Source organism: the organism of the source record quoted next, unplaced genomic scaffold, assembly GCF_019419815.1.
Source record: "Pyrus x bretschneideri cultivar Hongxiangsu unplaced genomic scaffold, Pyrus_bretschneideri_v1 Contig15, whole genome shotgun sequence".
Taxonomy (NCBI): Eukaryota; Viridiplantae; Streptophyta; class Magnoliopsida; order Rosales; family Rosaceae; genus Pyrus; species Pyrus x bretschneideri.
Window position 1 is genome coordinate 2,935,756 of NW_025999446.1, and position 71,731 is coordinate 3,007,486.

Here is a 71,731-nt window from a genome sequence, read left to right on the forward strand (position 1 = left end):
TATTAGAAGCTAGAACAACATCAGTAGACAATTTATACAGCAAAAAGAAAAGATCATGAGTATTCATGTCATAGAAAAACACTGCAAGGCCCAGTTACAATCTTTTCCAACGTGCATAACTACTCAGAGTGAGCTAGACAGGGGGCAGGTGGTGCAGAAGAAAGATAACCAAAAATATCCTCTTTATCTTCACAAAAAAAAAAAAAAAATTCATCTTTATCGACTACTCTGAGTCTGTTAAGCAAACTCAATGTAGTTGTATCAAACTCCGTAATGCGGTTTTCGTGAAGATTAAGAAATTTAAATTATACGAAAGCTTTAGTTACTTGAGTTCCTATATGGAAGAAAGAAAAAAACTAATAAAAAATAAAACTTTACATAATTCAGCATAAACAGCTATATATAATGCTTCACCCTTACGAAAATTTTAACAAAGTTTCTGAGCACTCAGTCTAGCTAATTTAAGATTTTGATAACAAAATATATCAATTGGTTATAACATGCCTTTCCCTTGTGAATTGGGGTGGTTCTCCAGCTCTACCTCAGCCAAAACTGTTAGGTGCAAAAGCATCTGAGCTGCTAAGAGGAGAGTGAAACCCTTTAGAGGCTGCCCTAGTTGCGAATTTGGCACAAGTAGGCACCGCTATTGCCAAGGAAATGCATTGGAGTGGGTAAAAAATAACTTAAGAAGAAAGCTTCATGTTGTATATCGTGTTGGGTACTTGGACAAGACTGTAAAGTACGTGTCTATTTAGTAAAAGAAATATTGCTTCCATAATGCGTGGTTTGCAGAGGTAGCTAGGTATTCTTTCGGTATGTAGATTCTGTTGAATATATGTCAACAATCTGTGTATGCCAATAAATAATAAATGCAAATAGAAAATTAACAGAGTATGAACAATGAAATAATATTGAACATAAATATTGAAGATCGAGGCTTGCGTACCGCAATGTCCTTGAAACAAAAATTTCGTCCCTACTCAGTACTTGTAGTTCTACAGACGTCTGCTTCACCAGGATTCAACGATCAAGTCAAAATTCCAGCACCAGAAAAATTGACTTCTGGCGAATTTGTATGTGGTTCTCTCAATAAGGATGTTTTGGATTATAGAAGAATAATTGTTTTTGTTGTATTCTCAATGCCGTGCAAATGGATGTATATATAATATGATTATACCTGTTCGCAATAGGTATGAGGAAGGGATGCATCTGTTGGGAGACATCTTCTCAGATGGGTGTTTTCTTTCTATGTTTTTTCACACTTCAGAATGATGAGTCTGTTGGTAAAAAAATAATTAATGAATAAATTCGAAATTAATTAAAAATAATTACTTAAATCCGAAAATAATTAATTAATTTAATTATTAGGAGGCCCATCTTTTGATAATTAATTATCAATTAATTAGTACACCCCAAAGCCCAACTCAAAGGATGAGCCCAATTTTGGTCTCCAAGACCTATCACTCCAATCATTTTCTATAAGGGACAAAACCTTATAAAGTGATGAAACCTTTTAGGAATGGCCAATGTGGGACAAAGAAATTTCTACTCAAAATTTCCAACAAATTCTAAATGAATGTTTGGGGATGAAGCTGTTAAGAAAACGTGACACGCCTGAGAAGCGATTTTTAAATGCTTTTCTAGGATATGGGCCAGAAGAATCCTTCTTTGTGGTTGAACTTACTGTAGACATCGAAATTTCAGTGAAATAAATGTTAACCAAGGTATTAAAATTACAACATTTATTTATTTCACCAACCTCACACACTTACTTCACCCTACCAACTCCATTTACTTCACCTACAACATCCACTCACTTCACCAAAAAAATGGATGGTGGTGATTCACTCTCAAAGCCTATAAATAGGCTTCTCCATCAAGAGGAAAAGAGACCAATTCACAAAGAGACCAATTCACAAATACATTTCTCTACTCCCAAAATGGAAGAGAATAGTCCCCACACATCCAAAATCCTTGAAGCTTTGAAACTTTAAAGCTCTCAAGCATCCAACCCCCAAATTCCCAAGAATCCCGAAGAATGGAGAAAGCAATCTTCGTTCTTCGTCAAATCCTCCTTCAAGATCAAGCCCCGACGGCCCTTGAAGAAAGTGTTCATCGTTCATCCTAAGATCAAGCCCCAACGGCCCTTTGGATCAACAGCACAAACAAATCCACACATCTATTCTTCAAGATCAAGCCCACAAAAGCCCTTGAAGATCCTTGAAGATCCATTCATCAACTGTTCATCCTTAGATCAAGCCTCGACGGCCCTTTGGATCAACAACTCATCCACACACACCAAAACCTTGAAGCCTTAAAGCTCTAAAGCTCTCAAGAAAATCCCGAATGATCAAGAAAGCAATTTTCGTTCTTCGTCAAATCCTCCTTCAAGATCAAGCCCCAACGGCCCTTGAAGAACTTCCACCAACTCAAGATCAAGCCTCGACGGCCCTTGAAGAAAGTGTTCATCATTCATCATCCGTTCATCCTAAGATCAAGCCCCAACGGCCCTTTGGATCAACAACCTCAACAAACCCATACACCCATTCTTCAAGATCAAGCCCAACGCCCCTTGAAGATCCATTCATCAACTGTTCATCCTTAGATCAAGCCCCGACGGCCCTTTGGATCAACAACTCATCCACAAACCTACACCCTACGAAGATAGAATAAGAGGACCAAATTTGAGAGAGATCGTAACCCCAAAATCATTAAACACAAAATATTATTTTGTACACATATTCTTGTTTCTTGTTTCAGGAATTTTTCGTGTTTACACTTACATACTGTAAGTCTTTTATAAGTATTTCTTATGATTTCAGTGTTGTATTTTGATGCTTAAGAGAAGGTTTTGTTACATACCGTACATTTGATTTCATTCGAGTGCGAACCTGGCAGATTACGTACATTTGATCTCGTGTCAAAATACGCTTATTTGTGCTTGTTTTCTAGGTTGAAATTTTGAATTCATTAACCACTGCTGGGAGACCGCCACGGCTGACAGACTCCACGATCTGGCCAGAAACTCCATCGACTGCGTCGGGGTTTCGCCGGCGCGGCAGATCTCGATGGCCCCCCTGTCCCGCTCACTATACCGCCATTTTCGCTTATGTTGTCCAGCCCGCCATACAGTAGTCCGTTTATCGAGCATTTCAAACCGCAAGAGCTCACTAACATCATAACACACAAAGAGTTGGCTTACACCAGTCATTATTTGTCACATCCCAGCCCGGGACGGATCACTTCTCGGACCCGCTCCACCACCGTAGCAGGATATTGTACACTTTGGGCTTACCATTTTCTCGCGGTTTTGTTTTTGGGAACTCACGAGCAACTTCTCAGTACTTCCCGGGCCCGCTCCACCACCGTAGCACGATATTGTACGCTTTGGGCTTACCATTCCCTCACGGTTTTATTTTTGGGAACTCACAAACAACTTTCCAGTGGGTCACCCATCATGGGATTGCTCTAGCCCCCTTCTCGCTTAACTTCGGAGTTCCAATGGAACCCGAAACCAGTGAGCTCCCAAAATGCCTCGTGCTAGGTAGGGATGAAAATATACATATAAGGATCACTCCCCCGGGCGATGTGAGATGTCACAATCCACCCCCCTTAGGGGCCCGACGTCCTCGTCGGCACACACGCGACCAGGGTTAGGCTCTGATACCAAATTGTCACATCCCGGCCCTGGGCGGATCACTTCCTGTGCCCGCTCCACCACCGTAACACGATATTGTACGCTTTGGGCTTACCATTCCCTCACGGCTTTGTTTTTGGGAACTCACGAGCAACTTCCCAGTGGGTCACCCATCATGAGATTGCTCTAGCCCCCTTTTCGCTTAACTTTGGAGTTCCAATGGAACCCGAAGCCAGTGAGCTCCCAAAATGCCTCATGCTAGGTAGGGATGACCCTAACTATCAATATTTTTTTTACTGAAACCATATTGGTTTTTAATTTTTTTATTGAAATCTCTGAAATTAATGTGATATGTATTGCTATGTAGGTTACTATATTTTAAAATTAAAAATTGAAATTTATAGTTGTTTGTATTAATGAGATTTTAAATATAAAAAAGCCCATAAATTGTGGATTAAAATTATTAAAATATAAATTATACTCTCCAATATATTTTGTGTGTGTGTGTGTGTGTCTATATATATTTATATAAACATGACTACATTCATCAAAATTAACAAAAAATTTATTGTACCAAAGTATGGGTACATTCTTCAAAATCAACAAAAATAATAGATATTAGGCTTAATAACATTAGTAAATTTCTTTGATTAAACTTGGCATGGAAACATTCTCAAATCAAGAAAAAGAATGTACCCATATAAGTTTAAAAATGGATTAGAAAAAAATTGAATAGATTTTATATAAAAAAAAAAAAAGGGTACATTTTACATAGAACAAATTGGTATAGTTAAGAATTGGTACATTTTAAAATTAAAAAATTGCAAAATTACATGAATGGGTACGTATAAAAATTAAGGGATACAAACTTATTCTAATTTTTTTTTTTTTTTTTTTGGAAAGGCTTTTTAGCCAAAATAATCTCTGAGATATGCATAACTCCTCATTTTGGTCCCTGAGATTGTCTACCATCAATTATTTTGGTCATTCGGTGAAAAATTTTGTTAAATAAGGATCAACATGACAAAATTACCCTCAATTTAATAAACAAAAGTCCAAAATGTTTTGACAAAAAATAAGGGTATTTTTGTCATTTTATCCTTATTTTATGGAGATTTTCCACGTAATGATCAAAGTGATTGATTATGGAACCAACTCTATCGATTTCAAATCTCAGTGACCAAAGTGAGTAGTTATGCAAATCTCATGGACCATTTTGGCTAAAAAGTCTTTTGGAAATGTTTTGAAATAAAGGTGTGCGATTAAAATCCTAAATCAATTATTAATTTTTTATTTTAAAAATTATGTAACTAACATGTAAATTTATTATTGCATTAATCTTAAGGACTTTGATCAAAATCTGAAAATTAATAATTTTTCAGTTAATAAACATTAATAACTAGAGACCAGATATTAATTTTTCCTAAAATTAATAATAAATAAATAAAAATTGTTTTCTTACTTTTGAAGCCAAATACTTTCATTCATGGAGGCTCATTGGCAAAGCTCTGGCATTGAGAGCATCTCGGTTGACCTAAGAAAGCAAGAGTGACTAAATGAGATGATGAGGAGGGTGTACTATGCAGTACCTATTTAACATGGGTTACAAAAGTAAGTTGCAAGAGTGACTGAATGAGATGATGAGGAAGAATATTATTGTTTTCTTACTCCTCACGTATAAGGAAGAAGCATTTCTTTTGTACGAACAGACAAATTACACTTTGATAGGTATATAAAATTTTCTTTCTCTGTTAGTGAGTGACTTCAATATACTAGTGAGTGACTTCAATATACTAGTGAATGATTTCAATATACGTATCAGTTTCTGCTTTGCAGTTACGGTAAATGACTTCTTACATGTAAAGGGAATAGACATTTATTCTTTACAGACAAATAATAGTTTGACACTTTTTTCCTTTTGTGTTACTGAAATGCTTTAGTAAGTGGATGATTCTTCATTTGAAAGAAGACAAACAATGTTCTTATTTGTTACGAAAAATGTTACTAATTTAGCAGCAGTTCTAACATTCTCAAGCACTCCTAATGACACTCGTAACAGGAGGGACGAAAATAAATAATAGTGTAGAATCGTTACCCTACAAATTCAATGTACAAAGCGAAGGGACACAAATAAAGTTGAACGATATTCATCTTTTGTCTCCATTTTGATTGTTCCTTTTCCTTTTTCCTCACTCAGTGCTTTATTATGCATAAATATGTAAAGATCCATATTTTCATCGGCCTTGTTCATGATTGCTAGGGCTCCTTTTGTCACCTAAGTCAATCGAGTTCCCTAGTTTTATTAAGCATGAAATCAATGGAATATTTGACCAAAATTATATAAAGCATGAAATCTAACAATTGCTAATTAACTAAAATGTGTTTTACTGTGCTACTAGAAATTCTTCGGTAATTCTACAATTTACTCATGTTATAATGTATTCTATCTACTAATTTGATACTTCAAAACACAAACATGTTTACCCGCATCATAAGGCATGAATTAATAACGTCACAATGTTACAATCACACCGTGTTTTCTTTTTCTCCCACTCCAACAACACTATAACTTCAGCATGGTAGTAGTGGTGGTAAAACTTAATAGTATCAAGACCCACGCACCAAGAGGAATGGTATCAGCAGTTTGCGGAGATTTTTCAATGTATCCGAACTATGGTGGTGCACAACGTGTCTCTATATAAGTAGTGAGATTCTTGTGTTAAAAATTTAATAAATTAAAAAATAAAATTTCCCACAACTTATATAATAACATGTGATGTACTACTTGTGTTACGGGCACAAGGAAAAATTTCTCCAATTTATGATACAACTTTCAGAGTTGCTTGGAGCCTAATCATATCTTAAAATTCATGATTAATTATCATAATCCAAAAATCTTAAAAGCATCTCCAAGACTCGATAGGAGATGTCAAAATTCTAGGTGGCATGCCACTGTGCATATTTAACATCAAAACTTTCTTCAACCGAAGTGTTATTTGCTAACTGGATTTGAGGCTGTGTTTTGAAGTCAATTTTATTTTTAATTCATTTTGATGGTTGATCCCTTATTCCATTAACATTTCAACCAATAAAAATTTTGTTTTAACATTTTTTTAATAATTACAACTATTTAAGGCTCTATTTAAATAATAAAATAATATTTGACAATTCGATTAAAGAAGTACAAAATTTAAGGCTCTTGTAATTTGACATTTTCTTTGGAGACCCCAAAAGAAAACAGATTTTTCAATGTGACCAGCACACAAAGTGATACATTACGTGTCACTATATAAATGGTAGAATATGTGTGTTAAAATGTTAACGACTTAAAAAATAAAATTTCTCACCACTTACATAAAAACACATGGTATACCACTCATGTTCCCGTCACATTAAAAAATTTCTCCAAAAAAAAACCCTTTCAGCTTTCCAACCTCCAAAGATACCAAAGGAGCTCAAAATCACAAGTTTTATACTACAAGAACTCAAGACGCCGAAAGGAGTATTCTACAATGGCTGGAAAAATAAATCCTTCAATAACATAGAAACAAAAACAAATCATTGATCAAGTCCAGCCTGCTTCAATTATGCACTGCTTAAAGCTTCTACATATAAAGCTCGAAGAATTTAACGAGCGATAGAAAGAGGGATCTCTAATACCCTCTTCAATTGAGATCAAGACGCCCAATGAAGTTCTCCCATTCAAGATCTGAAGCAAAGAAAAATATCATTAATGAGCATTTTATGTAGCAAATGAAACATAGCAACTCAAAAGGGACATTTCCGTTGAGAAAAGGTCAGTGTAGTCGATACCTGAACTACTAGTGTACTCTTTTTCCAGATTCTGAAGGACCTGGTGAACATATCCAGGGCTTTGATCCGAAAAAGACTAAGAACAGAAAGCAACTCAATCCTGAATCGAATGAAATACATAGTCAAAACAACCTTATAATGCCGGAAAGGATTGTATGATCTATCATCTATTATCAGAATAATGGAAAATACACTTTACACATATCCACACAACACGATATGGGCTTAGTCATTTTTTCCACCTATAAACGCGGAAACTCCAAGCTTCAGAGGTCAGAAGTCCAAGCACATCCTGTGTGTCCAGATTTTGCCAGGCGAAGTTTTCACATGTGTAATGAAATTTGACATGGGAGAAAACAAGCAACCCAAACTTCCCGGCATTTGCTACATAAAGATGCAAGCTCTGGGCAATCTCATTCAGGTCTGTAGCTGAAGAAAGAAAACAAGGGTGAAGAGCTTGAATACTATTTATGCAGTTTTGGAGCGATACACTGAATAAATGCAAATCAAACAAAAGATAATCTTGCACGATGAAAACTCCATACCTATTACTTTGCTGAAGAAATTTGGTTTACTGACGGCATCCAACTGCTTGAAGCACCATTTTGATTCCCAACTCTACGGCCTAAGTCTGCATTTTCAGCTGGCCCCTCTGGTTTTTGAAAATGTCTTCTGAGAGTAAATGCAGTAGGTGGCGTAGGTGCATTACTCACATTCTGCAACAATTACAACCCAGTACAGCATAAAATGAAATACATGAGAACATCTTCCATGCAAACAGGAATAGATATGTGATATGACTGAAGGAGCAGAGCAGAAACATGCAAAAACAAACATTAATGGTTTAATTACAAGTTACATACGTGTTTCTCAACAGGATTATTAGCACCCGAATTCTGGGTTGTTGAGGATCTATATTGCATATGAACATCTGGATGCACATGATTGCTTGGCCGCTCGCGTTCTGTGAGCTCAGCTGATCTAGAAACATCGCCTGAAACCCATAAATAAAACCTTAGACATGAGAAATACTTGATAAACCAACATTTTGTGTATAAACAGACTCCTCGAGTAATGTAAGTAACAAGGCTCTAGTATACCCAAAGCTTTCCCTCAAGTGAAAACTGGGGTATTGGACTTTTACCTTTAAGCCTCATTGGTACTGCTTGACCACTAGGAACTTCTCGACCGTGGACTACTACAGGTGGCTGCGGTTTCTGAGATGAATTTAGAAGAAACAAGGTTAAACACGTAAGAATGAATACATCAATACTAGAAGGAAAATTAGATACACACGGAACAGAACATGGTCCTGTGCATACAATTCTAGCAGCAGTTAATAGAAGAAAGTTATAAATAAATAAATAAATAAATAAAATAAAAAATAAAAAAAGTGTCATGAAAATACTAACAGATGATTGACCCTGAGTCCTTGTCTGCTGTGCCTGCTGATATTTTAGAATTGTCCAGTCAAATATATAGTCAAACTCGTATCCTGTGAGATATGGGAACAATTTATAAACATCAATAAACAAAGACCACCAGTTCAAAAATAAACCTAGAGCAACACATTTAATAATGCTAAACAGGGAGGAACCGAAAAATCAGTTTTCCATGAAGCAAAAGCTCATCTGTACAAAGCATCGGCATTCCATATAATGCAGGCTGCATTTTTTACAACTATTTATATGTTGTAGGATAAAGAATATGGCGTAATATCATACCTTCACGGCTAAACAAGTCGCGAAACAAGCGCTTCAAGAATGCATAATCCGGGCGTTGATCAAATGTTAAAGAGTGGCAATAATGGAAGTACGACGCAAACTCCACAGGATGTGACTTACATAGGGCCTGGAAAACAAATGTGACATCAGTTCATTTTTACACAGAGAACAGAAATTTCAAGAGAGACAAAAAAAGGATGGATCATAAATTCTTGCTCAATTGTAATGGATCTCTGAAAAGGTTTCAAAAGAAATTAGGAAACCCACCTCCCAAAAGAAAACAAAATAAAAATTGCAAGCTGTTTTTATAATTGCATACTTCTAGATGAGAATTCTTAAAACCTGAACTCATTTAGATATATGGGGCAATTTCAGTAAACTCTACATGTAACAAAAAATGGGAAGAACAAATACAAATGCCTGATACAAAATTTTAGGAGACGTGATCTAACAGAAACAGCATCAACAAGTCAGCCATGTTGGATTGAGTTTTAAGTATGATCCTCCTATTCACAAGATGCAAAAGTATCATCTAATGGACAGTGGCACATACCTCAATGGGAGTTGATAACTTCTTCTCACAAATCTTATCATATTTTTGCTTCTTTGTTGCAGCTTTTAGACCCTGCCAAGGAAGGCTAAATGCAGAAATCAATTAGTCTGCCAGGCCAAAAAACTAGTTGAGTACCCAGTTAACTGGTCAAAACATTGTGCAAAGAGTGCTTGTCATCAAAGTGACAGTTGCGATGTGTTTCACCAATGAAAGTAAATCAGCATAAGAATCCTAACTGGAGTGGTAAATAATTCAAGATATAAAATTCTCATTTAGAAAAGTGGTTCAACTTTATGGCGCACCTTCCTCTTAAGAAGTACAGAAGAACATATCCAAGTGACTCCAAATCATCCCGGCGACTCTGATCTAGAACAATGTACCCAACAAATGAGGAAAAAGATAGCCAAAGCATTTAGAAAATAATTAAATAAACAGTAACTGTCCTTACCTATTCCCAAATGGGTATTGCAACTAGCATAGCGTGCAGTTCCTGTTAAGCTTCTGTTCTCTCTGTATGAGTTTGACAATGAAAAGATAATCACACACTGAAATGCGAAAATACTGTTGAACAGGAAGAGCTCATTCAAGACACAAATATCCTACTAGATTTAAGCATGGACAAAATTATGCAACTTTACCTGTACGGAATATGCCGGTGTGTAATTTGGTCCCGAAATCTTTTTGCAAGTCCAAAATCAATAACATAAACCTAATTCATGTGTATTTAACAATGGTTAATAATTGATAAACAACTTCTTCTCAAAATAATTGATAAACAACACAGAGATCATAAAGGCTTTATTGTTCCTGCAACTTAGTTGTTGAAGAGGAATGCATTAACATTACTTGATTTGCTTTCCTGCCAAGACCCATGAGGAAGTTGTCTGGTTTGATGTCTCTATGAAGAAACCCTTTAGAATGTACATATTCTATTCTGGTAATCTGCAATTGAATGAACAAAGGAATCATATTTACCACTACGCAAACAATTTAGCACTTAGTAATCTGATAATCCAGTAAAAAACCATAAAGTAAGTGTGGTCTTAAAAAGTGAGTCCCTTTTGATTGCAACTGACCAAATAATATGACAAGAATTTCTGTAAGCGATCCATAAGACAAAAACAAAATCCCTTAATAGCAATAACTAACTATAAGCTTAACAAATTACAAGCAATCAAAGAAAATATTCAAGATTACCATCTGATCTGCCAACATTAAGACCGTCTTCAGTGAAAACCTCCTCCCACAGTACACAAAGAGGTCTTCAAGACTCGGTCCCAGCAAGTCGATGACGAGAACATTATCGTCCTTATCAAATCCCGCCCATCTTATGCTTGCAATACCACCTGAAGGTTCATAAACTCAAGTCATTATATATAGTGAAAAAAAAAGATTCAAGGTGATAGTTTTTGAGAACACGTTGTTCAAGAGCAACACTATTATTGAATCCTTACTTCCTCCCTGCAGAATTTTATAAAGCTTTGCCTCGTACAAAAGTTGTGGATGTTTTGTCTTGTTATTTTCCTGCCACAAAAATTACAACCGATTACTCGAACATCATACTATTCGTCTACCTGAAATGAGAACAGGGAATACCAGAACAATATGGTTCCCCAGTTGAAACCCACATCCATTCTAATCCCAATGTTCATCGCCACAATAGAACTTCTGACTCGAAATGCACTCAAACCAGAAAATGAAATTCTTCAAACTTTCAAGATCTATAACACACATCCTAAACACACAGAACCTAATTCTGACGCAAGATTCCACTTTCAATCCAAAGAACCATAACTTGATCAGCTCAAACGCAGGATATTAATTCACAAAAAATGCAGGCTCAATTTTTTTCCCGGAAAGTATTCCCCCCGAAACAAACACTCAAACCATTCGATCAAATTACAAAAATGAAAAGGATCGAATCGAAACTTACAATCTTGGCCGCCAAATTCTCGCCAGTCACTATATGCGTTGCTGACAAACCAAAAAACAAATAAAAAAATTACAATAATTAATCAGGACTATTGAAAATAATCAAAATTAAAGAGAAAAGGGGGGTAAAGATCGCTAAATGAATGATTCACAAACCAAGATACAATTCGCCAAACGAGCCGCTCCCAATTTTGCGACCTAATTTGTATTTCTCTGCCACAACCCTCTCCATAAAAAGCCCTAATCTCTCTGGACCCGATTGACCTAATCTCTCTGGACCCGATTGACTTCGTCGATGAAGAGAGAGAAAGCTAAGGTTTTTAGGGCGAGGTTCAGATCGAATAGCAGAGACGACGATCCGGTCGAATGCAATTTGAGGATTTTTATGGAGAGAGGTCGAAGGAAGAAACGAGCAGGTCTCGGATGGCGGCCACAGGTCAGGGAGACGGGGATCTAAAAGGTAAAAGTGAAAAAGAGCTGGGCGAATAAGGAATTATGGACTCTTAAAATGAGGGGTGGAATTTGGAATTTATGGAGTTTGAGGTGGTTATTGAATTCCAGAAAGTATTTGGGAAGCTTTCGCCGGCCCGAACAACTGTGTGCATTTATAAAAATGCGCAGGCTACGATGGCGGTAAAATCATTTTAAAAGTCTTGAAAATTAAAAGCCGATACGGAGATTAAATCCTAATAAAAAAATAATAATGTTAGAAAAATTATATTTGTAGACAAAATTAAAAAAATTTAAAGAACATAAATTAATGATTGGTTTATTATTATTATTTTTTTTTTCTGAAAAAGTACGATATTTATTACAAAACAGAGATCACATACATAATAAAGATAGTGTGCATTAAAAGGTCTCGACAAAAACTTTGCCGAAGTTTTTAACTCGGTCTAAGGAAAAGAACGTCCCGTACGACAAGAAAGTTATCCTCATATGCCAATACTGAAAAACCAGTCCAAATTACAAACTTTCATCAAGTAAAACACCCCTAAGAAAATGAGGGGGATCTTCAAACCACAAGAATTGCTAAATACCTCCGACTCCAACCAGTCCAAATTACAAACTTTCATTCATATTATTTAATTTACAAATTTTATCTTCAAATTTAATGTTCCTAAAATTATTCTAAAAAAGGTAAATAGTAAAAGTTGGTTCTTTTGGTCAAAGAAACGAAAAGTAATTAAGTTGCCAAATTTTGTTTTTGTTTTTGTTGGAACTAATTACCAAATTAATTACTTAATTAATAACAGAGAGGATAGGATGCAGACAATTAATCCTATGATTTAGGAGATTTTTATTCTTTAATGTTTGGAAGAAAAAAAAGTGAAAATGGGGTAAATTTGATATAACAATAAAATGAGGTGACCTATTTCCATGACAGCAGATAAAGTGGAATTTTTCTAATAATGACTCATAAAATTAAACTTATTATATCAAGCTTACTCCAAAGAAAGCAGTAATACCGCATTATTTGAATCATTCCAGATAACGATTGTCCACGCCCTGATCCTGACATACGTTCAAGATCGACACGTGACGTCACCACATTCCTGTTTATCTATCATGTCTCACCTCCGAGACATTACCAAAACACAATCAATAATTTAACCATGTAGTCATTTTCTTTTATTTCATGGTTGCATCTAACCTTACGTTAGACTGCCTATGTACCCTAAAAAGGGATCAAATCATTCGTAGTTCACCTTTCACTACACTTCGACGTTTATCACAATACATTCAAGCAGAAAAGCATAGCATTCCTCAATCAATTATTAGAACTCGACAAGCATGAAATTACTAGGTTTAGAGCTACATAACAAACCCACAAGACATTCAAGATTTCCATTCCATCCATCATATAAATCACTATGCTTTCAACATGATACCTCAATCCACAACATGCAACATCTCAAAGAACAGTTAACGAAGCACAATATTATTTTCAAGCCACATTGATCAACTAATCTAATCATAATAATAACAATCATATCCAACATCATTCCGCAATCACTCCAATTAATCAATCCCTAGAATCAAAGATGCACAATATTAACATTTAACTACGTTAATCAATCAATAAGATCACATATCAATTTAATAAAGGAATTCCACATAATTCCCTACCTGCATTCCAAGTAATAACATGATAAATCTAATTTATAAACACAACGTCTACTGTGAGCAAGAATAGGGATTTTGAACCACTCAATGAAATTTAACTAAGATATGGTCACCTATCGATATGTACCAAGTACAACTAATCCTCATCACCCCTAAAATGCATATGGTCCCCCATTGCGGATATACCAAGCAAAACCATAGGCATAATCTAATCGTGCAAGCAGTGATCACCCATCGCAGATATACCAAGCAGGACCACATCCTAACTCTAGGTAGTGATCACCCCTCGCGGATATACCAAGCATGATCACTCTTAGAATGTGTATGGTCTCCCATTGCAGATAAACCAAGCAGAACCATATGCATAGTCTAATTACGTAGGCAGTGATCACCCATCACGAATATACCAAACATGATCACCCTAACAATCCTCTATCGTGGATATACCAAGCAGGACTGTATCTTATAACTCTAGGTAGTGATTACCCATCACGGATATACCAAGCATGATCACCCCTAGAATGTGTATAATCCCCATTGAGGATAAACCAAGAAAAACCATAAGCATAGTCTAATTGTGCAGACGGCGATCACCCATTGCAAATATACCAAGCATGATCACCCTTGAAATATGTATGGTCCCTTATCGTGGATATACCAAGCAAGACCATCCATGTACCACTGCTACATAGTGTAGTTAGATCAACACAAAAACCTACTTACCCTTATCTCAACCCCTATGATTTACAACGTAATCACCTGCACTATCAATTTCTCATGACCACTAACATGTCACACAAGCATACAAGTTCCACGGGATACTTCTAATAGGATAGGCTCACATTGTCATAATAGTTACCAAACCTGTCATTCATATTATCAAGAAGATAAATACACATCTATATCACAATAAGGCATCATATACACGTAAGCTGAGGTATATATTACCTGAGATAGCTCACTAACCGATATAGGCTCACTAAGCTCTACTTAGTTTCTAGTAATACAAATTTTAGTATTCAAGAACGATTAAGAACATTTTGATCAAAATCAACCATAGTAAATCAATCAGGAAGATCCGCCCACCAGATTTCCGTAAGTTCCTAAAGTCCTCAAATATTACGTATGATAACATATTAAAGTTTGGTAATGATATAACGGCCAGATCGTCGATTGTTATGATGATAAAGTGGCGGCCTCTAACAAACATATGTTTAAACAACGGGATTTCATCAATCAGATGTCAAATATGGAATCCGAGTATTGAATTTAAATTTAAAAGACAAAGTCGGCCCACTGGCTATACGCCGCCACAAGTGGCGGTTTTCGGGGAACGGAAACCCAATTTTCCGATGAACTCTAAAAATTACCAATTTTCACATAAATGTAGAGCAAGTCAAGGGGCATAATTTTCATACATGGGTGAAAGTCCAATTCAGTGGGGAAGTGGCCTGAAAACTCCTCGTTTCGCCAGAAACCCTAGAAATAGGCGTTCTCGATTCGATGCCAAAATGAACTCTGACGCCTCGTCCAATAATTGGGCCTTGCTCCTGGGGGTGAGGGAAGTCTATTGGTAGTATTGATCGATGGTGTTGACTTCAGAAATGGCGGATCGCCGTCGTGCACCCCTCGGCACCACCTATATCATTCTTCGCAAAAAGGGCACCAATCCTTGTCGAGTTTAGGTCAACGGTGGCCGGAATATGAGATAAGGTTAGGTTAGGTAAGGTCGAGTCAGCGGGTCGAAAGGTGGTCCGAGTTTGCTGGGTCTCTCCTTCCCTCATTTCCCTCATTTTCCCCTTCTTGATTGGTCACTTTCCCTCATTTTCTCTCCCACATCTCTCATTTTTCCCCTTTGGTCCCTTCCCAAAGAAATGGGAACCCCTAAAAATATTAAATCCCTATTTTATTTAAGAAACTTTTAACGTTCGTAACTTCTTCTTCCTCGTCCCAATTCACGAATGGCCTTCGCCTACGCGCTCATGGGGTTGAGCTCAATTCAAAAACATTAAGAGTGACCCCCGAAGGTCTATGGATTTTAAATAATTATTTTCAAAAATTCAAACTTTGTAATTAAGTAATTAAAATCTAAAATTAATTTAAATTCGCGAAAATACTATAAAATCCCGCGAATACAAAATACATAAATTATAATAGTGAAATCCCAAGATTTCACAATATTAAAAAATAAAAAGACAAGTAAATTGTAGTAGTAGTCCCTCAACTTTAATCAAATTGGAGCAATAGTCCCTCAACTAAAAATCTATTATTGTTGATCTCTAAACTCATCAAAATGTGTAGCTGTGGTCATTTTCGCCAACTTCACCAGAATTTGTCAAAATAAGTTATGTTGGAAGGACCATTGCTACAATTGGAGTCTCTCAATTCATTAAAACGTGTATCTATAGTCATTTTTGTCAACTTCGTCAGAATTTTGTCAAAATAAGTGATATTGGAAGGACCATTGCTACAATTGGGTTAAAGTTAAGGGACCATTGCTCAAATTGGGTTAAGGTTTAGAGACCATTTCTCCAGTTTGATTAAAGTTGAAGAACCAATGATAATGGATTTTTAGTTGAGGGATCATAACTGCACATTTTGATGAGTTGAGGGATTAAGAAGATGCAATATCACCGAATTCATGGATTCATTTTTCACGAAAGCCCCTCAGCTTTATTCAAATTCCGAAACAAGAGATGCAATAGCACCAGATGGAGGGATTCCATTTTCACGAAAGCCCCTCAGTTTTATTCAAATTCCGAAACAAGAGATGCAATAGCACCAGATGGAGGGATTCCATTTTCACGAAAGCCCCTCAGTTTTATTCAAATTCCTAAACAAGAGATGCAATAACACCAGATAGAGGGATTCCATTTTTACGAAAGCCCCTCAGCTTTATTCAAATTCCCAAAGTGGCATAAAAAACAGTTCCGAGTGTGATCACTTTGAAGCTAATAAGTTGAACATATACTTGTTAATCATATAATGTTTCCTTGTAGTACTATACCACCTGCCCCATCCTCCCAAAGAAATTTCAGATGCAAACTCTAATACATATACTCGTCCCTAACCACGTGATACAATTTGTACAGATCTGGTAACAACACGATAAGCGAGTGAGAGCAGCATCAAGAGCACATTATTTCAAAACCAAGAGTTAGTTCCTTGTATTACTTGGGAGTCTTGGAGGTTTGAACCAAAGATTTCTAAACTTAGGATAACCATTAACCAACATTGGTTTCGTTCCTTTGGAACTGAACGACGTCGTTTGGGTAAGGATTTTCAGTCTTCTACCATACCTTCGAATTCGATCCCATTTTTCCTGCCTCTGCCTTTTGCCTTCTGCCTTGTTGCGTCTTCTTCTCCCGCGCGCCAAAAGCCCAGAGGCTCAGAACACCGGTCCAGTAGCCACGCCGCCATCACCCCGCCGCCGTCACCTCAGCACCATCAGCCCAACCCCAGCGCCGTTAGCAAGATCCCAAAGGTTAGGGTTTCTGAAATTAGGGATTTAGTTTTCTAGGGAAGGTTTTGCATTTTCTGGGGAAGGATTTCGTTTTCTGAGGAAGGATTTAGTTTTCTGGTTCTGGGGAAGGTTTTGCATTTTCTGGGGAAGGATGATTTCTGCGAGAGAGAGAGACAGAGTGAGACAGAGAGAAAGACGCAGAGTAGAAATAGAAAACAGGGGAATAAGGCTATAGCCCACGGTTTTATTTGGATGTTTTGCTATTAAACCATAACCTGTTTTGCAATTATGCAATTATAGTATTATAATTTATACCATAAACTGTTGTGCAATTATACCATAAATTTAATGCTCCTAGCTGCCATAAATTGTGTCTGTGTGCCATAAATTGGCACTTAGATAAATTGTTAGAAATTGGCACTAAAGGGGTATATAAATTAATTAATAAATTGTTAGAAATTGTTAGAAATTGGCACTAAAAGGGTATATAAATTAATTAATAAATTATTAAATTGTTAGAAATTGGCACTAAAGGGGTATATAATTGTTTTAAGATTTTTTTATTCCTAAAGTTTGAAACTTGCAATTGTTACTCCTAGAACTATGCTCGAGACAGACATAATAAAAGACTAAGATGAGATTATTCCAGGCCAACCTATTAATAGTAATAGCAGCCAGTGTACTAGCTTGATTAATCAAATAAACCAATTCAATTTGCCCCTAGCAGTCTATCGATGATGCATAATTTACATCTGAGTAAAAGAATAGACACAGTCACAGAGCCTTCTGGAAATACAACAATTTTAACACTCAATATTTAAACACAAACTAATCTTACTTTTCCCAGGGAAGAATATTCGCTCTTGGAGGAGGAATGTTTCGTTTAAAAGAACATCAAATTGTGAAATGTACCGAAGAGGGAAGAGGGGGATAAAATGAAAACCACGGTATTAATTTGCATTTTGCAGTAATATCAACTGTGTTTGTGTGAATGCAAGACAATGAGACTGATTCTACTGAATTCCTATATTGGCACAATTTAATTAACCCCAGCTTCTCTGGTAAGCTGTATGGTGCATATAATCTAAGAAATCGAAAGAAATTAATAAATTGTTAGAAATTGTTGGTTTATTAATTGTATGCATGCATCTATTGTTTATTGTTTAGGGTATTGAAGAATATGGCTTCTTCTTCTAAGAAAGATTTTGCTTGGCAATGGACAAAAGATTTGGATCCTATCACTAAATACTTCTATTGTGTTTTTTGTAACCACAAATGCACGGGTTCAATTTCTAGATTCAAACATCACTTGGGTGGTGTAAGTTCGGGAGGAATAATAAGTTGTAAAAAAGTCTCACTCAATGTGAAGGAAGAATGTTTTGCTAATGTTATGGGAACTAAAGAAAAAAGGAAAGCTAGTCATGAGTTGTGTTGTGGTGGTGAAGAAGAAAGTGCAAGTGTCGATATGGGCACAACAAGGACAACATATGTAAGTAGTGGGAGTGGGAGTGCGAGTGCCACACATTCACAACAAACCGATTCTTTTCTACCACCTAGGTCAAGGGGACCACTTGATAGGTATGTTACATCGGAAGCTCGTCAAACCACGTTGAATACACCTTTCAAAAAAGAGGAAAGAAGACAAGCATCCCGAGCATTGGCCCGATGGTTCTACACTAGTGCCATTTCATTCAATGCGGCAAACAATGAATATTATGTTAATGCAATGAAATTGGTGTCCAATTTTGGTCCCGGCTTTGATGCTCCTACAAGCCATGAATATAGAACTTGGATGCTCAAAGAAGAAGTTGATGATGTACAAAGTATGATGAAAGAACATCAAAAGGCTTGGAAGAGATATGGATGCACTATTATGTCGGATGGATGGTCGGATGGCAAAAGTAGATGTTTAATCAACTTTCTTGTCAATAGCCCTCAAGATACTTGGTTCTTGAAATCGGTTGATGCATCGGCCTCTATTAAGAGTGGAGATTTGTTGTATGGCTATTTGGATGATGTTATTCAAGAAATTGGGGAGGAGAATGTGGTTCAAGTTATATATGACAATGCTTCGAACTACAAGAATGCCGGGGCAAAACTTATGGAGAGGAAAGAGAAGGTGTGGTGGACTCCATGTGCAGCTCATTGCATTGTTTTGATGCTAGAAGATATTTCTAAGATGGCATGGTTTGATGACACACTCAAACGTCCTAGGTGTATTTCAAAGTATCTATATGGGCATCAATGGGTACTAGCTTTGATGAGAAAGTACACTAACAATTCGGAAATTCTTCGTCCGGCGGTCACTAGGTTTGCCACTTCTTTCCTTACACTACAAAGCTTACAAAAGCAAAAGGAAAATCTTGTTACTTTGTTTACCTCTCAAGAATGGTCGGAAAGTACCTATGCAAAATCCCGTGAAGCAAAGTTGGCTAAGCATCATGTGTTATATGATCGTGAGTTTTGGGGTCGAGTTTCTTTTTGCATTAAGGGCGTTCTTCCTCTTGTTTGTGTTTTGAGAGAGGTTGATTCGGAGGAGAGACCCTTCATGGGTTTTATATATGAGTTGATGGATGCCGCAAAAGAGAAAATTGCAAGCAATCTTAACAAAGTGGAGAAAAAATATATGCCTATTTGGAGAAAGATAGATCATAGATGGGACGATCAACTTCATCAACCACTACATGCAGCAGGCTATTACTTAAACCCACAATTTCGATATGAGGATAATTTCTCAGATACTGATGAAGTGCGAAATGGGTTGTTTGCTTGCATGGATAGGATGCTTGGGAAAGGGAAAGAACATGAAGAGGCCGATGTTCAATTGGATTTATTTACTAATAAGCGTGGTCTATTTGCGGATTCTATGGCTATGCAAACTAGGAAAAAGCGAACACCAAGTAAGATTTAATTAGTTAATTGTTAATATCTTTTTATCATTAACCTTTAAATTACTTACCTTATTAATATTGTTTTTTTAGCGGCTTGGTGGGAGCGCTTTGGGCATAAAACACCCGAGTTAACGAAATTTGCTATCCGAGTTCTAAGCCTTACTTGTAGTGCATCGGGATGTGAGAGGAATTGGCGCACATTTTCAATGGTAAGTAAATATATTATTAGTATCTTAAGTGTCATTTTTGCTTAAAATGTTTAGACTTGAATAATAGAATTGATTTATTTGTATATTCATACAAAACGAAGGAATAGGCTTGAACACAAAAGGCTTAATGCTTTAGCCTATGTCAAGTACAATTTGGCTTTACAAGAAAGAAGTAAGAAAAGGATGGAGAAGTATGATCCTATTGTTGTGGAAGAAATTGCCTCCGATGATGAATGGATAACAAAGATAGAAGGTCCCGTTCTTCCCGAAGATCCTACATGGCTTGAGGATGAGTTATTGTATAATGTTGAGGCCGTAAGGAATGTGCCAACCCTGGTTTATGAAGGTGGCTCATACATTCGAGAGCCTAGAGAGTCTTCTCCTCCTCCTCCTCCTCCTCCTCGTGAGCCTACTCCTCCTCCTTGTGAGCCTACTCCTCCTCCTTCTTCTCGTGAGCCTACTCAACCTCGGGGTCCTATTACATACAAAAGAAAATGGAGTGATGAAGAATCCTCAAGTAGAACTAGAAGAAATGTGGAATATGATTCGGAAGATTCTTTTGATGAAATGATGAGATACCCGACAAGTTCATCTAGAGTTGGCAATGAAGAGGATGATGTGGCCTTTTATTTAGATGAAGAGGATTTAGATGAATGATTTATATCTTTGTTTGTATTTTGATTTATATGAAGATGATTTGGATGAATGATTGTTTTCTTTGTTTGTATTACCTTTTGAATGATGAATTTGGGTGATATTACCTTTGAATGATGAATTTAAATGATATTATCTTTTGAATGACTATGGATTTGAATGAAAAATTGAGAATGGATGTTTATTTTACATAGTATTATTTTTTATACAATTATATGTCTAATATATAAAACATATATATAAAAAAAAATTAAATCCTGTAAGGCTTCGCCTCACGCCTCTAGCCTCACGCCTAGGCTAGGCTTCGCCTCGGACACCTTGCCCACGCCTCACGCTTTTAATACATTGGTAGAAACCAACACGATCTCATTTTTATGATTCCGAACTGGGTTTCAAAAATGTTAGGAAGCTCATCTGCAGGGTTGTTTTCACTGTTCTGACGGAAAAAGACAACGGTTAACAAAGACTTCACTCGTTCAGTCCCGAAAAACAAGTCCAAACGTCAACAATGCACCGATCAATGGGCTACAGACCAGGGGGTTTGAATAATGGAACCAGATTGTATAACCCTTCCACATCAACGGGAACTCTGAGAGCCTGGCTAAGGAGCTCGGGTGTAGTAGTTTTGCCCTTCCAAGTACTGAACCATGGTCCTCCTCCAACTTCTACTGCGGCCATGTTACTTGAAACATCCAATATCATCTACAAAATAGACAAAATCAAAAGGCTCGAATCACAAGTAGGTTTTGCACAAGTCATCAAATCATTAACTAATATATCAAACTACAGTATCTTGTAAGCCGGAAACATAATTATTGGGGGAAAAAAAGGGTGCGGCAAACATTTTATCACATAAACATAGCGGTCGTTGGACTCATGAACCATCCCCAACCCCATAGTCACATTGACAAACAAATTCCCATAACAGAACCTATAGATCAATTGAGACAACTCATGAACCATCCCCAACCCCATAGTCACATTGACAAATAAATGCCCATAACAGAACCAATAGATCAATTGAGACAATGTCCCATCACATCGTCCAATAATCCAGGCCAACTTTAGCATACATTTTTTACTAAAAACCGGCACAAGTCCTTCCAATAATGGGAAAGAGTGATACAAGTGTGACTGTTTGGCCAAAGGATATCCAATCCTAACTACAAAGAAATGATTAACTTATCCATGGTCACTGGATATGGCTTGTTTAATGTTCTTTAATTTTCTTGTTTAATCTATACGAAAAGTTGGAAGAGCAAATGGTTACCTAATGATGGGTGTTATGACTCGGTCTATGAAGAGTACTCGTGCCGTGCCTGCTTAAAAGATTTTGGGCTCGTGTTGGCCATAGAAGCACTTTCAGCTAAAAATTTATATGTTCTAACTCAGGTCATCAAGAAAACTGTTGCTTATTATCCATGCCTTGTCCAGAGTGGCAAACCAGGGAAAGAAGTGTGTTATAAATGGTCTATTAGCATAGTTTTTGTTTCCCACGGCAAACTAAAATAAAATTCCGAGCTTTTACTGACAAAAAAAAATGCAAATGTCAAATAACTAGTCATTTTAGAGTTGTATGGCCTGTCTAAAACATATTGCAAGCCTAGGACACAGAAAAGAAAAGAGTAATTGAAGAAAAGGAGAGTGAGACCAATAAATACATGTGTATATAATATATATGTATATGAGTGAAAACTGTGCACCTTCCCCTTGTTACCATCATATCTTCGTTCCCACATTTTTAATTTTAGATCACCGAAGCAAGTATCTTTACAGGCTGGAGCAAGTCCAGCTTCTGATGTTGGAGCACGCAAAGTTGTACCAGGATCCTCTGTTGTTGCCTCTATTTCAACCTGCTCATTAACAAGAAAAGTGTGTTGGGTGACTACAAAGATTTTCACTAATATTATCAAAAAGGCTAGAACCAGCTTGAACCTTCTGTTAGTGTTATGGTAGAGATTTCATTTCCACTAATATTACCAAAATATTAAAGACCACCCACCACTTAATACAGCTATAGAGATTTCATTTCCAGGGTATACTACTACTATCAAATGTGAGGGAGGGGCAAGATGAAAGAGACGTTCAATTACCATGTGTGTTTCATTCTCTGCAGCAATGGACCAGTAACCCCAAGGAGCAATTTCCCAACTAACAACACCATTCCATGGTACAAATTCATAAAACTTTCCACCATAGTGAACTCCGATCTGCATCATAAATGCATGAACATATTAAAGGGGAAAAAAATGCAGGTACTATTTGTTAGCAATAACGGGCAAGGTTACCTCCAACTTGGAAATTTCATGAATATATCCAATTCTTAATTTATCATGAGCAATTGTAGAATGCAAAGAAAGACGAGACTTTGTTTCATCTTCATCCATTTTCCTTATAGCATGTTTAATGAAGAAATTTTAGAGAGACCAACACAAACATAACACGATCCTGAATGGCAAAGAAACTGCTCAACCCCTACTTCCCTCTCCTCTATGAATCTCATTTAAAATTTCCTCTCAAAGATAACTTAGCAAAATATAAAGTGAGCAGAAGCAAACAAGGGAAAGAAAAGCATCATTTTCAGAGCAATCTCCACTGGAAAAGTACCAAAGCAGCGTTTTCAAAAGATTCTGTTAATCCAGGTAGTTGCCGCAAACCACCGCCTGATGTCAGAGCAACTTCTCCAGCAGCGCCTTCAAAAACATTACACTGAACCTGCAGTGTGGCATCAATCCATCCAAATAAATCAGTGGATGCCAAACCACTAATACAATGAAGAATGAGATTAACCTTTACTATAATAAGATACTGATGAATGGATAAAAGCCTACCCAGAACCATTTTCTTGGGAATGCTCCACCCCAATTCTTTTCAGAATAAGAAGGGGCATTTTCAAACTCAAATCTTTCACCATCCCACTCTATCCAACCTGAGATTTAAACGAAACCTGAGACAATGCCCTGAAAAGTGTGTACAGGTTTCTAAAAAGAGAAGATTTTGGAGTACAGGATATTCAAAAGAAAGAAACACATGATTGTCCAAAATAAAATAGCTAAATGGTACAGGAAATATTTGCGAGGAGTTAAAGGACATAAGCAAATGCCTGTTGACAATCCACCAGACATGCATATTTGCCAATGGGGTTCATATACAGGAAAAGCTGCTAACCAGCCTGCAGTAGACTTCTGCTTAGACCCAACATCACCCCATCCATAAATTGGGCGGGTACTGTATTCCCAGCGAGCAGTTGGCACAGTTTCTACATAATCTGACCTGACACGAACAAGATTGTACATCAAAGTTCTTATAAACTCTATGGGTACGGGCAACCCATATTTGCACAGGTCAAATGAAAAAAAAATAAGAACAAGGAGAGGCGTACCTGCCATCATCACAAATGGAACCTTGATGCCAAAGTGGGGTGACTTGAAAACCTTCTATCACTCTACTATCGAATTCCTATACAATATATCCCACAAATGTGGGGAAATATTAAAAGAAGTAAACATTAATGAAAACCAGTATTTTCTGTTGCAGCCTAACATAATTCTCACAAAATGACAATTGCAAAAACGACGTACTTAATTAGAAACTAAGTGGTCATCTAGAAGAATAATGAATATAAACCGAAAACAAAATAAGGTTCAAATATAGTATATTAACCTTCGGAGGAACCTCATTGTTCGGAGGCTTTGATTGTTTTTCTGCTATAAAAGTGTTCCCCAACATAAGCTCATCCCTGCCTATGCACTAAAAACATTAACAACCAGCATACTTAAGGTGGATACATGAAGAATCCTAACATAATATAGAAGTCAAAAACACGAAACTTAGGACACGGACACCCAAAAGATAAACAGCATTTCTTTCATCAGATAACAACACATCGTCCCGAAAGTTTTGAAATTTGAAATTCTTCAGAAACAACAACTTGAGTAACATTTAAAACAGAAAAAAAGTTCTTACTTCCCCAAAAGTTCTGAGATTCTTCCGAGTACTGGCAAATGTACTTGTCGTAGGCACCCAGAATTTGAGCACCGACCCCGGTCGACCTTGGCCCGTTCTGAACCAATTCTAACGCCGTCAGTGGCTTCCGGAACACGGGATTCTCAACGGAGTACATGAAGCAGAAGCTCTGCCTCCGCTCCGGAATCGCAACCTTGAAGTACCATCCTTCAAAGAATTTCCGGCTCGTTCCATCAAAATGGTACCTAATTACACAATTAATCACCAAAAAAAATCACCCAATTGAGAAATTAAATCCCGAAAAATGTCAAGAAATTAAGCTCAATGCACATACATACCCGCTGTGAGGAGTTCGAAGGTCTCGATTCCGAGGGGTGGGGACGTAGACGGAGCTCGAGGCCGCTTTGTCCTGCTGAGTTGTGGAGGAGGAAACGGTGGAAGTGGTTCCAAACCCATGCTTCAGAGTCCTCAAGGAGCTACGTTTTGAAGAGTGAGAGAGGAGAGGGTTTCTGGTTCGGAAGCTCAAGTTTGGAGAGAAATGGTGGTGATCGCGCAGTGAAGAGAGGCTTGACTCCATTGCTATACTGGGATGGAAATTGAAGAGAGAGAGAGAGAGAGAGAGAGAGAGAGGAGGTGAGGTGTATGTTAATGTAAACTTGTGGTGTAACAGTGCCAGGTGGGTGAGAGATGGCGGGTAATTTGGAAGCAAAGACGAAAGAATGTTCAGAACCCGGCCCAGATTTACATGAACCGAAACCCAAGCCCACATACATGAACCTGAACCCGGACTAGGGCGGATTATTTGCTGTGGAATTGTGATTTGACGAGTAATGTTCTTTTGTTAGGCTGAGAACCTGATTAGTTTGGAGTGAACCGTAACTAGTCATGTGGGATCCAAATGGTTGATATGGACTTTGTGGTTCATCATGTATTCTCTTGTTAAACACTACGCGTTATGTTATCATATTGTCAAGAAACATATATTCAAAATGACCAAGATCAACAGTTTGACAATATAAACGTTATATTATTTGGTAAAGTAACGTTTCTCGTATTGAATACCTATAATGTCACAAAAAAAATTAAAGGATAATGATTTTCACGATCACATTTTCTACTTTTGGAATTCTTTCTCTTGTTTCTGTCTATTGATTGATTCTCGTTTGATTCATCCAATCACGTGACTAGAAAAAAAGCGTAGAGTTCATTAATGAAAAGAAGATTACGAAAATCACTTTTCGCTTATCATTGCATACACAAATCCTAATACAAATCAAACAAATTTGCTTGTGTTGAAGTAAATATAAAAGGCAGCTAAAATTAAGAAGGCCTCAAGCCATCAATAAAATGCATCGCTTGTCTTCCCTTTGCTTTAATTCGAGAAATCTTACATTCAATGAAAGAATTTGAACCCAAGAAAATGGCAACAGCATGACACAACAGCTTGTAAACAATTACAACAAAACCAAGTTCAAGATTAGGGTTCACAACTGTTTCAAAGTAGAAGCAGGAAAGCAAATAGATGTGGTACAAATCATCTAAGAGGATCGAAAAGAGGCCGAGGGCGAATAAAAACAAGAGACAAGTCAACGCGACAGAGATAACGAGAAGAAGAATGCAGATGATGAATGCACCGTGGAGAAATGCAAGTAGGATGAGGTTGAGATTTGGCTCCATCAGAGGATACAGTTGAGGAAAGTAAGAGAGAAGGCTAAGGATGTTATAAAGAAAAAAGGTTGAGCTTGAAGAAGGGAAAAGAATGAAGTGACTTGCACTCATTCTATTGAAAGGCAATGAAGTCATATTTTCTCTGTCATTTGGAGTTCACATCAAGGCATTCTGTTTTGTGCAAAATTAGAGGTCCAAGTGTATAAAATGAATAAGATTCATGTATAAAATGAGTAAGATTGCTGAAGGAAACAAATACAAAATAAAGAAGCGGAAGAAGTTACTTAACGCACCAACTTGATCATTCAAATTTGCTACACAGAATGACACCCAAATAATACCTAAAATCATGACAAAAGGAAGAAAAAAAAAGCTGATATTGACATAGATGAATCTCGGCATCCTTCTAAGACTTTGCAGTTGGCAATTCAAACAACTTTCCCTACTTCAACAAGTAAATTTTTCTCTTGTTAAATAGAGCAGCCTACGAAGGAAATTGGGCATCTCGTATGACTACATGACTAGGGGAATAGAGTTTGATTTAGCAACTGGAAAACGTTGCGAGAAAACTCAACCAATTTGTTGAATGGTCACATGGATCTGCTCAAGTGTTTGAACATTCTGACCCAACATCAACTATAGTCCAGATTAATAATCACTGGCAAGACAATATGTGGATCTTCATCAATCTACCCTGCATTGTAAAACAATTTGCATGACATAACAAAGAAGTTATTTTGTTCTATTTAACCATATGTAGCACTTAAACAAAACATTTTGAATTGTCCACCCCTTACTTCAGCAAGAGCTATCTTTGAGAACCATGTTGGTAGTCACAGGGGAAAGTTCAGCTCTAAGCAACATTCCGACATATATTTACGTCTATATTTGTGCAAAGTCTGGACCAAGAAACTGCATACTAATGACTCTTGAAACATTGAGAATTTTAGGACGCCTTCCCCATATAACTTGTTTTAAACTCTAACAAGAACAATTACGCTTGCCATCCACATGGACTCTATTCACATTAAGAATTTCACTTAAGTGAGGCAATGACATCTAGGCCATCTTTCATGACCCATTTGGGAGGATAGAAAGTATTCGATGATCCATGGTGATGTTGCCAAACCGTGATTCTTGAGCAATTGTGCAATAAACCTTCCATCTGACTTTCATCTTCGACAACTTGTTCAATAAATGTGCTCATCTGCAGATGCAAACAGTAAAGTTAGCTTAAGTGTGGACTTTATTTCTCCAATAGAGGTTGTATTATTGAAGGGTGTGCTTATATATGGTACATGTAAGTAACTTAGGATGTTCTGGTTACTACATCAGTTTACTTAAAAGATACAACTTCTCTTTCGAAGTCTACCACATGTTCTTTTGCTTTAAAGGTCGTAGAAGTTGCTTATGTTTAAAGGTTACCAACCTTGAAATCATCATTGCCTTCGTCAGGCTACCTAATGGGTTCAAGTGTCGGTCGATGCCACCTTTTAGGGTCCAGAGTATCGTACTATGGAAGGCAAATCCTGATATGTTAGCATAAAACCTCTGGAACCTTCTATCTGACTCAGTTACATGCCATCCGATGACCTGAGTTCCATTACAAACAGGGCCTTCAATAAACAGGTTTCATCTTTCCACCTATCATTTTTTCCACGGTCCACGTCCCAAACCGCCTGCAAAAAAATATGAAAAAGGAAAAATAAGTGGCACCACAACATGCTCAGGGAATGCAATGTCAAAAAAAGAGAATTTACTAGAGGGGCAAAGATGATGATCTCTCATACAATACTACATGCACCAATTTTCCAAAATTTAGATACTAATAAATGTGTATGATAATGGAACAATACTTTAGTTGCTAGAATTAAATGTAGATTCAAAGTAAAACCAAATGGGAACATATAAAACAATGTTGCATCAGTTGGCATTCAAATTTTAGAACTTTATTGTGTTTGTGTGTGATGTTAATCTCTCTACAACAGGTTCTATGAGCAATGAACAGACTATATGCAGAGGATCAGAGGATTTCCAATAGAAAAATGATAATTAACTATGAGATTAACATAAAAGACATGCAGGTCTCATGCTTAATTATCAAGAAGCTCAAAATTTTGTTAAATTCTGCAAATGTAACTAAACCACGTTCTCTTATTTTCTCAGGATATCCGCGTGTGATGATGCATAAAAAGATGCTATTCCAACAGCAGTCCCTTACAAATGTAAACTAATACTAAGGAGTTTGGCTTAGAGAAGTGGAATACCTGATCTGCCTCATTTGCTCAAAAATATCGATGGAGTAGACGTTTTCCTCATTTGCAAAGTAGATGATTCCATCAAGACGGTGAGTTTCAATGTAAAAAAGTGCAACATTTCTTTGATGAATACTTTTGTCTCTTACATCAGTAAGATTTTTATTGCAAACAAGATGTTTGTACATAATCCCAAATCTTCTCAAGATGTTTATTGTTTCTGCAGATTGGGAGGTCATCTCCACAACGATCCATAACAATGGAGGTGAGGTTAATTTTAATGTGTACCATACGATTCAGATTATAAGCTTGAAATGACTGAGCATAAGTTGGAGTCACTATTATCAAAAACTTCCGGGATTCCAACTCTGATTCTTGAATGAGTAATTGATTATCTATAGATTTTTCTAGAATCCCATCTTTTGCTTTCCGCTCTTTGACTTGCAACTCGGCTGTAACATTCTCCTTCGATCTCACCCTTTCTGATGGTGTCATATTTCTGCATGTAGTATCATGCAATTGAACCCCAACTAAAGATAACATATCAATGGATAAGTCTTGATGCTTTGACATGAGATTCGCAGATAAATTCATTGAACCAAATGACATAAGTCCACTGACTAGGCCAACAATGAAACAAATGAAGAAATGGCAAAACGCCCTCCTCCAAGTTTGCCATCTTGGTTTTGAGTCTTTTGATTTCTCAAGAAGCCTATTAGACCTTGGTGAATAAACTTTGAGAACAAAAGGGTCGAGCAAAGCGGACACAGATGATAAGAACCTATTGGATGAGGAGTAGTTCTGAGCACAAGATGAGCACTTGGACAATGGAGAAGCAACTGAACAGGTTTCCCCATTGAGTGCAGTTCCTACTCGAGGCACTGGAGACAATGTCATTCTAATAGATGCCATCAACACAAACATGGTATCTGATCTAGCTTATTTCAAACTCCACCTCTGCTTACAAACTCTATCACATAGACCAAAATCTATCCAAACAAATTAAAACATTGCGGTCTTTCGAACGAATGTTATACCAACAGTTTCAAAAGCACTAAATTTCTTCTCTGTATGATCCCCATCAAAAGCTTCATTTTTAACATCAATTGCAAGAAATTGATGTGTGCATTTCATATGAAACTAAAATCCAACCTCCAAACAATCCAAGCCCTCCATCTAATCTACTTCTCCACACAAACTCCCAACCCCAACTTACAAAAAAAAAAAAAACAACTTTTTCCCTAAGTTTAAGTTCTTGATCTACAACAACAATATGACTAAAAAGATACAAACTTTAGACCCAAAAACTATTAGATTCCAAATGAAATGCTGAAAATTCTCAGTAAAACCAAAAAGGTCACCGCATTACCGTTGAAAAGCAGCTGAGTCTTCGATCTTTCAACCCAACTAGCCCCAAAGCAACCAAACTAGCCAGGCAGCTGCAAGCTTCACTCTGTTGAAGCTAGACAAAACGTCAACATTTGGAGCACAAAGATGTTAATGGCAGCAATGATGCTTGCCAGGAGTGTTGGAATTTGAATCTCTCTCCCTCTCTCTCTCTCTCTCATGTAGATTTAGACACCAAAAAAAAAAAAAAAATACAATACAATTTTTTCTTGTCTTGGGTGACCGATGGCCTAATTGGTTCTAATTATTTATAATATTTGGTGGGAACTGTAGTGATACAATGATACAATGATCCAATGTGTGTAAAGAAAGAAAATTACAGTTTAGTAACTATACTAAATGTAGAAATCTCTAACTAATTTTTAGCATTGATTTTTTTCTATACAATTTTAACGGCTATATCTTGAAGATTTATTTTGGGTCAAAGGTATCTCTTGTAAATAGAAAATATTGATTCTATATTATCCTTGATTTTGTACATCTTAACTGCTATATTTTCAATTTTTTTTCTTCCTATGAGTATCTCTATGCTTGGTTGGCAACCATTCTACAAATTGAGTGATTTTTCAATGTGCTGAAAACACAGCTCGGTACACCAAGTATTAGTATACTAGGTCGTGTTCCCACCATTGAAAAATTTCTCCTACCAGAGATTATGAAAGATTTGATTGTCTAGCTCCAAGACTTCCATGAGGTTTCTCTTTGAAATTTTTTACCTTGTTTCATGATTTCATCCAAGGAAAAAAAGGAGGAAATGATATGACTTTTTATATAACGGACATTGGAAGGGATATAAAGTGAGATAGTATTAAATATATAAAGATAATTTATTATTGCAAAGAAAACTAACGAAAAGTTCAAAAAAATTTAGTTTTAATGAAAAATGACAAATAAATGTGTAGTGAATAATACCAGAAAAAGGTAAAAATATGGTTTTTCGTTAAAAATGAACAATACTGGGAGTGTTTCGTTAAAACTCCTCCCTTAACATTCTGATATCATCAACGTCAACTGATTCAAAAACAAAAGAAAAATGAATTCAGAAACAAGGTAGAAGACAATCAACTGGCCTCTAGAAATTCATGAGGAATGAATTGCCTTTCCTTCTTTTTCTGCAATACCATATATATAAAATATAACTCTTGAAAAAAAAAAATATATATATATATATAATATAACTGACATGTTAAATTAAGAAGAAAAATAATGTTAAATTAAGAAAAAAAAATCTCATTTGTAAGAAATCAATTAAACCATTTAATTCGCATAAACGGCAAGTCCAACCCAATTTGGGCCGAGCCTCTCTCATAAATAAGCCCAAACTCGACCCAACTGTCAAAATGTTCAGCCCGCTAGGACCGGTCCAAACAGAAGGGTATTTCCGCCATTTCATATCCTACTCTCCAAAAGCCGGCTCAATTCGCACCTGTGTGGAACTCTCTCTCCCTCATTCGAAGTTCTTCCCCTACAAACTCTTCATCGTAGTCTCAGATCCATCGCTCATTCTCTCACCACCATCGATTGAGGAGGGAGAGAGAAGAGAGAAAGAGAGAGAGAGAGCGAGAATCAGTTTCCATGGGCATGGCGGTTCGAGGTTTCGTGCTTCTTCTTCTGTTCTTATCAGCTGCAAATCTCAGTCTTTCGCTCTACGAAGATCAAGTCGGTCTCATGGATTGGTAAGTTTCAAACGCATACTCTCTCTGCTTCATAACTTAGAAATTATCGGAAAAAAGGATTAAATTTTGAAATTCGATTGGAATCACTTCACTCGATTTCTCTGAATCCAAACGGAAGTTAATATCTGAAGAATTTGATCTTATTTCTATCGAATTGAATCGTAACCGAGCTGTTAATCGAAAGTTTGAATTTTTTTATTTTAGTTTGTGAATTGATTTTTTTGTTTTGCGGGACTTCGAATTGATTTTGTAAGTTTCTGTTCTGTTGCAGGCACCAGCAGTACATAGGGAAAGTAAAGGAAGCAGTGTTCCATACTCCGAAAAGCGGGCGGAGGCGGGTTGTGGTGTCCACTGAGGAGAATGTTATATCATCGCTTGATCTTCGGCATGGGGGGATAAGTAAGTTCCTCACTATTTGAGATGGAATAATCATATGTGAAATCTGTTTTGTAGTCTCGGCTCAAACACTGAACAGAATGTTAACCAGTGCTTTTGTTTTGTGCAGTTTGGAGACGTGTTCTTGGGAGCAATGATGCTATAGACGGAATCGACATAGCATTGGGAAAATGTAATTGTTATGCCTGCATTCATCATTTTTTGTCATAAACTAAATGATTACGGAACTTTGTGATTGAAAGACTCATTTGTCAGGAACAAATAAATTTTATATTATCACGTTATGGAATTGGTTAGATAAAAAAGGGGTTGAATTGGGCCGAATTATGTTTTCTCTTATAGGAATCCATTATTAAACGCTTCCGCAATGAACTTATATTGTTGATCCAAAGGTTGAGCGTTCTATTTCGTTTTTTCAGATGTCGTTACCCTTTCGTCAGACGGAAGTATTTTAAGAGCATGGAACCTTCCTGATGGTCAGATGGTTTGGGAATCTTTTCTAGAGGGCTCGGTGTCCTCTAAATCTTTACTAAGTGTCCCGGTTAGTAAACAACAATTACACTCACTCTTCCAAAGCTTGAATTATGCTACACGATTCAATCTTACATTTAGTGTTTGTGCAGACAAGTTTGAAAGTTGACAAGGGAAATTTGATCCTTGTTTTTGGTAAAGGGTCTCTACATGCTATTTCTAGCATTGATGGTGAGGTTCTTTGGGAAAAGGATTTTGCAGCTGAAAGGTACGCCTACGTAGAGTTTTGCAATTAATGTAATCATTTGTAATATTAATAATACGATTCATTTTTGTATTTAGTAAATATTGCTATTTCATTAATATTCTTGTTGTTTCAATGTTTTCAGTGTAGAGGTTCAACAGATTATTCAGCCTCTGGGCAGGTGATGTAGCTTATGTACTCGGATTTGTTGGTTCTTCCCAGTTTGATGCATATCAAATCAATGTTAGGAATGGAGAGTTGCTGAAGCACAGCAGTGCACCCTTTTCAGGTGGCTTTTCAGGGGAAGCACTGCTTGTTTCTAGTGAAATTCTAGTGACATTGGATTCCACAAGGTCAAAGCTGGTAATTGTAAGTTTTCAGGATGGAGAAATTAACTATCAACAGACACCCATATCCGATATTTTTGGGGATTCTCTTGGAACACCAGTGCTGTTACCTTCAAAACTTCCAGGATTGTTTTCTGTAAAACTTAATGGGGCTGTCATATTCATAAGAGTGACTGATGAAGGAAAGTTGGAGGTGCTGGATACAGTAAATGATGTGGCGGCTATCAGTGATGCAATCTCACTTTCAGACGGGCAACAGGCTTTTGGACGAGTCCAACATGGAGATGGTAAGATCCATCTTACAGTAAAGCCTACTCATGACTCAAGCACTGATCTGCTCAAAGAAAGTATTGTTGTGGACAATCAGAGGGGGGTTGTTCATAAGGTTTTCATAAACAATTATATCCGGACAGACAGGTCTAATGGGTTTAGGGCCTTAATCGTCATGGAGGATGATTCACTTTTGTTGTTACAACAAGGTGCAGTTGTATGGAGTAGGGAGGATGGGCTTGCCTCAATTATTGATGTAGTGACGTCAGAACTACCTGTGGAAAAGGTAGGCGTATCAGTTGCGAAAGTGGAGCAGAACCTCTTCGATTGGCTCAAGGTATGAACTGTGATATGGTTTAATCGAGTTGGAGACTAAGAAGCTAGGTTAAAAAGTTTAAATTTTGGCATGTTTGAGCATAACTGCGTATGTCATCCCACTTTGTAGAATTGCATAGCAGTTTAGTTTCATATGCAGTGTGCATACAAATGCTCTTTTGGTAGTTTGTATACTTTGGTTGTCATTTTGGACCAGGAGTTTTTAGTTAATGTGTCTCATTGACTGTTCTTTTTCTTATTCTTTTTTCATTGATTTTGTGTTATTTTGAAGGGACATGTACTGAAGCTTAAGGGAACCTTAATGCTTGCAAGTGCTACTGATGTTGCCGCTATACAAGAGATGAGGCTAAAAAGTTTTGAAAAGAGCAAACTGACACGTGACCATAATGGTTTTCGGAAGCTCCTCATAGTACTGACGAGAGCAGGAAAACTTTTTGCCTTGCACACCGGATATGGGCAAGTTGTCTGGTCTCTCTTACTGCCTACTCTGCGTAAATCTGAAACGTGCGAGTACCCAACTGGGTTGAAAATTTATCAGTGGCAGGTACCCCATCATCATGCACTGGATGAAAATCCATCTGTCCTCATAGTAGGTCGATGTGGGCAAAGCTCTGAGGCACCAGGTGTTCTTTCTATTGTTGATGCATACACGGGCAAGGAAATTAATTCAATGGCTTCAGTACATTCTATTGTGCAAGTTATACCACTGCCTTTTACTGATTCGACAGAACAGCGTCTTCATCTACTAATTGATGCTAACCAGCGTGGGCATTTATACCCAAGAACATCTGATGCTATTGATATTTTTCGAAGGGAGTTCACAAACATGTACTGGTACTCAGTTGAAGCTGATAATGGCATTATCAAAGGACATGCTTTGAAGGGCAATTGCAACCAGGAAGCTGTAGATGACTATTGCTTTGAGTCCAAGGATATATGGTTGATTGTATTCCCATCCGACTCAGAGAAAATCATTGCAACTGTGACAAGAAAATTGAGCGAGGTATGATTGTGTCTGGCTATCACGTACTATATAGGTGTAACTGTGTAAGGGAACGTAATGTCCTTGAAAATTTTGCATTTTTTCCTTTTGTTGCATCTGTTGTATATATATTTTTAATTTCTTCGCTTTGTTTACTTTTTTATATTATTGGTTCTCTGTATTTTTTGTTATTTCATCTTGTAGATCATTCCCTCTTTACTTTGTCATGTAGATTCTATCATTCCACTGTCAATCTTTTAACAAACCTTGGTCTTACTAGTTCTCTTGGAATGGCCAGTTTTGTTGGAAAGAGGATTCGGTGGTGTGATTTACTACTCTGTTTGTTCTGTAGTGTTTGGTCAGAAAGGAATAGTAGGTTCCTTGAGGAGTGCAGTACTGTAATCATGAGCTTAACATAAACTCTTTTTAGATTGTTATGAGTTCTTTATTGTTATTTCATTCTATCATTACTTGCTTGCACTACAGACTTCTATTTGTTTTTTCACATTTTCAGCCTTGTACTTGGGTTGTTGCCCCTGGCCACTCTATAATAAAATGGATTTTACTTCTCGAAAAAGAAGAAATTTGGTTGTTCAGTCTTTTGGGTATGCTTTGCCGTTTTATGTTTTTGTAACAAAGGTTCGTGATTCTCCGTCCAGGTGGTTCATACTCAAGCAAAGGTTATTGCAGACTCAGAGGTGATGTATAAATACATATCTAAGAATCTACTCTTTGTGGCAACTGTTGCACCAAAAGGCAGTGGTGAAATTGGAACAGCTACCCCAGAGGAGTCCTGGTTGACTGTATATCTTATTGATACTGTAACTGGTCGTATATTGCACCGGATGACCCATCACGGTTCACAGGGGCCTGTCCATGCTGTAAGCTTTCCTTCGGCTTGGTTTATGGTTTTATAATGGAGAATTTGAGAGACAATTAACAACTTTCTTCATCATGCAGGTTTTCAGTGAGAATTGGGTTGTTTACCACTACTTCAATCTTAGAGCACACAGAAACGAAATGTCAGTCATTGAGATATATGATCAGTCCCGAGCGGTATGCTGAAAAACTCAATATATTATGTATAATTTTGTCCAATGGTTCCCATTAAATATGCAATCTGAATCAAAATGCAATTCACAGGATAATAAGGATGTTTTGAAGCTTGTTCTTGGGAAGCATAATCTTACTTCACCAATTTCATCATATTCTCGACCAGAGGTTGTGACGAAATCACAGTCTTACTATTTCACGTACTCTGTTAAAGCAATAGATGTGACGTTAACAGCAAAGGGTATAACATCAAAGCAGCTTCTCATTGGTACAATCAATGATCAGGTAGGGTACTACCTTTCATGATCCTGAGATACTATTTTGTTTCGTTCTTTAGGACTCCATTCCTTGTTTTACACTTGCTCTTACATATCCTTTGACGAGGGTTAACACTTTGTAGGTTTTGGCACTTGACAAGCGTTATCTGGATCCCCGTCGGTCACTTAATCCCACACAAGCAGAGAAAGAGGAAGGCATTATTCCTCTAACTGATGCATTGCCAATAATTCCTCAGGTATGCTAATAGTATGTACCATCATCATTGTGAGAGCATATCTTGCAAAGCAATTCTTAATATTTCCTTGATCCTCTTAATTCTTAGCAAGATTTACCTTAAATCTTCGACTGCATGATTAATTTTACAAAAATCTGATCGCTATCAATTTAGTTGTTGGATTTTAAATGTGGGAGGTTTAAGTGGACTGAATACAAGATGTGCTTGTTTTGGTTCATATTTCCTTGGCTATCTTAATATCTTCTTATTTAGAGTCCAGTCTTCAAAGAAGCAGCTTTCTGGTATGTTACTTTTGAGCGGTATTTGGAAATCTCAATCTTGGTGAATTTTCATGGAATCGGAATGGTTGTGGTGTTTAAAGTGCTAATACAGATTCTTGAGAAATCGGAGCGGTGCTTATTGATCCTTCACTTAGCAATTTCTAGAAACCTGCATTGGAGTTTTGTTATAGCTCTAAAATTTCAAGCACCATGCTTTCTATATGCTAATATTTGTCCGAATCCTGCAGTCATATGTGACACATAACCTCAAAGTGGAAGGACTTCGAGGTATCGTGACAGTACCTGCCAAGCTGGAATCAACAACCCTTGCCTTTACATACGGAGTGGATCTGTTTTTCACTCAACTGGCTCCCTCGAGGACCTATGATTCGCTAACTGATGATTTCAGCTACGCGTTGCTTCTCATCACCATAGTTGCTCTCATAGCAGCAATCTTTGTAACATGGATCTGGTCGAGAAGAAAGAACTAAAAGAGAAGTGGAGGTAACCTGTCTTCTAGGTATTTCGTCCTGACATTTTGTCTTCCCCCCACCCTTATTTTAACTTAAATTAGGAGGTTTACTCCCTAGTTGTAATTTTAGCATGCCTACCTTTAGAGGCATTTTTTGTTGTAAAAAAATTCCCTATATTTTTGCCTCGACGTTCGACATTCTAGATTGTGTCTTGTACATTTGAAGTGCGAGAAAATAGTGACCTCTTTCACGCTCTTTTTCTGTAGTAGAAATGTCTCGTGACATTTTTCTCACTATTGGCACTGGACTTCACATAGCGGTGTACCTGTGCAATGTATGTTCGTGTAATCCTGACCTTAAGGTACCGTTTGGTACATGAGATGGGATGAAACGCAGTGGTTCGAATGCACTCGTCTCAAGTTTGGTGCGCCAAATTGTTTGGGATGTGCTGTCCTGTGAAATAAGTTTTAATCTTTTTTTATTTCACCTTCCCTGGAACGACTTGTTTCGGCCTATGAAACACAAAATTATAAATTTTTTGAACAACTATACCCCTTCTCTTTCTCATTAATTCCACTGTCTACCCTCCCTCTCTTTTACCCTCTCTCCCGTGGCCTCCTCCTCCCCCACCACAAACCTAGCAAACCCATCCGAACCCAACTATACCTTCCTCCTGCCGCCAGCGACGCCCAGGACTGGCATAGCAAGCACCGGCGAGCCCTTTCCGACGACGACGAGGCCGTCGAGAAGTCGTCCAAGCGCCATAAGCACTGCCACCACCACCGCCACCGCCGCCACCGTCACCGTCACCGTCACGTTGGCAAAAAGCGCGAAGAGGAGACCAAGGCCATCTTTGACGATGTCGAAGTTCCTCCACCGCCGCCTGTTCAGTCCCTCCGCACTCCACCTTCTCCGACGCCGTCACCATAGCCAGGGATGGAGATGCTGCAGAAATTGATTGAAATGAATCTGAGGGAGTTGGGGGTTTTGGTGGGCTGGGGGACAATGAGGGAGGAATTGCAAAATGGATACTTTGAGGGAGTTGGGTTCGGAGGAGAGGAAGACGGGATGGAGATGGTGGCTGAATTTTCGACGACTAAGAAGATTCTGCGGCAGAAATGGTTGATCTGTGCGAAGAAGAAGATGACGGCGTGGGTTGATCTGAATTGGGAAATTGGGTATTGATCTGAAATGTTGAAAACAGGGTGAAGTGGTTTGGAATGAGAGTCTTCGAGTTTTTTTTTTATTAATTTTTTAAAATTAAATTTTTTTTTTTTTTATTTTAGGCACTTGAGTAAGTTAATTATTTAATATTTTGGTTTCATTCGTCATGCGCTTACCAGATCAAAATAATTGTCCATTTTCATCTTTTGCGTTCCAAACATAACACGAAATCTCTGTTCCGTCCCATTCCATCCGGTTCTATTCCATCTGTGTACGAAAGGCTACCTAAAGTAATCAATGTTCATGAAATAATGAGATTATTAATTTGGTTTGAGGAGTTAAAATTTCTCAACGATGAATGAATAGTATAAAGAAAAAGTTGAAAGTGCATGTTAGATACTAATTCATCAAACACTTGAAAGTGACTTTTCAAGAAAAATAAGAAGAAATTTATTCTGGGTAGTGAATCTCACACTCGTATCATCGTTTTTCACTAATTTTCTTGTTCGTCTCTTTTCTTCAATTAAAATGCGAAGAAAATTGGAATGCAAGAATCACAATAAGATGTAATCGGAAGCCGAAATGCACGTCATGTTATTTTTGAATTTTGTTTATATTTTTCTCCCCTCGTTTGGCAGCTCGGATTGTACTGATTATTTCTGTCGGATAGGATAAATAGGCACCGGATAGTACTGACTAAATTAGTCGGGTGTTTGGTGCAGTATCGGACTAGTGACCGTATTATTTATACTGTGTTTGGTATTATATTAGATAAGAGGAATCAAACTTAAAAAAAAAATTAAAAAAAAGTGAAATCATTTTTTTGTTCCCAGATCTCTCCGCACTCCCCAAACACCCTTCCTCTCTCTCCCTTCTTCTTCCCCGACTATAGAAGAATCCCAAATAATTGTTCCCCAGCTCTCTCCGCCACACCCCCCAAACTCCCTCCCTTTCTCTCCCATATTCTTCTTCCCCGACTAAATAATCCAGGCGTTTTTGTTGGTTTTATTAAACGGGTGTATACCGTGTTATCCTATCCAACCGGTTAAATTAATCCGATGCTTATTTAGTACGAGTGAACGCCAAACACTCGAGTCCGTATAACTAATCCTATCCGATCCTTTACTCCCCCCACACTATCACACGCCCACGCCCATATCCTTGCAACTTTCACCATCTCCATCCGCACCAGCTCCATCTCCGTCAACTCTCTCTTCTTCCAATGAAACCATTCTCTCTCTCTCTCTCTCTCTCTCTCTCAGGGAGTGGCCCCGATGGGGCAGCTTGTTGAAGATGATAATTGTGGGTAAGGAGGGTACATATTTTTTATGAATTAGAAAATATTCATATTTGGTTAACAGTATAATCTAGCATTTATATTATCTTTTCGTTTTAATTTTTTAATTTATATTTTATTGATCTACATTGCCGACATCCGATATGTTAAAGGAAAATCAGACGGTGTTACACGACAAAGGTTCAATCACGGACATCTGATGCTACATGGTCCAACTCCAGAAAGATATTTTCTGGCCTCCAGAAAGATATGATCTTTTGCATTAAATTAGATATGGGCATAGATTTACAATATCCAACCATAAAGGGCCATACCCAAGTTGGTATACATAATACGCTTATTTATTTAAGGTTTACAAATCTTAGTGTACACTTCAAGTAATTAATTAATTCCATTAATTGGCTCATTCCCTTTAAAGCATTGCCTTCTTCCTTGTCCCTTATCCCTTATCCCCACCCACTCCCTTTGAAACCTAAACACCTCCTTCAAACTTTGTACAACAACCAGTCCTAAATTTAATTAGAATAATTATGCACAGCTTTTGGTGGCTCCTTGGAGTTCTTCACCATGTCATTTGGGTTGCAACCATGCTCATTACCAGCCAAGCCATGCCGCCACCGCCCCCGATTCAATGCGACGCATCAACCGGCTGCAACCTCTCCAACTCCTACGGGGTATGGGGTGACAGAACAGATTGCCATGTTCCATCCGCCGCACACCCACAAACGGAGGAAGACCTCCGCCTCGCTGTGGCTTTTGCAAGCAAAAACAAGATCAAGATCAAAGTGGTGAGCAAATTTTCACATACCATACCAAAGTGGGCATGCCCTGACATGAGTTTTGGAGACGCAATGCTAATAAGCATGGCTAATGTTAATTCCACAATCGAAATCGACGCAGCGAATTTAGCTGTCACGGTGGATGCTGGCGTAGGGCTACGTCAGTTGATCGACAAAGTGGAGGAAGCTGGGCTGAGCTTGGTGGCTGCGCCGTATTGGGAGGGTGTGAGCGTAGGAGGGCTTATAAGCACGGGGGCGCATGGAAGCTCGTGGTGGGGAAGAGGAGGAGCTGTGCATGATCATGTTATTGGTCTCAATCTTGTTGTTCCAGCAAATCAATCGGAAGGGTATGCCAAAGTTCTCAGGTTAGGTTCTAAGGATGAAATCTTCAAAGCTGCCAAAGTTTCATTGGGGTTGCTGGGTATCATCTCCAAGGTTGGTAGTCTCTCTCCATTTTTTGAACTCATTGCCAATATTTTATAGAGTCTTTAACTTATTACACCAACTTCCTTATTTTTGGTGGAAAAGTAAAGGTCTAAAGTGTGTAAGACAGAAAACAAATGAAACATTGTCATAAAATTTGGAGCTTAAAAATTAATGTGATAAGTTGGCGTCTTGACTACTACTCATTAATAGTAGAAAAATCTTCAGGAAAACAAATTCTTTTGTGAGAATAGAATGACAAGCCACGTAATCAGGTGGCGTGTACTAAAGTTTTTCTCCGTTGATAGCTATGTAAAGTTGGATAACTTTCTTATAATTAAGTAATTGAATTATTGAACAAAGATTTAATTAGAAATTGCCCAAATAGGTGAAGTTGAGATTGGAGCCAGCATTCAAAAGAAGCATAGCCTATAACTTTACAGACGATGCTCAAATTGAGGACATATACATGGACCATGCACAAAAATATGAGTTTGGAGACATAACATGGTATCCATCGAAGCATACAGCTGCATACAGATATGATAACAGACTTCCTTTAACCGCATCAGGCGATGGAACATACGATTTTTTAGGCTTCCAGTCCAATTCTGTTGTGGTCTCCAAGACTATAAGACTAACAGGTGATGATGCCTCTAAGGTTCTTTCATTCTTAATTAATTTCTCTTCTTTCATGTTAGTAACTTAGTATATATTACTTTCACAATTTTTTAGCATCGTCCGGTCAGTTTTCGTTAAGTATTGTTTATATTCAATTTTAAATAAAAAAAATTTATAATAATTTCTAACCGTACGATATATGATGAGCGAATGTGATTGGAGAATCTCCGGGATCCTCACAGAGGATCGAGAGAGGATCCTCATTCCATTACTTCTTCTGTTAGTTGTATATAGAAGCAAGAGAAGAGATCCTCTCTGAATCTCTTCCACCAAGACCATCGGATCAAGTGATCTGGGCCATTCAAATTTCATCAAAAGGCAAAAAGTTATTGCAGCTTTTAAAGAGTCAAAATAGGTGGACCATTGGATGAAATTTAAAAGTCCGAATCACTTGATCCGGTGATCTTGGTGGAAGGGATCCGGAGAGGATCTCTTCTCTAGAAGAAAAAGATTAATCATTTCACATATGTGGGACCATTGCTAACAATAGATCTCACCTCCAACTCGAAGGTAAATCATAAGCACAACCAAATAAGTTTATCTGTCTTAATGTGAAATATTATTCTGATGAGAGAGATAGTGCGAGACAATATAAACCCATTTGCATTTAAGTTTTTTTAAACCTATTTAGAGATGTAGGTACATACATTCATATATCATTTCTTTAATTTCAAGTCATGGGTTTCATATATCATTTAATTTTTTAAAACTTGATATATAAGTCCAAATTTTTTAGCCAATATTGAAAATAATCTAGTTTGTTAAAAAAAAAGTCCAATTGGTTAAGTTTACGATTATTTTATAATCAATAATTATATATTTAATGATAAAATTTATTATAAAAATTAAATTTCTTTTTAATTATTTCTTCTCAATTCTTTTTTTGTTATTTCTTGTTCTTGTCCTTGCTCTAAACACTATTTATAGATTTTATTTTTAATTTTTATAATCAAACTATATAACAGGTTAATTGTATTCATCTACCTATATAATAGATTAATGTGTCTTACTTGTAGGTATATTATGTTTTGTACCTTTTAGTTAGGATTCATATCTCACTTATAGGCACGGCTGGCCTATACCTAGTGCAGGTAAGGTGACCGTCTGAAGTCCAAAAACATTTAGGGCACCAAAATTATTAGGATGGTATATTTATATATGTTTTGATAAGAGTATAAATTCATAAAATTTGGTTTGATGACAAAGAAATTTAACTAGAAGTTGTGGTTTTGTCATTTGAAAATAATGAAGAGGTCTTGGGTTCAAAACACCACATGTGCTTATTTACTTTTCAATTTTTACAAATTTCTTTTCATAAGAGTATAAATTTATAAAATTTGGTTAAATGATCAAGAAGTTTAATTAGAGCAATGGTTTTTTTTGTTTAAAATTAACGAGATTTCCTAAGTTCGAAATGCTATATGCATGTTTATTCTTTTCAATTTTTACGAATATTTGTTTGTTGTTAATTTATTTTTAGTTACTAGCTAGTAGCTATGTGGGTTGTTGTTTTTAAATATTCATTTGAATTCAAGTCTAATATTCTACAAGGAGTAATACGACCAATTTTTTAGAGTAAATTTGCAAATCATATGACGTGTCGTCAAAATGTTTAATTTAGTGCCCATTCATTACTTATACATATTAATTAAAGACTCGAAAACATCATTATTTTTTGAGTCTCATATTGACAAGGTTAGTAAGGAAGAAAAAACACCTCTCGATTTATACAAACACCTTAAAAGTTCAGATGGAAAACAAAACTCATCGTCTATTTACGTATAAGCTCGGACTTTTTTGGTTTCCTTCTCTGGATACAAAATAAATTAGTCTTTATGTATTTATAAATTATTGAGTTTGAACTGCTTTTCTAAGTATAATTTTATCGATGTCTTATGTGTGAAAATAAATAATTTTCTTATATGAAGTTAGGGCACATTTTTTGGCGTCGCGCCAGGCCTCAAAATTCTATGGACTGGCCCTGCTTATAGGTATAATATAAATTCATATATTTGTTACTTGAGTCAGGGTCGCATGTTTTTCTAGATGATTTTGTGTTAGTATATTAGATTTTTATTAGAAGATATTAAGTAAATTATTAAAACTAGAAGATTTTAATTTTATCTTTAATATTTTTAAAAATATAAAATGAATATGAAAAATAAAAATAAAGAAAAGATACTTGGACTTAATTTAATAATTCTGTTCAAAATAAAAATAAAGAAAAGATACTTGGACTTAATCTTAGAATTCTGTTGATTTTTGGACCCATATCTAAATGGCCCTATTTTAAATGATTGATATAATATAGTACCTCTCCAGTAGGAAGTGCTAACGCCTGTTGCGTGTGGATGCATAATGCGTCTTCATGCATAGTACATGATCATTCATTACTCAAAATGTCATTAGCCCATACGTGACTGACTATATACATCATACCTAACTGTGCATAACACACCTCTATTGAGCCATGCTTTCAGAAAAGAGGTATATATAGTCGATAGTCAGTAAAAATGGTATAAATAGTTTAATTCATTACGTTATTATAGTATTCTAGACATAAAACTAAAAGACGGTGTAAATTCGAAACGTGCAGAGAAAACAATCGACAGCGGACGAAGCTCGATTGGGAAATGCACACTAGCATCTACAGTTTTGGAGGCCAAGAAATTAGTGGCCAATGGTTTGAAAAATAACCTAATCTTCACTGGGTACCCGGTTGTAGGTCATCAGGGTAAAATGCAAACCTCAGGTTCCTGTCTGTACTCGGCAGGCACAGACAAGTCCTGTGCGTGGGACCCAAGAATCAACGGCCTCTTCTTCTACGAGACAACGGCAATATTTCCAGCATCAAAATTTGCAGACTTCATCCGAGACGTCAAAAAACTACGAGACCTTAAACCAGAAAACTTCTGTGGGGTGGATATTTACAATGGTTTTCTAATCAGATTCATTAGGGTTTCCGATGCGTATCTTGGTCAACAAGAAAACTCCGTGGTCGTTGACTTTAATTACTACAGAGCCGATGATGCTTCGACTCCAAGGTTCAATCAAGACGTGTGGGAAGAGGTGGAGCAACTGGCGTTTTTCAAGCATGGGGCAAAGCCACACTGGGCTAAAAACAGAAACGCAGCGTTTTTGGACGTGCAGAAAAAGTACCCTAATTTTAACAAGTTTTTGGGTGTGAAAAGACGGTTGGATCCTCAAAATATATTGTCGAGCGTATGGTCGGATGAGATCTTATCTGGGAAAGAAGGTGCAAAGCGTGACGGGTGTGCTTTGGAGGGTCTTTGTGTATGTTCTGAAGATCGGCATTGCAGCCCGGCGAAAGGGTATTTCTGTAAACCTGGACTTGTTTATAAGGAGGCTAGAGTTTGTAGGTACTCATCATCACCATCCTCTGTGGGATCAGAAAGTTACAAAACTGATGCATTATTTGATTAATTATTTCTGAGTGTTAATAACTATTTAGTAAATAAATTATACAAATATTGTTGATAATATGAATGATTGTGCATGTGACATCCCACATCGCCCAGGGGAGTGATCCTTAAATGTATATTCTCATCCCTACCTAGCACGAGGCCTTTTGGGAGCTCACTGGCTTCGGGTTCCGTAGGAACTCCGAAGTTAAGCGAGTAGCGCGCGAGAGCATTCCCAGGATGGGTGACCCATCGGGAAGTTCTCGTGTGAGTTCCCAGAAACAAAACCGTGAGGGCGTGGTCGGGGCCCAAAGCGGACAATATCGTGCTACGGTGGTGGAGCGGGCTCGGGAAGTGGTGCGCCCCGGGCCGGGATGTGACAATTTGGTATCAGAGCCTAACCCTGGCCGCGTGTGTGCCGACGAGGACGTCGGGCCCCTAAGGGGGGTGGATTGTGACATCCCACATCGCCCAAGGGAGTGATCCTTAAATGTATATTCCCATCCCTACCTAGCACGAGGCCTTTTGGGAGCTCACTGACTTCGGGTTCCGTAGGAACTTCGAAGTTAAGCGAGTAGCGCGCGAGAGCATTCCCAGGATGGGTGACCCATCGGGAAGTTCTCGTGTGAGTTCCCAGAAACAAAACCGTGAGGGCGTGGTCGGGGCCCAAAGCGGACAATATCGTGCTACGGTGGTGGAGCGGGCCCGGGAAATGGTGCGCCCCGGGCCGGGATGTGACAGTGCATAGTAGATTTTGATACTTTTTCATATACATTTCAGAGAAAAATAATTTGAATTTAAATTATAGACAAAAAAAAAAAAAAAACGAATTTACTTTGTAACACCAAAGAAATTTTATAACTAATAATCAATTAGAGCACTACAAGAGAAATATAAGAAGGATTTTTTTCCTCCATTTGAACTCTTGAAGTGATTTTATAAAACTTTTAGTCGTTGGGATTTCTTTTTCTTCTAATTTACTGGTGAAGTTTATGTGGAAATTAGACTTTAATCCTTAAATAAGATGAAGTTTAGAAAAATGTCTTATACAAGACTAAAAATTGATGTTAGTCCCTAGACTATTTAATGCCATTATATGTATTTAATATCTTTTTTTATTTATAATTTTATGGTGTTCATAAATAAAATTTTAAGATTATATTATAAATTTTAATTCTCATTATAGTAAGTATCTTATATAAGAAAATATTTTTGTAGAGATTTTTCGGTACACTTATACTTTTGCATATTGTCTTATGCACCACTAATTCATTGTAATATTATTTAGGTATGAACATTTCGGTACACTAGCTTAGTATAATTTATTTAGGTACGAATATTTCAGTACACTAGTTTAGTATAATATAGTTAGGTACGAACATTTCGGTACACTAGCTTAGTATATATATTTAGGTATGGATATTTTGGTATACTAATTTAGTATCATATATTTAGGTACGAAATTTTTGGTATACTTATGTTTTTGCATATTTTCTTATGTGCCACTAATTCACTATGTATTTACGTACTACAATATACTTAAGTACGAACATTTTGGTGCACTAATTTAGTATAATAAATTATGATATGAACATTTACGTACACTAATTAGAAGAAGTTAAATAAAATTAATGAATTAAAATGAGTATAATAATAAATTTAAAATTTAATGTAATGACATTAAATAAGATATCTACTAAATATTAAAACAAAAATATAATATAAATTTAAATTAAATACAACTAAAATCAATATCCAATCTAACACCATAATTTTATGAAATTTTAATCTTCTTCAAGTTCCAAAACAAAATCAAAATTAGGGGTGGGCAAATGGGTATAGAAACCGCGGGTAGGGGCGGGTAATTCAGGTTTGGGGTGAGTCCTAAATTTCTAAACATAAAACGGGACGGGGCGGTTTGGGTATATGAAGTTAGCGGGGCGGGACAGATCTAAAATAGGAGGGAATGGGCCCCCGGCTGGCCCGTTTCTAGCATTGAATAATAGACCTTGATCTCTCTTATTCTCATGTTGGTTTTGTCAAAGCTAGTCTTATTCTCTCATCCTGACTCTTCTTAGTTCTCTCCTCCTTACTCCTTGATCTCTCCTCCTAACTCGCTCCCACCATCCCATCCCAGCTCTGTACACCTACCACCATCATCATGAGACCTTAATCTAGTCCTCCTAATTCGCTCATGTCTTCCTCGCTCCGTCTGCTGCCATCATCATAAGGTATTACGTTTTAGGGATTTAGGATTGAAAATTAAATTAGGTTTTCTAGATTTAGGGATTTTGTTAGATTCTTGAACCTTGACCTCTGTTATGTTCCAATTTCAAATCTTTTATTGAATTGAATTTGAATCAATTGAGTTTGAAATTTCTGTTGAATTAGAATTCCCTCTGATTTGAGCACGACAAAATAGGGTAGCAAAAACGACAACAAAGATGATGAATTTGTGTTGTTGTATACTGATACGCTGCTAGACCTTGAGCTTCCCTACGAAAACGAAAAGCGGAAGCTTTCGGAAGGAGAAATGGCCAGCCTCTGCTTAGAGTTTCTAAATTCCGGCACTGACATGACTTCTACCACACTGCAGTGGATCATGGCCAACGTAGTGAAGCACCCACAAGTTTAGGAGAAGTTGTTTGCGTAGATTAAATGGGTTATGGGAGAAACGGAAGAAGAGTTGTAGAAGGAGGTCTTGCATAAGCTGCTGTATTTGAAAGTCATGATCTTGAAGGGGCTGATGTGCTACCTGCCGGGGACGTAGTGAAACACTCGCTGCAGTGCTGCTGTGCCACAAAAAAAAAAAAAAAAAAAAAAAGTTGGACCCGTGGACTCGCCCTGAATCAGCCCGTTTCGACATACCAGGTTAGGTCTGGTTTCAAAACTTAAAATCTCTAATCAGGTCCAACTTGTCCCGTTACTGTTTAAAACAAGTAAAATCTGGTTCCTTCAAAATTGGGCCCGACCTGGCCCGTGCTCAGCTCTAATCAAAATTCTGCAAAACTCACTTTGCATCAATAAACAAAATAATGTGTAAAATTAGTCAAATCATACATGCATCATTAACTAAAGTGTTTATGGTGATTAAATACCTTTCAATCAGATACATCCATCGATAGTTGATAGGTTCAGTTAGAAGTGCCTTCTCAGGCAAGTGAATCATGATGTGGATCATGCTTGTGAAAAAAGCTGGAGGAAATATTTGTTTAAACTTGCATAACACTTCCATAATATCATCACGCAACTGTTTAACATTGGACTTGCGCAAAGATCTTGCAGTTAATTAAGAAAAATATCTCGCCAACAACATAATCGGCTTCACCACATCTTCGGACAAGAGGTGTCGAGTTCCCATTGAGAGAAGGCGTTGAAGAATCACATGAAAATCATGATTCTTGAGGCCTGAAAATTTACCTCTATCCATGTTTACACGACGGCCGATGTTTGAAGCATGCCCATTTAAAAACTGTACAGAAGATAGAAACAGCAAAAACTCTTTCCTCTTATCTGGTTTCATTCAAAACAATGGAACTTCTTTTTGGCTGTCTCCATCCCTTGTCATCCATAAACCTAGCCTAATGCCCATTTTTTTACAGATCGATCCTAGCTTTATTGTGTCCTTTACTTTTCCCTTGATGTCTAGTATAGTTCCAACCAGTGTATTAAACACATTTTTCTTAACATGCATTATATTGATGTTGTGTCTCAATTTTAATTTGGACCAGTACAGGAGCTCAACATCCTCATCTTGTGTGTCTAGTTCAGATGTGTGTCTGGCCTTGTCTTATTTACGGATTTTCCTAACGAAGCAAAATCCAAATGATTCACCTGAGCCAAAATTTCATTTTCGAACCATTATCTGGGTCTTGGCTAAATCTCTATATTGTTGAAGAAGGCTATCTCGTTCTTACGCCACTCGTGGTCCCACGACAACCATCTGTGATGCCCAAGGTAATAAACTTTTCCCACGTGCCAACCATATGTTGTGTTCTTTTTGCAAACTGAGCATGCATAATAACCCTTAGTGTTTCACCTAGACATCATAGCCTACGCTGGACAATCATTTATTGTCCACATCATTGCTGCTCTCAAAGTGAACATCTTTCTAGTAGATTTATCTTACGTGGGCACAATGTTTTCCCATAGTTCTTTTAGTTCATCGACCATTGGTTCTAAATAAACATTAATAGACGTGCCCGGATCTTTGTTTATCAACAATGTCATCATCATATATTCTTTTTCCATGCACTTCCAAGGTGGCAAATTATACAGAATTGCAAAGATTGGCCAAGTGCTATGGTTTTGGTTTAGAACCCCGAACGGATTAAACCCATTTGTTGCAAGTCCTAATCTAACGTTCCGGGGCTCACGTGCAAAATCAGGGTACAACTAATCAAACTCTTTCCAGGCCTCTCCATCTGCATGATATCTCATAACATCGTCATCCACTTGTTTGTCCTCATGCCACCTTATGTCGCTTGCAGTATGTGTCGACATATACAATCTCTGCAACCTGGACTTTAATAGGAGATAATGCATAACTTTTTGTTGAATCTTCGTTGTTCTATTCAGAGAGGTCATTTTAAATCGTGACTCATTACATACAAGGTATTTATTCAACACTTTATTCTCTTTGTAGAACAAAATGCAATTATTTTTACACGCGTGAATTTTTTCATATCCCAATCCAAGACCACTTAGCACCTTCTTTGCGTTTTTATGATCTTTTGGCAGGCAATTGTCTTTTGGAAGCATCCTCTTGAAAACCCCTAAAAAGTAATCAAAACACTGGTTCAATGTACGAAACTTTATTTTGCCATGCATCAACTCAACAATGGCCGTAAACATCGAAAATCCTTTGCAACCGGGGTATAATTCTTGCTTGGCACTTTTTAATAGTTTTTCATATTGTTCAAATGCTTCATTGTCCATGGTAGGAGGGACGTCATCTTCTACTTCCTTATTCGTATCCGAACTAGCGTTTGGAAAAGCATCATTTATAATGTCCATAATTTGTTCATTTGGGTCCATAGCAGATTCACTGTCTCCACTGCTTGGGTAATATGTGAGATGAAGCATGTTGTACTTGTTCTCTATGATGATTCCATGTAGTATAAGTCTCCATCATCCCATTTCTGACTAAATGGTATTGAACAATTTCAAAATATTCAATCATTGAGTTGTTACACTTTATACAAGGACACCAAATTTGAGTTGAACCATGGTTATTTACAATTGCAAAATCAATGCACTGATTTATTCCATCCAAATAATTATCATCATATATGTTAGGATTATGTATCCACTGTTTGTCCATATCACCTATAAACATAAAAAATTTACAAGAGTTACAATAACTTCAATTATGACATGCCACCTTATGCCTCTAATGTGGGTCCTATCTCATTCGAGAATGCACAGTTATGTGCTGTAATTTACAGTTCCAACACATTAGAGTTCGATCGGGGGAAAATTTCGGTAGTATCTCCCTGTAGTTCCTCAAGTGCACAACGTAGATACAAAAACTATGATGCACCTAAAGAACGCAAAGAGATGCTACCAAAGTTCCCACGTTCAAACTCTAATGCGTGAACCGCAAACGAGAAAATAAGCTCATGTGAACATTGCAAACTAGTTTTTGTACATCTATACAAAAATGTTTGCATACAAATACATAAACTCACAACAATTATAAACTACATACAAAACAATTTAAATGAATGGAAATTAAATAAGTTAGTTAAGAAAATATACCTCCGAGATTAATAGCAACAAAGCTAGAACGGCTGGAAATTCCAGCAGGAAGGCAGCTGCTGCAATTGTTTTGCAGTTGCTGCCTTCCTGCATTCTGGTTAAATTCAGTAAAATGAAAAGACTTTGCACGACGAAAGCACTGTCATGCAAAACATGGTATTTCCACTTTTGGCGCCATCCAACTACACTTTGCTGCGCTTTTATAACACTTTGCGCGACGAATCATAGTTCATCTCGCATTACCTTTTTTTTTTTTTCAATTTTTTTTTTCAGACCACAAAAATACTTAATAAATCAAGAACTTATTTCATTAAATCATTTGTGCATAATTAATTAATATAAATATTTATTAAAATGCATTACTTTTATTCAAAATAAACATTAAGTACATGTTTAATTAAACTGTTCATTAAATAAAAAATAAAAAACTTCTAATTTAGATCTCGTTATTAAATAAGTAATAAATTTAAAATAAAAAACACTATTTTGCTCATCCGCTGGTAGCACTGGTTCTTGTTGTAGTTTTGCTCCACGTTGATTATCAAACTTCTACTCCTAAAAATGAGATTTGAAGATGTTGTCGGTAGTTTTCCTCCGATTTGGGTTACTTTTGTCAATGTCCCAATTAGACTGTCATGCAAAAATTAATAAATTAAAATCTCACTATTATATTAAATTTAACAAACTTAATTATTATTTAACTAATAATTTAACACATACAGCTAACTCATCAATCAAGTGCATCTTCAGCTCTTCGGGGATGGCTTTCTAAGACTCCTAATCCGCAGCATATTTGTCACGCACGAATACTCCAACGTCGGACCAAAAGCTAGCGTGCATATTTGACTTCACAACTTCTATTAGTTCATCAGTAGTGATTCGGTAACGACTTCCACCATAAGTGTTTTATCAACAAAATATATATTCATAATATTGAAGCTAAATAAAAACTTTATACAAAATGCAAAATTTACAACACAAACCATTTCTAGAACCTTCACCATTCATTGTCTTTGACGAACACGCACCACAGTCGGCCAGTCGGCCACCATACCAACAATGAAAGAACAATTTGATTATAATCTGCAAAATTGTAAAGCTTTTCCGAAACGAATTGTGAAGAATAAGGAAAGCAGAAGTACATATTTATAGGAAGGTTGGGGACTTTGTGCGACTGAAACTTTGTTGTGCAAACATCTACACTAAATACGGCATTGATTCCTCTTATTCACATGCATTGAATGCTCTGACTCAAAAAGTAACTGGACTTTGTGTGATGAAGCCTTTGTCGCGTAAAGTTTTCGTGGGCCGAGATGCACATATATGAATTGAAAGGTCTGAATGATCAACTCTGCAATCAGTTGTTGGAATCAATAAGTCTTCAAATCGTTCATTTGAAAAAATTGAAACCCTTCTTATTGGATGATCATGATACTTCCCAAAAATCAAAATTCTTGATCAATGGAGGAACAATATCACCATTTTTGTTCAATAAGATCCGCTGATTTGCATGCACTGAATGCTCTGGCCCAAAAACTGAACGACTTTTCCGCGACAAAGCCTTTGTCATGCAAGGTTTTACCACCTTACATGACAAATGGTTCGTCGCGCAAAACATATAGATTCGAAATGTGACGGTAAAGTTAATCGCGTTTTTTGCAACCTTTGCGTGACAAAATGTTCGTTACGCAAAATTTTTAGCAACGAACGTAATTGATTGTAATTATGAAGTTTACGTAAATATAAATCTTTAGTATCTATATTTACGTAAACTTCATCAGTACAAACAAATATTCAATTATAATATTTACTCTAAAAATAATTAAAAACTTAAATAAATTGAATTAATCCATTCAATTATTTAAACAACAAAACATGAATTAAAGCCTAATTAAGTCCAAATACATAACCTATAAAGAAAACCCTTAAAATTAAATATTGTCATAAAAAACATAAATTTAAAACTACTGTTTCGCTAGTCCTCCATTCCGCTCCACGTCATAACGCCACTGCTTGTAACCCCCCTTCAACGCCTCCTCCATCAACTTCATCAACTCTTCGTTCATATCATCAAGAGTGTAGTTACATTGTTACACATACATGCAAATAATTAATTACAACATATAACAAAAAATTTCACAAAATTAATTATTTTCAACATTTGTCACACTTACTAATAATTGATCCATCATTGCCTTCACATTCTCCGGCACATATTTTCAAGAACTCCACTCAGCAGTAGGACAATTATTCAGCATTGCTACATTAATCACATACGCAAACTCTATATATTGCCTCATATCATAGGGCCCGAGGGGCATGCTTTGCTCCCTTTTTTTATCCTCCATTCGAGCACGAACAGAATTGTAAAGAATAAGGAGAGCAAAAGCACATATTTATAGGAAAGTTAGGGACTTAGCGCAACGAAGCCTTTGTCGCGCAAACATCTGCACTAAATACAGTATTGATTCCTTTGATTCACATGCATTGAATTATCTAACTCAAAAAATGACTGGATTTAGCACGACGAAGACTTTGTTGCGCAAGTGTTCAGCTGATTCGCATGCACTGGATGCTTTGACACAAAAAATTGAACAAACTTTGAGCGACTAAGCCTTTGTCTTCCAAGGTTTTCGTGGAAAAAACTTCTTCGCACATTTATTTTTTCACGCCAAAATAAAATACTCGCGGTTTTCTTACTGACTTTGCACAACGAGTATCTTTTTTTCGTCGTGCGTACTATATTGAGCAACAAAGGTGTGTATCGTGCAAAGTAGCACCATTCTTGTGCGACAAAGGTATTTATTTCATTGCGCAAAACACACTTGCGCGACAAATGTTGCTTTGTCACTCAAACATTTGTCGTGAAAATGGTTTTTCCTACTAGTGTAACGGACTTCACAACAAGGGTTTAAATCCGAATTTTTTTTTTATCACTAGGCTCCCTTCAGAATACTCTATCACCACAAGGACCATTTATCTAATCAGGCCCTTATTTATATGATATATAATAAATATACTTAAATCCGCCTAGGCCCTGCCTAGCAGCCTAGGCTCTAGGCCCCAATTCCCCTCTTGACTAGCTACTAGCGACTTTTAGAACCTTGCTTGATAGAGTTGGTTTTCAATTGGGAATGTATCAATGATAGGATTTAGCAATTAATTATATATTTAATGCCTTTGACTTTTCCACACCACGAGCAGTGGAGCATTGAGAGTCGTAGTCCGCCGCTTAAACTTCCATGGATGTTGAGTTTGGAGTGAGAGTATTTGAAAAGTCTGCCATTTAATGAGGACACTCTTATTTTCTTGAGCAGAAATCTATGCGTTGCCTTCTGAATTTTTGAAATTATTTTTTATTTCACCTATGCTTTTTACAAAAGCGTCAAACTGTTAACGCTTAACATTTGTTGTGGCTCCACAATATTTTGGAGCTTGCGGCAAAAGAACATCATTGTGTCCACACAAATTTAAGTGTCACGTGTCTATCCTTACAAATTTAAGTATCACGTATCCACACAAATACATTTGTACACTTGTTAGCTGTAAACCGAGATGCTTTAAATTACTGTACTGTCTATGCTTACAAATTTAAGTATCACGTGCCAACACAAATACATTTGTACATCTTGTTAGCTGTAAAGCGAGATGCTCTAAATTACTGTACTGTCTATGTTTACAAATTTAAGTATCACATTAGCAACACATTGTCACTCAAGACATTTGTAGACATTTTGAAAATTTCCACATTAGCACTTTAACACCACAAGGTTTTCGTAGGAAAAACTTCGTTGTGCATCTTTTTTTTTTTCGCGCCAAAAAAAATTACCCACGGTTTTCTTACTAACTTTGCACAATGAGTATCTTTTTTTCGTCGTGCGTACTGTATTGAGCAACAAAGGTGTGCGTCGCGCAAAGTAACAGCATTCTTGTGCGACGAAGCTATTGATTTCGTTTTGCACAACAAATGTTGCTTTGTCGCTCAAACATCTGGCGTGAACATGGTTTTTCCTACCAGTGTAACGGACTTCACAACATGGGTTTAAATCAGAATTTTTTTATCACTGGGCTCCCTTTCGAATACTCTATCACCGCAAGGACCATTTATCTAATTAGGCCCTTATTTATATGATATATAATAAATTTATTTAAATCCGCCTAGACCTTGCCTAGCAGCCTATGCGCTAGGCCCCAGTTCCCCGCTTGACTAGCGACTAACGACTTTTAGAACCTTACTTGATAGAATTGGTTTTCAATTGGGAATGTATTAAGGATAGGATTTAGTGATTAATCCTATTTTTAATGTTTTTGACTTTTCCACACCATGATCAGGGGAGCATTGAGAGTTGTAGTCCGCTGCTTGAACTTCCACAGATGCTGAGTTTGGAGTGTGAGTATTTGAGAAGTCTACCCATTTAATGTGGACATTCTTATCTTTCTTGAGCAAAAATCCATGTGTCGCCTTCTGAATTTTTGAAATTATTTTTTATTTCACATATGCATTTTTACAAAAGGGTCAAACTGTTAACGCTTAAAATTTGCAATCATTGTGGCTCCACAATATTATAGTTAGGCTTTTTATCCAAAATGGTCTCTGAGATTTGCATAGCACATCACTTTGGTTCATGAGATTGAAAATGAATAGAAATGGTCCCTAAGATTGTCCACCATCCATTATTTTGGTCATTCTGTTAAAAACTTTGTTAAGTGTCCAGAGCTCTTGGCTGGAAGTTTGAGCAATTTTCAAAGCTTCATAATTCAATCGTTTCTTAACCAAATTCGACCCATAATATATTAAAATGAAGATAGGAATGTGTAGAACAAGATTATACCCATTTGAAAGCCTAATGGTTGCTCGAGATGGCCGAAAAATTGCCTAAAAGGTGACTGGTCCGCGGGAAAACTGAAAAACTTGCTGGTAAACTTTAAACGTTCATAACTTTTCAATAGTCAACAAAATTGAGTGATTCAAAAATGAAAATCATACTCATCGAAGAGACGAAGAGAATGGTACCTTTATCGAAGGTTAAATTGCAGTGGTTTGGCCGGAAAATAACTCGAAAGTGGCTGTCTTGGTCATCGAGTTTTTCAGTTTTCTGTGAACCAGTCACCTTTCAGGCTATTTTCATCCATCTGGGCAACCATTGGGCTTCCAAATGGGTATAGTCTTATTCTACACTTTCTTATCTTCATTTTGATATATTATAGATCGAATTTGGTTAAGAAATGTTTGAGTTACAAAGCTTTGAAAATTGCCCAAACTTCTGGTCAAGAGCTCTGGGACACTTCTCGGAATTTTTAATGGAATGACCAAAATAATGGATGTGGACAATCTCAGGGACTATTTCTATTGATTTTCAATCTTATAAACCAAAATGATGTGTTATGCAATATGTCTGGTTATGATGCTTAAAAGATGCACTGGTCTTCAGTATCAAAATAAAGCCGTCCATCAAGATTTTTGTTCGTAATAATGATTTCAATTATATATACGTCCAATACGTCTAGAAACTCCCTCCGCCACCATCTTCAATTAGCTAGCTAGGTTTAGATTTCTCCCATCTTCAAGGGGTGCTCACAAAATTGAAATCGATTGTGGCGGTGGCCATGTTTGTCGCAATGATTTTCATTGTTAAAATTATATATTCATGTCACAAATTGCAGATATAAAGAATGGAGAACTTAGCGATGGTCATGCCTCTTCAGTCTTGACCATTGCCCGAAAAATTTAACACTGTCTTTGGTATGTAATTGGGCTTTAACGGCAGAAGCGGATTTGTTTTAATTGTATATGTGTCAAATTTCTAGTGGATCAGTACCACCACTCAATATTGCACTTTAGCACCACATTTGCAACACATTGTCACTCAAGACATTTGTAGACATTTTGGAAATTTCCACATTAGCACTTTAGCACCACATTAGCACCACGTTGTCACATCAACACTGCAAGCTGGTGCTACGGTACCCATCAACACTGCAAGCTGGTGCTACGGTACCCAACAAGATCATCTCCGGATCATTTTGGTAAGGATTTTAAGGATCCATAAATCATGTTCGTTCATTGTACATCGTGCGGTCAATTTTTATTAGGTATTGTTTCTATTTAATTGTAAATAAAAATATTTAAAATGATTTTTAATTGTACGATGTACGATGAACGTATATAATTCATGGATCCCCGAGATCCTCACAAAGAGGATCTGACGAGGATCCGGATTCCTCCATACCACCTAATAATTTCTGGATAATGGACCACCTAATAATTTCTAGAGAAGGGACCACCTAATAATTTCTGGAGAATCGATGGAAAATGATCCTTTTCCTAGGGATCCCATGATCTCACTCGTTCATCGTACATTGTACGGTCAGTTTTCGTTAGGTAGTATTCATATTTAATTTTAAATTTTAAAATGATTTCTGACCGCACGATGTATGATGAACATGTGAGATCATGAGATCCCTAAGATCCCTAAGAAAAGGATCCGGCAAGGATCCGGAACACCTCATAATTTTTGGAGAAGGGGACATGTGAGTTAGGTTGTACATATCACTATGAGACAAATTGTTTACTTCATAACTTCTTCCACCAATTTCACGTGGTATATATAGTCCCTTTCCCCACACATGCAGTAAGATAACTTCTAGTGGAATCTCTAAATAAAGACAACCATTGTATAAAGTAAGTATAAAATAAATATATGGACAAAATGTATCTCTAATGGATCAGAAAGTGAGTCCCTAAAGTACAGGGACTTACCGGACTCAGAGTGTATGTCCTCACATATAGGGACTATATAAAGACAACCTTGAGTGGAAAACAAGACCCACAATCTTGATTGAAGCTTTTAATGCTTTAAAAAAAAGTTCACATACACAAAAAAATTGTACACCTTGAGTGGAAAACAAGACCCAAAATCTTGATTGAAGATTTTAATGCTTTTAATTAATAAAAATGTTAACATAAATAAAAAATTTGCACCTAATCAAATTATCACATAAGATCGTAAAAACTTCAAATTTAGGGATTCTATTATAAAAACTCTTCAATTAGAGGCAATATTATTTTAGAGACACAAAGATTCCCTTTAAGTCCTTAAAGGAGTACTCAAAAGTGGTGGTGGGAGTTCCTAAATGGGGACTTCTATTGGAGCTCTAAGATAAAGACTTTTTCGATTAAAGAAATCTTGAATAATGTTTGTATATTGTATATGTACATTAAAAATATCCCAACTTTGAAGGATTCTAGAAGCTAAGATCATCTTCAATCATTGGGTTAAAGCCTAAATTTTTTAACTAGAAACAGCTTTCTGCTCCAACCCTTTTGGGTTAATTTTTTAGCCCGAAATTATTAAATTAGCATAATTTTTTTTCTTAAAGTGACTTCAAAAAAAAAAAAAAAAAAAAAAAAACAAGTACGTAGGCTATCCTAATTTAGTTTTGTGAACATTTTAACTCAAAAGATTTAGATTTTAATAAATATTAAAAAATCACTAAACCAACATCATGAAACTCATGGAACACTATGAAAGAAAATGAAATACATGAAAGAATTTATTTATTTATATTATTTTAACCGTTTGATGTAAATTTAGACCGTTAGATCTTTTTTTACCGTAGGATATGATCATATTAGATTTTAGCCGTTGGATTTAATGAATTTATAAATATAAGCCAAAAAAAATGCACATGTACAATAGACCAGCCTACTAACCCACGGGAAATTCTGGCCTAAATTTGCTCCAAAAATGAGTTTTGGGTTAAAACTCATATTTGAACCCAATGTTGGAGCAAGTTGAGATAGGTTTGGAATCTAAAATTTAAGTTTTACTCCAACGGTTGAAGTGGGTTTAGTAGGATTTCTGATTGCTAAGGAAAAAAAAAAGAGAAGGGGGGGGTGGTTTTGGGAGTGGGTGGGTGTTGTAACATTCATTTCATTGTAACCTTTGAACTTTCCCTTCTTTAGCCATTGGCACTGCAAATCCGCCCAATGTCTACCACCAAAAAGATATCCCGATTTCTTATTCAGAGTCACCAAAAAGGAGCACATAACGGATTTGAAGGAGAAATTTGATCGTATATGTAAGTGTAACTTTTGCAAGTACTACTCGGGATATATAATGCATATGCGTGAAATTACCATATACTTATACATAGTAACGAAAGATATCATGCATAAAATTGTCTTACAGTAGTGTGTAAGGATTTTAACCTCTCTATGGGTTACAACTGATCTTGAGTTGTATGCTCTAATTTTATCACATTTTATGAGATCAAGTGAATCACGTTCTGATGCAACGGCCACACATATCCATGCCAAAATATATGTTGTTATTAACACTAAAAAATAGTCATTAATTTTTATATATGTAAATCTTGTCCACACGCGTCATCTCAAGCATAAAAGAGCTTGGAAACGTTGATGAGGCTTTCAAGTCACTCCACTTTGTACATGCGTCTTCCTTTAGTCCATAAAATCATGTTAGTTAAGATATCAAATAAATTGGTTTAGAGTTTAGGGTTCGCGTTATATAAAATTTTATGTCAACCTCTGGTAATGTTTTGTGATATGAATACATGTCAAAACCTTATTTTAATATTGTTCACTTCAGATTAAAAAACGTATTGAACTCACCTTAATAGTCTTAATTTATTGATAAATAGGTGAGAAGTCAAAAATAAAGAAGTGTTACTTGTACCTAAGAGAAGAGTTTCTAAAGGCTAACCCAAACATACACACCTATATATAAAGCTCCATCACTTGATGTACGCCAAGACATGTTGAACACTGAGGTCCCAAAACTAGGGCAACAAGCAGCATTGAAAGCCAGAGTGGGGCCAACCCATCTCAGAGATCACCCATCTCATCTTTTGCACAGCTTCTTGCGTTGACATGCTAGGTGACAACTTCCAATTGGTCAAGCTCCTTGGCCTTAACCCATCCGTCACTGAATGAGGATCCCATCTGGATCCAAATGGTGGACATCCTAGGATCCTCACATTTTATTAACAATTTATCGTATATCGTGTGGTCAGTTTTCGTTAGGTACTATTTGTGTTTAATTTTAATAATAAAATTCAAATGATTTATGATCGCACGATATACGATGAATGACTATAATGTGAGGATTCCTAGGATCCCCACCATTTAGAACCGGATAGGATCCTCATTTGTCCGTCACCAGAACTATGATCTACAAAGCTAGCTGCTATGCTGGTGCGACTGTCTTACGCTGGCCAAAGACTTTGCAGAGAACAATGAGGGTGCACGTGTCCTTGTGGTGTGCGCCGAGATCTTCACCTTGTATTTCCACAGACTCACCAATATCCACTTGGACAATTTGGTTGGCCAAGCTCTTTTTGCTAATAGAGCATTAGCTGTTATAGTTAGAGCCGATCCAGATCCTGAAACTAAGAGTTCATTGTTTGAAATCTTGGCATACAGGCAGACGATCATTCCCAATTTAGAGCATGGTGTAGTGGTCCACATTCGTGAAATGGGGTTTGAGTATTATTTATCAGAAGAAGTCCCAAAACTTGTTGGTGGAAATGTTGGGGATTGTGTGACTAAAACATTTGAAAAATGGGAATAGGGACTAGAACTACTTGTTTTTCAGTGTGCACCCAGGTGCGCGCGCCATTGTAGACCAAGTAGAAGAGCAGTTGGGTTTGAAGGAAGGAAGCTTAGGGCAACAAGGCATGTGTTGAGTAAGTATGGCAACATGGGAGCTTCATCTGTACTCTTTATTTTGGATGAGATGAGAAACAAGTCCATCAAGGAAGGTAAAGCCACAACTGCTGATGGTTTGGAATGGGGGATTGTGATCGACGTTGGACTAGGACTCACTATCGAGACAATTGTGTTACGAACCGAATCTATTACAGGAAAAAACTTGGGTTAAACAGTGTATGAATGCACCGATTGTGTATTTCACTGATGTGAGAGACTATGGCACAACTGGTGTATACACCTGATGCAACTAAGTTTTCTCCTATTCCTACTTATCAGATGATCATATGCATCGGAAAAGGATCCTCTCCGGATCCATTTTGTGGGGATCTAGGGATCCCCACATTCTAGCCATTCATTGTATATCGTGTGGCCCATTTTTGTCAGGTACTATTTGTGTTTAATTTTAAAGGGTTATTATATAAAATAGTGCCCAAGATTTGCATGATCAATAGAAATGGTCCCTGAGATTGTCCACCATCCATGATTTTGATCATTCCGTTAAAAACTCTTTGGGGAATTTTCAAAGCTTCGTAACTCAATCAATTCTTAACCAAATTCGACCCATAATATATCAAAATGAAGATAAGAAAGTGTAGAACAAGATTATACCTATTTGGAAGCCCAATGATTGCTGGAGATGGCCGAAAAATAGCCTGAAATGTGACTGGTCCGTGGGAAAACTGGAAAACTCGTCGGAAACTGGGTAAACTTTATTGTACATAACTTCTTCAATACTCAACAAAATTCAGTGATTCAACAACAAAAATCATACTTCTTGACGAGACGAAGAGAATGGTATCTTTCTTTACTGCTAACTCGCCGTGATTTGGCCAGAAAACTGCTTGAAAGGGGCTAACTCGAAAATGGTTAACCACTTTTCGAGCCGTTGTCCGACCAAACCACGGCGAGTTAGCCTTCGAAAAGGTACCATTCTCATCATCTCGTCAAGAAGCATTATTTTTATTTTTGAATCACTCAATTTGGTCGAGTATTGAAGAAGTTATCAACGTTTAAAATTTACCCAGTTTTCAGCGAGTTTTTCCAGTTTTCCCGCGGACTAGTCACCTTTCGGGTTATTTTCCGGCCATCTCTGGCAACCATTGGGTTTCAAAATAGGTGTAATCTTATTCTACACTTTCCTATCTTCATTTTGATATATTATGGGTCGAATTTGGTTAAGAAACGATTGAGTTACAAAGCTTTGAAAATTACCCAAAATCATTTTTAATGGAATGATCAAAATCATGGATGGTGGACAATCTCATGGACCATTTCTATTAATCATGCAAATTTCAAGGAGCATTTTGTATAATAACCCAATAAAATTAAACACAAATAGTACTTGACGAAAATTGGCCACACGATATATAATGAATGGCTAGAATGTGGGGATCCCTAGATCCCCACAAATGGATCCGGAGAGGATCCTTTTCCGATGCATATGATCATCTGATAAGTAGGAATATGAGAAAACTTAGTCACATCAGGTGTATACACCGGTTGTGCCATAGTCTCTCGCATTAATGAAATACACAACCGGTGCATTTATACACTGTTTAACCTAAGTTTTTTCCTGTAATAGATTTGGTGCATAACACAATTGTCTTAATAGTGAGTCCTGGTCCAACGTCGATCACAATCCCTTTTTCCAAACCTTCAGTAATTGGGCTCCTTTGGCTACTGTCTTTGGGTCGTGAGGCTTGATGCCTCTTTTTTTTTTTTTTTTTTTTTTGTGCAGTCGTCTAACAAATTTTCCTTCCGTCTTTGTAGAATGTCTTTAGGTATGTCTTCTTCTAGCCATAAGGGATGATGGTGTTCCGCTGTTGTATCATCAAGGTGGGTCCTTGAGTAAGGTGGGCTACTTCAAGGCTGCTCACTTCAAGATTAGCTCTGATGACTCATTTAAAGACTTTCTTAAGGCAAATAGGCAAGCCATTCCGTCAAGGGTGCGCGTGAAGCATGTCAAGAAGGGTAGCAGCCGTAAGCCATGTAATGGGGCTCAGAGAGCCATCAAATTTCACCCCTACTACTTTGCGTTGGGATTTACTTTTCCCATGCTGTATTTTTTCCAAGAAGTTCTTTGTTCCATGAAGTGTGCCCCTGCTCAATGTTCTTCGAATGTAGTCCGTGTGATGGTAAGGTTCCTTAATCTAAGTCAATTCTTTGACTTAGATCTAATTGTCAATGAATTCTAACACTTGTTTGACATAGGCCGCATTGAGGGAGTTGGGCAGCTATGATCCTACCATAGGCTCTTTGATCATTCGAGCAAAAGAGATCATGACTGGGCTATAAAGACTTTGGAGATAAGTCGAGAGTGGGAGTTTAATCCCTTAAGTTGCGTGTTCCGACAGTTTTCATCACTGGTAAGTATAATGCTTAGTACCAGTTTAGTACTGCTTAAATTTTTTTAAAAGCGATTATAAAAAAAAGCTGGGATCTTTCCAGTGTTTGGTAACGTCTTATAACTAGCCTTTTTCAAAGTTTTGGATGAAAAAAAAGCTAAAAGTTCAAAGCAGCAAAAGCCAGCTTTGAAATACCAACTTTTTAGCTTATGTATGCAAACCTCTTTTCCAAGAAGCGTTGAGCCTTTAATGAAACTTTCACGTACCCAAAATGACCTTAAGCAATTAAATAATTTACAATCATACAACATGCTTTTGTCATCTTCCATTATTTTCGGTGAGCTGTTTCAAAATTAGTTAGAGTCGATGCGGTGATGCAGCAGGCAAGATTACACCAACCCTCTCTGTCCACAGAGGCGCCAGATGCCTTTCTCGGTGGTGATATCTCGTTTGCCTCCGATAGTAATATCCCCACAACCGAATTGAACTAACAAAAAACCCAGATGGAATTACCAACAATTTGAAGCTCGAACACTCACCTTCCATGCTGAGACTGGATATTTTTTTAAGGTCGTTCAAGATCGTGAGTTTGTACTTCAAGACCTTAGAGCGGCGGACCTTGAGCTTTCAGACCAAGCAGAGCTATCCTAGGCCCATCCTCCTCCATTATCGACCTGGTTTCGAGCTTGCAATCTGACCTGCCAATGAACCATCTAGCATGGAGGAAATTTTTGAGGATTTCAATTGAAAAAGAAAAAGATCACACGGAGAGAGGAAGATTGAGAAAGAAAATGTGAAATGGGAAGAAGGCGGAAATGATGAGAAAGGGAAAGGAAAGAGAGACACGTGAGAGAAAGAGAGTTTGAGAGTTGCTTCTAGAAAGATAATAGGCTAGTTCCCTTTTAATTATGATAATAAAACATAAAAAGATGGGGATTTTAAATAATAAACTAGTTCAATTTTTATGTTAAAATAACCATTACTGTTGGAGATGTTTACAATAAATTGATTTGTTATTGGAGTTTTTGTCATTTGGCTAGCTAAAATAGCAAAAAATTAGTAATGAAGATCTTATCATATTCAGTTTAAAAATTTTGATATTTTTAAGTAATTTGTGGTACTAATTATTATTTAGAATAGATTTAAATTAAGATATGAATATTTAAAAAAAGCAAAGTATGTTTAATAATTGATCTTTGTTTGTGTTGACCCAAAAAACTATTAAGCAATTAAATTAATAGCACATATAGTACTATACCCTTTTGGTCATTTTATACAGTCATAGTTATTTTACATAAAGATTTACCAAACATTATAGCATTGCTTTTTTTTTTTTTTTTTTTTTTTGCCAAAAGTACATTTTACAACTATAGTTTACCAAACACATTACTGCTTTATTTCACAGCTGCTTATTTCCACAACACAGCAAAAGTAGTGTTCTTTTTTTCTTTTTCTTTTTTTTTTTCTTCCTTCAAAGCACAACAATACCAAACTAGACTTTAGTCTCTAGGCTGCTTTGTACTTTTGCTGAGCTGCTTTCTGATTTACTGATTGCTCTCTTTTGCCCTTGTAGATTCGAAATTTGGTTTAACACCTAAGACTTCTATATATATGAAAAAGGTGCATGTTGCGTTCAGTATCCTTCTGAGTACTGTGAGTGGCGTTGGCTGCTTAGTCATCTTCGCCGAGAAAAAGGTTGGCTACCCCCGAGAAAAGAGATAAAGTGAATCAAAGCAGAGGCTCTAGCTCGTCCAATTACCGTTATGGAGCCTGCTGCAAGTGAAGATGGGAAAAAGAGATCTTCCCTTCCTGCTCAAGAGATGCCAGCTAAGAAAAATCTAAAGACTTCTTCCGTTGCTTGCGAGGATTTGCCAGCTGCTTCCAAGCTTGTGATTGACTTGACTTCTTCCAAGGGTGGGAAAGATGAGGTTGCTAGATCTAAGCTAATGACGCCTGCAGTTCCAAATATGGCTAGTTTGATTGCTAACATAATTACTCAGCGTAGAAGTTCCACCGTGCCCCCAGTGCCGAAATTTATGCCAAAACATTCGTCAAGAGCTAAGTCTGGTTCACAATTGGGGAGATTGCTACTATGAAAAGCAATAAGGCGGACTCCACTGCTAAAATGGTGACAAAACCCATTCCCCTCACTACTGAGACTGATTCTCTTGCTGAGAAAAGGGAGACTACTCGTGTGGGCAATTTTGAGAAATCCACCAAGCTTGTTTTTGAGGAGACTGCTAAGATTTGTACGTTCTTTAAACCTAATATGCTTGAAAACATGGATGTGTGTGCCAAGTTTGTTGATGGTGTTAAATGGGTTGTTTACCCAAGTTCATTTGCGAAGTTTACGCCCGAGTATAGGAAACTACTCTGCTTGCTAAGATGTAGAAAACGGCGATTCTGGCAGTCGAGTCTATGCTCCTTGACCAAGAGGATACCAAGGCTACCAAGAGGGTGGCAAAGACTATGACAACGATAGCCTCTTCCTCGGCCGAGAAGATCAAGAGGTTAGAATCTAAGCTCGCTACTTTGAAAGGGTTTAATATCTCTGCCCCTACTTCTTCGCAGCTTGAGACCGCTCGTCAAGAGATCGTGGATTTGAAGACTAGGCTTAACACGATCTAAGTTAAGTATGAAAGTGTAAAGAAGGAGATTTGATGTTAAATACCTCATATTCAAGACCTTAAGCATGCCGTCTTTGAGCTTTGCTCTGCTGCTTATCCAAAGGATGAAGAGCTGATTGCTACTTATAATCAAGTGATCCACTTCAAGAAGGTCGTTAATAGGATTGAACCCCAAGTGTTGGAACTCCAAGGTTCTTTGAAGATCAACGAAAGTCTAAAGAAAGAAGTGTAGGAGCTGCAGCGCGTCTGTACTAGTCTGCTCGAGGAGAACGAGCTGTTGAAAGGTAAGAATGCTAGGCTCAAGATTTCGCTTACTCAGAGTAAAGCCAATTTCTACAAGCTGGGTTATGTAGATCATCTCTTTGGTAGGTCGTCTGACTTTGAATTTGCTGGGAAAGACTTTGAGACTTTCTATATTTCTCTGGAAGACTTGCTTGTCTTTAGTTTTGAGGCTTCTATTGGTGAAGTAGTCGGAGAAGTTGGTGCCCAAGCTAGAGCAGCCGGGGGTGAAGCTCCGGATGATGCCGCTGCTGGGAGCATTGCAGCTGCTGAAGGTGTGGCAACCGAGTAGTCGTGGGATGTCTAAGTTGCTGAAGAGTAGTCTTCTAGGTAGTCTTTAGGATTTTTTTTTTTCGTTGTTGCCTTTTTCTTTGCTTGAAATTCTTTAGTCTTTGCTAGTGGTTTATCAATTTTGCTAGAAAATTTAATAAACTTGCTTCCTTGGTTTTCTACATCTTCGCTTCTTTTGTTCTCGCCTAACCGTAGACTTTTAGACCAGCGGCAGACGTACTACCTTTCTATAAGCAGACAGGCCTGCATAGCCTATGCAGCCATAGGTGTTGGAATATAACTTTTGCAAAGTTGTTAGCCATAGGGTCGGCAACTGGACACTTTACTTATAGAAGCAGACAAGTTCGTGTGACCATTTGGCTGTTAACCTTGGCTTTCTTCAATCCTTTGAGCTATATGGCCTGCATCACAACATACTAAAGATTTTTGGGTTATGAAATTCGCTAACCTCTTGTATCCAAAGTACGCGGTTATATGGAATTTCGTAAGCAAAGGTTCGAAAGAACTCATTGCCTTTATGCGACTGATTTCGTGGGTTACGTAGCAAGTATCACAACACTTTAGGAATTAGTGTAAATCTTAAACGATCATTCCGTGCTTTGGCAGAGGTGAAGCTTATCGACTGCATAGCATGTCGGCAATGGATAAAGCTTCATATATGCACACTAACTTGTTTAACCTTTCACAAAAACGTGCAGTTGTATAAGTTTAACGCGGCTTACTGCTCGAAGGGTAAGCCATAGGCAGTCTTCTAGAAACCGTAGGCTACCTTAATGCACTCAGTAGCAGCTTTAGGTTCTAGGGTAGTCGTCCATAGGACATACTGCACAATGTGCCTCCTCCGTCTCAAAGGCCCGGTTCCCCATGAATTAGGCCAAGAGCCCCAAAATCATTCAGTTAGATAAGCCTTGAAAAAGACCATTATGGCTACTTCTAGGAATCCCAACACAAACCATTGTGCACCTAGTTACACCAGGGTAGCCTAACTCATCCACGTCTGGATATTCGGAGTGTATAGTTTATCCTTCCACATTGGAGAGCAAACCCATGTGGGTGTCAGGGAATTGGTTTACCCTCTCACACTGGAGAGCATGGTTAGTCCCCAGGGGGTGTAATTCCTGAGATAAGTCCTAAGAATGGCACGGTCTTCTTTTGAAGTGCAGGAATAATCAATTGTTATAAGTATGCAGCATTGAAAAATGAGTTATAGATTACTTTTGAATTCCTTATTGAAAAATGAGTAAAACAAAAGAGAATGTAGCTGTAAGGTAGGAACTGCATAACAACTGGATAGTCCTCAGCTTACGAGGTGGTGCTTGTCGAGCTGTTTGAGTTTTCAGGCTTTGATGTAGCGGGAAGTCACGCATAGGCACTTCCTTAAATTGTAGGTCTTCCACCTGCTTTTCGATATCTTTGTCATTCATAGTGGCGAGGGTGTAACTACTCTTACCACTTACTAAGCTAATATTGTACGTACCTTCCCAGATGGGATCTATCTTTTTGGAACCTTCTCTGTGGGCAGTGATGAAGGCTTTTCTTAAGATTAGACCCCTAGGCTGGAACTGCCGAATCTTGGCTCTTTTGTTGTAGCTGGAAAGGAGCTGTTGCTAGTAGGCTTGGATACAGGTGATGACATTCTCGCTTTCTCCTCTGCCAGAACTAAGTTTATGGCCATCTCCTTTCTGTTCAGTTAGGGATTTCTTAAGGCAGTCAAGAATCATCCCGTTGGATGCTTCGTCCTGTTAGATGTTCCTCCATATGAAATGCTCTATGTTTGTCTGAGTTGTGGTTGTCATAGTCTTGCTTTCACCCACTTGGTGAAGTAGTCAGCTGCCATGATCATCATGCCTCTGCCCCCAGTAACGGGCGGCATTGGCCCTACCAAGTCAATTGTCCACTACATGAACGGCCAATGACTCATCTATAGGTGTAGTTCACTGACAGGTAGTGCTAGTACGACTTATAACGTTGGCAACAGTCATACTTTTGTACTAACTCCTTAGCGTCTTAATGCATAGCAAACCAGTAGTAGCCTGCGTTAAGAGCTTTCTGTGCTAAGGATCGGCCCCAAGAGTGATTTCCACAAACATCTTCGTGGATTGAGCCATTACAATAAAACAGGGCTTATGTGACAACAAATATTCGTCACATAAAATAAAAATGTGTCACATTTGATAATATGTGACGCTTTTATAGCATCACTGTGAGCGTCACCTATAACGCGTCACGGAAAGTATAAGTGACGAATTTTAAAAGCGCCATATATTTTTAGTATATGTGACACTGCTTTCGTCACTTAATACTGGTTTAAATTTATGAAAATAGGAGATTGTGAAGGATAAGGTGTCACAAAAGAATAAATTATGTGACCTACATAATTCGTCACGTATGAAATAGATAAGTGACGCTGAAAGCGTCACATTTTTCTTCCATTTGTGGCATAGCCTGGGTCACTTATGTCAAAATAAACTATCTATTTTGGAAATATATATGACAAACCAATACAATTTCATATTTATAATCTAATATTACAATTCCTTGTTTATAAAAAAGAATAAACTATGTGACCTATATAATTCGTCACGTATGAAATAGATAAGTGACGCTGGAAACGTCACATTTTTCTTCTAATTGTGGCATAGCCTGGGTCACTTATGTCAAAATAAAATATCTGTTTTGGAAATATATGTGACAAACCAATACATATTCCCTGTTTATAATCTGATATTACAATTCATTGTTTATAAAAAAGAGTAAATTATGTGACCTATATAATTCGTCACTTATGAAATAGATAAGTGACACTGAAAGCGTCACATTTTTCTTCCATTTGTGACGTAGCCTAAGTCATTTATGTCAAAATAAAATACCTATTTTGGAAATATATGTGATAGACCAATACATATTCCCTATTTATAATATGAAATTATAATTCCCTGTTTATAAAATAGAATTACAATTCATGTTAAATATAAGGTAATGCTTTGGTTAATTGCATTTTCATTAATAAACTACTTAGGCACATACATCAAGTACATTTCATATACTCACATAAAAATCCCAAAAAAATCTAAATCTTAGTGTCCTATCTCAACTAAATGGCAGTTCATCATGAAGGACACCAACTCCTCTATACATGTTGGGATGCTAACAAAAGAGAAATCTACGACATTGAGGAGCTAACCAAAAAAGTTCTACCATGTGCATGACTAAAGCTAGATAATAGTAAGTTCATCATGAAGGGCACCAACTCCTTTATACATGTTGGGATGCTAACAAAAGAGAAATCTAACACACTAAGGAGCTAACCAAAAAGTTCTACCATGTGCATGAATAAAACTAGTTAACAATAAAAGACTTTGTAATATAAATTAGTCTTCATCCGTACCAAGATTTTCCTTTCAGCATATGCACCATCGACATTTGAAAGATCATCATCAGTACCTATAGAATTGTTGATTCCTTGACACTTTCTTGCTTAAAGAGCTTTCACTTGTAATATGAGAACATCATTCTTCTTTTTCAACTCTTTATTCTCTTTTTCCAAGTTGACGAAACTAGTTGATAGAAGCTTTATTTGATCTTTCATCTCTGTTAACTCAGAACTTGAAGGCATTGAAGAAACATAATCAGATGTATCCATACGAGGAAAAATACCTACACCATTAACAGATTTTCCCTTCCTCCCAAGGTTGATGCCAAACTCATCATCCAATGGAACTTGTAGAGAATTTGTTGGAGTACCATTTGGTGCTTCTTGGATCAATTTCTCCATAACTTCATCCTTCTGTTTTCTCATCTTATCCTTATATAACAAATAGCACCAAGAATACTAAAACAGTGAATTCAATATTCATCAATTGCTAAATAAGTAACATATAAAAAATAGAAATATGTAAAGAATTCAACTTCTTTTGGTGTTTTTGCTTTCTAGGGGAAAAGATGGAGCCTTAATTGCTCAATGGCTGAAAAGAAACCAAATTGTAGACATAGTTCAAGTCCAAATTTGTCATACCTTATAGCTCTTAGAGTAGTGATATCACTTATAATTAACAATAATAATGTTAGTTTATGTCATATTTACTTGTCACCTTGTAACATCATTTTTATAGCAATGAACTTCATACACAAAAGTGAATTCAATATTGATCAATTGCTAAATACCACATTCATACACAAAAGTGACTTACATATTTCTCTTGAGCAATATCATTTATCCATTGGCCGTTCTTGTTTTTGTGGAGAGCCCCTAATTGTCAATCACAGAAAATGGTTCTCCTTTCTACTCCTCATATTCAAAACAAAATATAACAAACATAAGCATATCAAAATTACACACTAAATTTTATATGTGATTTAATTTCATTACCTTGTGAGCATTCCTAGCATGCTGGATGAATGGCCTTGCCCCTCCCTTGTGATGATACTTTTGTTTCTTTCAATTATCAGCAATTTTCTTGGAAACATCCTACATTAGAATGCCATTATGAGGACTACTTGTAACAACATTATACATAAGAGGAAAATGAAACATCTTGAATCCATGAGTGGTTCTAAAGTATTTATCATCACATCACACTTTTGGTCAGGTTTGTTGAATTTTAAGTGTTTGTTTGTATTATGATTCATAAGGAAACAACCACACAAGGATACAAGATATATAGGACAAGGGGTGATCAACACACTGATCACCCTTGAACCATTCCTACATGGCAACTCTATAAAACAGGGAGCAGAAAGAAGGTAAGGCAAAAAGCTTATAACCACCCTAGAGTATGGGAAAGAAGATACAAGATCTAACTAGAAGTAAGTTGACAACTACACCCTAATCATCAACCTTACCAATAGCTGCATATAACTGATGCTGCATATGACTGGTGCTGCCTACTGATGCTACATATGGAATACCTACTCTTGACTTTATTAAGGTTCACGAATATATGGCATGATTTGCAATGTGTAAATTGTAAAATAAAAATTTGATCTTAAATTGACATGGAGTTGAAAAGTTATTGAAATTACTAAAAAGGCTCATAATATTCCTAGGTCACTTTCTATGTACGTTAAAAGAATTTAATTACTAGTGTGAATTTAAGGTAGTGGATTTCTTTTGTTTTTATTATTTTCTTTACATTTCTAAGAAGCTCACGTGTTGATCTCTTTTAATATACTAAGAAATCAAATTGTAGACTATGATTTGTAGGGATTTTTTTTTTTAAATAAATAAAGAAATTGTTCTACAGAAACATACCAAAAAGCATAAATAAGAAACATGGCAAAGTGTTGCAGCAAGATAACATAAATAAGAAAATGTTTTACAGAAACATACCAAAAAGACTTCACTAGTGTAAATATTATCACACAGCCAGTGCCAATGACTCACTGGTCTCTCATTCCATAGTGACTTATCAGGCAGCTTAGTTCGTCCTCTCGCAGGTGTTTCACATGATAAGTAGTGCTCATGCAACCGAAACCTAAATTTGGTGGACAACTTCCCCATCTTCTTATTCACATAAGCAAGAATCTTCGAATTGCACAAGTCTACCTCAAACAGTATCTAAAATCAAAATAAAATATAAATAGATGAGTGGTTGAAATTATTATGACTA

General features: G+C 37.0%; 7 protein-coding genes and 1 pseudogene across 9 annotated transcripts; 5 read left to right on the forward strand and 3 right to left on the reverse strand.

Annotated features, from left to right (window-relative positions):
* Positions 1-7,088: 7,088 nt before the first annotated feature.
* On the reverse strand, positions 7,089-12,141 carry LOC103937835 (casein kinase 1-like protein 3). 3 transcript variants are annotated; one of them, XM_048580326.1, is made up of 17 exons: positions 11,816-11,952; positions 11,661-11,701; positions 11,182-11,251; positions 10,925-11,073; positions 10,574-10,669; positions 10,366-10,436; positions 10,176-10,237; positions 10,030-10,093; positions 9,728-9,812; positions 9,175-9,301; positions 8,863-8,945; positions 8,595-8,667; positions 8,314-8,444; positions 7,996-8,166; positions 7,693-7,873; positions 7,451-7,550; positions 7,089-7,346 (listed from the first exon to the last, which is right to left on the reverse strand). In XM_048580326.1, exons 1-14 carry the CDS (start codon positions 11,889-11,891, stop codon positions 7,999-8,001), a joined length of 1,296 nt encoding a protein of 431 aa, XP_048436283.1. In that variant the 5' UTR covers positions 11,892-11,952; the 3' UTR covers positions 7,089-7,346; positions 7,451-7,550; positions 7,693-7,873; positions 7,996-7,998. The 3 variants fall into 3 exon arrangements, with proteins under 3 accessions (XP_048436283.1, XP_009346075.2, XP_009346074.2); XM_009347800.3 differs by having other exon boundaries at positions 7,451-7,873; positions 11,816-12,141; XM_009347799.3 differs by having other exon boundaries at positions 7,451-7,879.
* A 6,834-nt stretch (positions 12,142-18,975) lies between these two features.
* Positions 18,976-20,160, forward strand: LOC108866946. Its single transcript, XM_048580179.1, has one exon. The coding sequence runs from the start codon at positions 18,976-18,978 to the stop codon at positions 20,158-20,160; it is 1,185 nt and encodes a 394-aa protein (XP_048436136.1).
* On the forward strand, positions 19,945-21,124 carry LOC125475517 (formin-like protein 10). The gene is made up of 2 exons (XM_048580328.1): positions 19,945-20,149; positions 20,231-21,124. The coding sequence occupies exon 2, from the start codon at positions 20,533-20,535 to the stop codon at positions 21,004-21,006; it is 474 nt and encodes a 157-aa protein (XP_048436285.1). The 5' UTR covers positions 19,945-20,149; positions 20,231-20,532; the 3' UTR covers positions 21,007-21,124.
* Positions 21,125-21,354: 230 nt separating this feature from the next.
* On the reverse strand, positions 21,355-25,624 carry LOC103937837 (tocopherol cyclase, chloroplastic). The gene is made up of 10 exons (XM_048580327.1): positions 25,308-25,624; positions 24,970-25,214; positions 24,667-24,746; positions 24,386-24,462; positions 24,107-24,276; positions 23,835-23,932; positions 23,611-23,718; positions 23,097-23,213; positions 22,707-22,856; positions 21,355-21,705 (listed from the first exon to the last, which is right to left on the reverse strand). The coding sequence occupies exons 1-10, from the start codon at positions 25,544-25,546 to the stop codon at positions 21,529-21,531; spliced, it is 1,461 nt and encodes a 486-aa protein (XP_048436284.1). The 5' UTR covers positions 25,547-25,624; the 3' UTR covers positions 21,355-21,528.
* Positions 25,625-27,358: 1,734 nt separating this feature from the next.
* LOC103937838 (probable beta-1,4-xylosyltransferase IRX9H) lies at positions 27,359-30,358 on the reverse strand. Its single transcript, XM_048580593.1, is given in 3 exon segments — positions 27,359-27,844; positions 28,067-29,180; positions 29,182-30,358. Coding segments are annotated over 2 exon segments (942 nt in total). The 5' UTR covers positions 29,817-30,358; the 3' UTR covers positions 27,359-27,844; positions 28,067-28,873.
* Positions 30,359-31,714: 1,356 nt separating this feature from the next.
* Positions 31,715-37,576, forward strand: LOC103937840 (ER membrane protein complex subunit 1). The gene is given in 13 exon segments (XM_048580329.1): positions 31,715-31,975; positions 32,247-32,374; positions 32,481-32,543; positions 32,791-32,912; positions 32,995-33,114; positions 33,237-34,040; positions 34,311-35,042; positions 35,681-35,902; positions 35,982-36,077; positions 36,165-36,359; positions 36,475-36,588; positions 37,097-37,313; positions 37,316-37,576. Coding segments are annotated over 13 exon segments (2,955 nt in total). The 5' UTR covers positions 31,715-31,874; the 3' UTR covers positions 37,357-37,576.
* Positions 37,577-40,079: 2,503 nt separating this feature from the next.
* On the forward strand, positions 40,080-45,168 carry LOC103937841 (L-gulonolactone oxidase 3). Its single transcript, XM_009347808.3, has 3 exons — positions 40,080-40,996; positions 41,373-41,628; positions 44,262-45,168. The coding sequence occupies exons 1-3, from the start codon at positions 40,313-40,315 to the stop codon at positions 45,107-45,109; spliced, it is 1,788 nt and encodes a 595-aa protein (XP_009346083.2). The 5' UTR covers positions 40,080-40,312; the 3' UTR covers positions 45,110-45,168.
* Positions 45,169-58,629: 13,461 nt separating this feature from the next.
* Positions 58,630-60,749, forward strand: LOC103937846 (annotated as a pseudogene).
* The last annotated feature ends 10,982 nt before the right edge of the window (positions 60,750-71,731 follow it).

Bases quoted from the DNA above. Each gene is read 5' to 3' on its own strand.
- LOC103937841 (XM_009347808.3), top strand. From the start codon at position 40,313: ATGCACAGCTTTTGGTGGCTCCTTGGAGTTCTTCACCATGTCATTTGG. The intron at 40,997-41,372 runs GTTGGTAGTCTC...TTGCCCAAATAG, and splicing joins TGCTGGGTATCATCTCCAAG to GTGAAGTTGAGATTGGAGCC. The intron at 41,629-44,261 runs GTGATGATGCCT...CGAAACGTGCAG, and splicing joins CAAGACTATAAGACTAACAG to AGAAAACAATCGACAGCGGA.
- LOC103937835 (XM_009347800.3), bottom strand. From the start codon at position 11,891: ATGGAGAGGGTTGTGGCAGAGAAATACAAATTAGGTCGCAAAATTGGG. The intron at 10,670-10,924 runs GTAATCTTGAAT...ATTCAATTGCAG, and splicing joins TAATGTTGGCAGATCAGATG to ATTACCAGAATAGAATATGT. The intron at 8,167-8,313 runs GTATGTAACTTG...TAATTGTTGCAG, and splicing joins ATAATCCTGTTGAGAAACAC to AATGTGAGTAATGCACCTAC.
- LOC125475517 (XM_048580328.1), top strand. From the start codon at position 20,533: ATGGAGAAGTATGATCCTATTGTTGTGGAAGAAATTGCCTCCGATGAT.
- LOC108866946 (XM_048580179.1), top strand. From the start codon at position 18,976: ATGAAATTGGTGTCCAATTTTGGTCCCGGCTTTGATGCTCCTACAAGC.
- LOC103937837 (XM_048580327.1), bottom strand. From the start codon at position 25,546: ATGGAGTCAAGCCTCTCTTCACTGCGCGATCACCACCATTTCTCTCCA. The intron at 24,277-24,385 runs GTACGCCTCTCC...TGTTCGTGTCAG, and splicing joins TCCATTTGTGATGATGGCAG to GTCAGATTATGTAGAAACTG. The intron at 22,857-23,096 runs GTAATTGAACGT...GTTAATGAGCAG, and splicing joins CAGAGAATGAAACACACATG to GTTGAAATAGAGGCAACAAC.